Consider the following 72,089-nt stretch of genomic DNA (forward strand, 5'->3'; position numbering starts at 1 on the left):
TGTATTTATGAAAATGGGGTAAATGTTTAAGGTTTTTGTCATGTGGTCATTTCAATATTCTCCTTTTTTATATTGTTTAATTGTAGAAGATAGAGTTAGTGATGCTGCAGCCACACACAATTATTTGTAGGAATAGGAACTGTAGAGGCCAGTAAATGGCAATTTTTGTACCCAACGCATTTGGGGTTTTCTGTGCATCTCTCATAAATTGCAAAAAAAAGAACTTGCTGCCGATCCCCGGTTCCATTTTAATGCCAGAAGGCATTAAAACGGCAAAGTGTTGGTTAATTTATTTAATTGTTGATATAATGTTTTATATATATATGTTATTTAAATTTAATTTTAATGATAAATGCCAATTTTTATTCAGATTTATTTACACAACAAGTGTTATTTTTAATTGTTTGCACAATAATTTTGCCTGGATTCTGAAATGTATTGGTGAAAAAAAGTCTTAATCTCACTTAGTGCTTTCTACATGGTTCCCATGGTATTCGTATTAAGTGTATGGAATGGTCTGTTGACTTTTAGCTAAAATGTGGAAGGGCATCTGACTTTCATGGGGCATATATGTTCCAAATTTGTGATGGAAGGTGGCCACACTATTGAGTTTAATTGCAGGCCAGATATCCCAACTCAACATGTATGTTCTAGTACATAACAGAACATATGTGATTAGTACATAGTTGTGGTTGGCCATTAAAACGCAGAATTTGACATCTCTGCTTTCTGAGTGGTGGTAAATGTTGGGGCAGTGAGAATAATCTCTTATTCCCCTTTTCTTGGGTTTTAAATAATGGGTAATGTATGACTCCGTGGTTGCCTGGTGTATATGTCATATTGTCATGTCACAAATACCTGACCCGATGGCTCGCCACGTATGGTTTAATGGGAATATAACTACAAATCCGGTCTCAGCCAAATCCCTTAGGTTAGTTCCTCCATCTGAGACATTTGCTTCATTATCTACTGTAAGCAAACACTTGAAATGTACATCTTGTGAACTTTGTCCTATTATAGGGACCGGCCTATCGTCTTTCTATACTAAAAAAGACAGAGGTTTGTGCAGACCTGTTGTGTGTACATCATGTGGGATTGGTGATTATATTCCTAGAATTTAGAACAGTCGGAAGGAGCATCAGAGAAACCCAGGCTTTTTTTTTTTTTTTTGTATCTTTTTTTATATTTTTTTTTCAAAAGGCATATATTTCCTAATTTATTTGCTTGCTAGTATAATAAATAGGGGGGTCCTGTTGGCATATTGTCACATATCCATAGAAAAAGATAATATCCTATTATATAGATGGGTCAAGTTAAATAAAGGACTAATTTTTGTTCTGCAAGATTTTAATTATCCCTCTGGAATTTTTTTTAATTCTTTGTCTCAGGTATTAATTTCCATGAGTTAATGTGGAATATTTGTGGAGCACTCTTTTAATTCAGGTTTAACCCATACACGGGGGTGAAATGGCTATACGTCATGAGCTGCATTATGTGCTTCCCAAATTGTACACCCCTGTCTGTTAAACTCATGAACCAAATGGATAAGGGCTTTGTATGACTATCAATCCTGTGCATTAGTATATCCACCCGTAGCGGTAGCAAAAATCAGTGGCCATGAATCCTTAAATTATCATAACATCACCGTAAAAGCCATGTTAGCCAAGGTAAAGCGTCAATTGAGCCATATAAAAAAAAAAAAAAAAAAAAAGGTTGTTTCCAAGTTATCGTTCGATGTGAAAGGCATGTACTTTTTTTTTTTTTTTTTTAAATCGCCATGTAATTATTATTTTAATTTTTTTTTTATTCATTTTTTTTTATGCTACACTGAAATTAAAGTGCAATCAGATTAAAGATTAATATTGTAATTATGGCTGTTATATGTAGTTGGTCTATTCATTCTCTTGAAATGTCTAGAATGTTGTACCTCCAAAACTCTAATCTTCCGTTTCTCTTAATTTGAACGATAAAAAAACATGCATTTTACCCATCTGTTCTTATCTTCTTACTGCATGAAGGCAAATGTTCTTGGACCCTTGTTTTCCCTTAGATGTCTTAACTTTAGGTTTCCGATGCCTGAGAAGATATCTGCTACAGAACATCATGCCAAACCCTTATATTTTTTTTGGAAACATGATTCCTCCTTAAAATTTGGATCTTCTGTTGGGCACATACAACTGGTTGATTGTGTCTACTTAAAATATTAATAAAACCAAAAACACTCATGTGGCGATGGGTTTTATTTCAAAACTACACACTGATACAATCTATGGGAAAAGACAGACAGACGTACCCTGGCATATCTTTACAGCCCTCACTGCTTCTAATATCATAAATAAATTTGAGGCTAAAGGCTTCCTATTGCAGCCGCGGCGAGAGACCAAAATCCTGAATTAAGTGCAAGTTACCCATAAGTATACATTTTGTGAGACTTAGGGCAATATTGCCAGAAAATAGTTCTTAGTGTGACGTTCACATTATTGACTCCTTGTTGACGAGACCAATGTGTTGGTCTATTCTTCAACCTTGAGGGATCGTATTTATTTCATAGACCATCAACAACCATCAAAATAAATGCAGTATATACTGTAGAAGAAAATAATTTGCATAAATCTGCAACCATAGCTTTTTTTTTTTTTTTTTTTTATGGTGCCCTGCCTGCAAATGCATGGGGGGGGGGATTTTTTTTAAATGCATATTAAACCACTCAATCATTTAAAATGCATCTTCCGGATCTTTTGTATCCAGTTACTGGACACGTTTATTAAGATTATTATTTTTTGTTTTGTTTTTTTTTAATTTCTATCCTCCAATTTTACTCACAGGAAATCCTACTAGACAAAGATTTATATTTTTTGTGCAATATAAATAAAATGTATAGCCTCCGAGGGTGCTAAATAAGTTAATATAAGGAAAATGTCTGAAGGGGGGAAAAAGTTATAATTCATGAAAAATTTTAGGAATGAAAACCAAAATCTAAGGGTTTTCTTGAGCAGCCCTGGGCTACTCTGTCATACCGGATATACTCTGTGTATATTTATATACATATATCCCTGTCAGCTGCTCATCAATGAAAGAACACTTGGTTCCAGTTCACCCGCTGGCTTTTAACGTCACATTGAATGAATGTAACAATTATTTGCGGAATTTTAATTTTATTGCAAAGGCGGAAAAGAATGGTTACTCGTCCGCCCCCCCAACCCCACCCATAATCAACAGTTAGTGGTGTGTTTGGTTAAAGGAAAACGATGACTATCCTATGCACTTAAATATATTGTGTGGTCCCTTTTTTTTAATTGTTGTGCTGTTCCTCATCGAACTTCATGGAGGGACTCTGCTGAATGAAGGATGATGGCAGCTGCAGCTTCTACCTCGGGTAAGATTTTATTTAAAAGAACAGAGTACTTTAACATAGCTTTTTCTTTAGTGGGGCTATTGGCAGCTGTGAACTCTCTCTTTAATATTGAATACAATATGTGCCATTCCACAATATGGCAGGAATATGAGCAAATGTATGCATATTAATAGGACAAAATAGATAAATGCTGTTTTATATACAAATTTAACCTTTTACCAGTGACCATAGCTCATTTGCATACAGAGGTGCATGGAGATTCCCAAAAAGAATGTAGAAAATAAATTTAAAACGCATACAATTGTACTTCATGATGAGTTTTATTATGAATTGTATTATAAAATATTTACAATTTATGAATGTCGTCTGGCGAGCGTGTATCAACATTTTAGACGGTTACATAAAAGACACTAATGAAGGCTTTAAAAGCCTGCCAAAAATGTATGATTACGTTATCTGTATCAATGCCCAACACCCCCCAAAAACTAGACTTACCCCCGAAATACAGAACATTACCTAGCTGGCGTTGGGATTCTGTACATTATGGTGTCTTTCAAATAAAGAAGCACTCTAGAAGTCGGTTTCCCTCGTGATTTTGTTGAAGGCAGCAATGCCATCAGACACGTGTACAACGTAAAGGGTCCAAGGCCATCCGACTCGTCAAATCTACATAAAACACCTTGAAATCCTTAACGGGCGTTAAAAAAAAAAAAACAAAAAAACAAAAAAAAAAAACAAAATGAAGCAGAGGAACACAACCTAAAAATTCTAATTTGTGTTAATTTTTACATTTTAAGAAAAACGCACATAATAAACAAATCGGGGGGGGAAAATATAAAAGTAAATAAACGCGAACGCAGTTTCGTTTGTAAAAAATATTGTTCAGGTCCCCTTTGGATTTATAAATTTGTTATTTCTGATAAAAAGATTTCTGGGGAAAATGCTTTCAGCGCTGGGCCGCTTGTCCCCATTGTTGCTTTAGAAGATTTTTGGAGTGAGTGGAATAACCAGGATCTCGACGTTTCAGCCCTTGCTAGTATTTGTTTGGTCAGGTGACACAGATTGTTCGATCTCCGTGTGTTTCTTTACGCCTGACTCCTCCAATGTCAATACTTGCAGGTTTTCCTCTATAGGGCTTAACTCTGTATCGTCCCGACTATTATCGAGGTTTTCCGAGTCCTCGTAGCAGCCAGAATCTCTGGGAATATCGAAGATGTGGGTCAAAGAACCCGGCATGGACGCCTCTTCTGATTCGCTGCCAGCTGCAATACACAAATTCAAAGAAAATGGGAATTTTTCACCATATCCACTTTACTATAGTTATAAAATATATGTAAGTGAAACACTGTTTGTTAATCTGCCGGAGGAATAGGCTATTTAGCACAGAAGCTGTTAACATTTCCCATACTAAATGATGCAGATCTAATGCATTCCAAGAGTTTTTTCAGGCTGTTAGCCAATGTCCATTATTGTGTGACGAACCATCGAAGAGAAATGCGCTAAATTATTAACGAAACCTAGAATATTCCACAAAGTAACAATTTTATGAATATTTCTAAAAATAAATTAATAAAATGTATTTGAATAGGCCTAAAATAGGATTATTGGAAGAATGGATTATTCTCCAAAAAAAAAAAAAGGCATGAAAAACCTAAAGATATTACAGTTCATGAGCAACTTGAATTTCATCACTTCCATTATAGTTAGATCAATAAAAGGTACCTTCTAACCTAAGCTTAATTACCTTAGTTACCGTCCCTAAAAAAGGAAACGTGAAAATTGTAGTTTTTGAAATTGGTGTTTTGTATCTTTCCATGAAAAAATTTAATAATGCTTCAAATATGTTGCTTTTATGTGTTTTGGCTTTTTTTTTTTTTTTTTTATTATTTTCCACTAGTCTATATTTATATAAAGACAGTTTTTAATGCCAAATTTTAGATAAATATAACTCCATCCACCATGGATTGGAATAAAAAGGTCTCTGTTATGTGCTAAATCAATCTAAATGGAATATTGGATTCTCTTGCAGCTCAACTATGAGGTCAAGGTTTACAGCAATACATAAACCGATACATCATGAACATTTATTTAGAAGTTTCTAGGAAAAAAAGATGACGGTATAAAAAGACACGTAACTTAATTTTATAAATCAAGCTGTCCAACCCCGTATTATTATACAAACCTGGGAAAATAGAGCCAGAGTTTTGCAGCTTAAAAAATTATATAGTTTCAGTTTAATTGTGTATATATATATATATATATATATATATATATATATATATATATATATATATATATATGTATATATATTATTATTATTTATTATTATTTATTTTTTTTAATACAAAGTGTGCTGTTTTTATAGGGATGTTATTTAGAAAAAGCACATTTGATGTTACTTACTGTCGTAGTCCAAAAGAAATTCGGCAGCTGTGAGGAGCTTGACGCGGTGCTGGGGGTCTGTGATATTAAGCTCAATCAGATGATTTTCTCTAAGGTCCTTGAAATCATCTGTTGTCTGATAACCGTTGAGCATGAGCGTTGCTATATGTTCCTAAGAACACAAGGGACAAAGGAAAACGTTGGCTCTTAGACCGAATAGAAGAATCCACCAGAAAAGATCTCGAAAAATGTTGTGTCTGCAAATATTGAATTATTATTATTTATTTTTTTTAGACAATAATTGCCGTATTCTCCATATGCGCCACTGGCTTATAGAATGTAAAAGTGGCCTTTTGAGCAGATGGATGCATTTTAGGCACAAATTCTGACCGAGAGTAGATGTTTGAGTTGGTCTTTTATCCCTGCATTATTTATATAACGTGAAAAAACATTGAATGTGACAGCAAATAATCATTCGGCCCATCTAGTCTAGTCTTGTCTTAGATTCTTTAGACTCCCTCTCTGTATTAGCCTCTATAACTTCTGCTGGGAAGCTGTTTTACTTATCTACTAACATCTCGGTAAAGTAAATTGAAGGCTCAACATCTTAGCGACTATCTTTTAATAAGGTCGGAGTTGGCCGTACAAATTATATAATTCTAATTAATGTGTTTAGAACATACTCTTACCCACAGCAAGTTCACTCAGGTGAGAACCATACCAAGAACGTTTTCATATTACTGCAATTACGTAGAATTTGTACGGACCTGCATGTTAATACGTTCCAGAAGTTCCTGTAAGGACTTGGGCTTTAAGCGCTGACTTCTTCCCGGTGTCCTTTGTCTCTTCGGTGGCTCTGTCTCTTCAGGCAGAATGTCGACATAGATAAACTTGAAAGAGCCCATCTTGTTATTAAGCAATCCCGTCCAGGTACCAACCGGTGGCTTCTCAATGATCTCAATGATATCTCCTTTCTAGAAGCAGAACCACAGAGTATTCATTTGACTTTGTGTATTAACCCCTTAAGGACAATGGGCGGTCCCTAAACCCATTGAAAACAATGTACGGGCTTGGTCATTAAGGGGTTAAACATGTCAAATAATGTGTTAGTTTATGGTATTTCTTCCATTTAAGTTATAGCAATGTAACTTTCAAAGAAATGTTTTGGATTCAGCATTTACCGACGGCAGGTAATTTACGCCGCCTTAATCTATTGCACCTGTAGTATCTAATGCACAGCTATTTGATATTGGGGATAAATGAAAGTAATCAAAATGAAGATTAAGATAAGTTGCATTATTTGTATTGCCTAAAAAATATAATATTTTGATCAGCATCTTTACTGAATTTGGGCTTGTGTCTACAGGAAGTGGTGGTCATTGCAAGGACCGCTAATAGTTTTCAATTCGTGGTCAGGTTAACACTTTTTACAATAATACATTTGGCTTCTCGATACACAGTACATTATAACGAGAAACCATTTCTATGAGATTTTATATGACGGAAAGCATTTAAGCTGCGTTTTCCTTGCTGTTGATTTAATTTTACCGAAACTTCCATTAGGTGTTACTTAAGCTGCCAAGACGCAAACCGTTATTCAAAACAATATTTAAATCCTTGTAGTGCCTACGATGCATTTGGAAACATAAACATGGGTATTTCCATAAAAAAATGCTCGTACTGTAAGTTTGAGCGAGTCTCTGTCGTACGGGCTTGGGGTGAAGTCGGTGTGGACTTTCGCTTTCCCACAAAATGGTCCAGTATAAGGAGGAGCCGTGGTTTCCATATTGACACTGTCTCTGTTGGTAAACATATATGAGGGGCTGCCGCTCTCACTTCCTATAAAGAAGCATAAAAGGAAAAAGGGATAATTATGCAAAAGTATACTATGTAGCATATTGCTAACACAATTACGATTGTGCTGGTACAGTTGATCAAGATAGGCATTCCGGGGCTTCAAAAGCTGGCTTTGTTCTGGTGGGGGAACTCTTTCTGTTTCGTGGGTGAAGCTAAATAATTATGTTGCCCCACTATTTAAATTAATACATTTTTTTGAACTGTGTAGGCTAGGTACAGACAATATAGGGAAGCCCTAGGGTTTTGGCACCTTAGGCAAATTATATATATTTGTGTATTAATTTTGTAAAGAACTTGGTACTGGTGTCCCTCATCAGCTCAGCACCTAAGGTACTCCGCTATCTTACCAATATGGTGGACACTAGACTCACCGCTAGATATTTGCCTGCCAAGAGGTATACGTGAATTCTCTTCAGTATCGGACATTTTCCTATTCAGACTTCCATCCACACTTCCATCCAAAGATATTGGAGATGAAGGATCATGGTCGTTTCGCTCTGCCTGCAGGAGTCATGGAAGGAAGCATCGCTCAGTAACAATTATGTTACACATGAGGATTATGTATATCATGAACTTGATTAATAATTGAGTGAAATCTTTATGTAATTACTGTATTATTGTACACCACATCTCAGTTTATCAGTTAAAGAGAATAAGGATGAAATAAACCATTAAGAGCTTCACTTTGTATGATGGTGTGGTATCATTGATAAGCTAATTTCCCCACGAGACCTCGAAAAAGCTATTAAAATGTTAATTGCATGTATGGAATGCTGTAAAAACAACTCATAATAGCCCAACCAGGCTTGGGGAAATATATTAATATACAAGGGGTCTGAAGGATTCAAACTGCCTTCTCATCATAATCACCAATGCTAATTAGCCTATAAACACAATACCAAAAATCGTGTAAAGGAAAGCTTCTCATTTATCAGACTAGTAGCTTTCAGCAAAATAGACAAAATATTCAAAAATATTGTCCTAAACACTTTACTTATGGTGGACCCCAAAGTCTGTATCGATATAGTCTTACCCAAACACCCCCATCTAAATATTACAGATATTATATTTATTCAGGCAATTAGGAAAGCAGAGCAGAATTTTGTCCAGTAAGAAATCAGTCCATATGACCTACAATAGCCTTTGGTGCCCCTAGGTCTGGTGACTCCTACATGCAAAGCCTAAATAAGCACTACTAGAGGACGTTTTCCAGTTTATGGAATATCTTTTATAGACATGAAAGTCCTTATAGAGGTTAACCTCTTCACAAAATTAGGTTACTTATATAAAAAAAAAAAAAAAACACTCACCATTTCATCAGTCATTGTCTTCGCCACCATTTTCCCCATTTTCCTGTTCATGGTCCGAGATATGACAGCTTTCCATTTCTTGCTGATTTTACTTCCATGGTGTTTCCCTTCTTCTGATCCATGCTTCCCAAGTCCAACATCATCTTCAGGAATCTTTCAAAATTATGAAATATATATTTTTACATTTTGGACATTTACATTCTTGACTATGTACAAAACGGCAATTCCATCTGCTTACTATGCCTTATTCATACCTTCAAAGGTGCTGTTCCAACTGCTGAATGTACTATCTTTAATAAATTTACATTTACACCTGCCTCTAACTATCCTCGACTCACATCAACTCGACTGCAGAGCAACTTTGGAATTTTGTAAGCTCAGTCACATCAGTTGCGTTAACCCTTAACTTGTTTAACAACTTTAAATGGTTAGCCCTTTAGACTAGTCTAATTTAGTTTAATAATATTTTCAAAGTATTAAAAACAAGCAAGATGATATGTTAATATCTAACATAACCTTGCATACAACACCAATCATGACAAACCTCAAACCAAACTGTACAAGTCTGAGCAACAGACCCATAACAATATCTCAAAGAAATATGATTAAAAGAACTCACATCATTCTCCAAGTTGAACTCCTTGTCACACACAACGGGCGAGCTTGGTTTCGATTTTCCAAAATCCTTAAAGCTACTGGAACGCTGCAGAGACAACTATGGGAAAATAACAACATCATTATTTGTTTGCAACATTCGTGCCTTTGGACACAAAGTCCACCGGCTCCCCCTGGATCTTGTAAGATTGTAGGATGGGCATAAAATAGGTAGGGCATAGGCAACAATGGACAAGAATGGCCAGAGCTGAGACAGACGTTGACACAACTGCTGTTATACCTGGGACCTTTCAAATTCCTACTCCATCCCTACAGATATGGGCCCCTAATCTTCCCAATGGTAATTCTGCTCTTCCTTATTCTAAAGTCTTATTCCAAAGTGCTTCTCAAAGTCAATTCTTGGGTATCTAACAAGACTGTTGGATTTTAATTCCTCTTCAACTAACCAAGGCTTCTTCAGGGTGGTCGAAGTTCAAGCTACTGATGCTAAAAACTGTTAACCAATATCATAATCTACTGTTAGCGAAATTAAGGTTGGTGCAAACCTCAAGGATCACTATTCTGCTCCTATCTCCCTGAAGGATCCCAAGTTGAAAAGTTCGTTTTTTTCAGGCTATCCTTCAAAATAATATAATTAATAACATGGTATCCCACACATTATTGCTGATTACATTATGGAGGGGATGGCTTTAGAAAATTTAAATTATTACATACTAATAGTGAAATCTCATAACTAGTGGTGTTCCAAAAATAGTCTTTTGGGTTTTTAGTTTCATCTAATGTTTTCCATACATTTGAGTCAGTTCCTCATTCTCAATTCTTAAGTATTTAAAATACTTAATTTATGTAAAATTGCAACATTGGATTTCAGCAACAGCCACATTTAAAAAGCTTGTTTACATGTTGTTGTCACTACTAGAAAAGTTACTAAGATTTTGTTGTATTAACAAAATATATATATATGTCAAATATTGGTGCTGCAATTAACCCATACACTGTATCACTTTGACCTTCATGAGTTATATTCACCAACATTAATTAGCTTAAATTAGATTGTGAAACTTTTTTGTGCACATCCATCAATGTCTTTTCATATACATATATTGAAACGGCCAGGGGAGGGGGTATGTATGTATGAGTGTATGTGAGCATGAATGTCTATGTATAAGCGTATGTGGGCATGGATGTCTATGTAAAAGTGTATGTGAGCATGAATGTGTATGTATAAGTGTATATGAGCATAATTGTGTATGTATAAGTGTGTGAGAGGGTGGATTTGTGTGTGTGTGAGCATAGATGTGTCTGTGAGCATGAATGTGTATGTATAGGTGTTTTATGCAAGCATGGATGTGTATGTAAAAGTGTATGAGCATGTATTTGTGTGTGTGAGAGCATAGATGTGTATGTATATGGACATGGATGTCTATGTATAAGTGTATGTGAGCATGAATGTGTATGTATCGGTGTATGTAAGCATGAATGTGTATGTATAAGTGTATGTGAGAATGGATTTGTGTATGTGGGCATGGATGTCTATGTATAACTGTATGTGAGCATGAATGTGTATGTATAAGTGTGTGAGCATGGATGTGTATCTAAAAGTGTGTGTGTGAGCATGGATTTGTGTGTGTGTAAGTGTTTGTGTGTAAGCATGTATGTATAAGTGGTGTGAGATGGTGTGTGTGTGTGTTAAAGCTCAGGCAAAGATGGCACAGGCAAGCTGTTTGGGGTTAAGATGGCACTGATCAGCTGCCCTAGGGCAATTTTCACACTGATGCCCTGTGGTTTCTAGTTAGGGTTGCTTATATAACCAATCACCCATGAAGACTCTATCTTAATCTAGATCAATACAGTTATATGCATACACACTTAGAATTTTCTGACACATCCATTTGTTTCCGGTGTCCTAAGAAAATGCTCACTTCGGTGTCATTCTCCATTGTTTCACTGGGTTTTTGCCCTATATGTCTTATGGACAATTATGGCTTTATCCTCCATATTTTACAATATCTTTCTATCAAAACAGAAGAACCTTGAATAACATATGGTATTGTACCTTACGGTTTTGACTACTCAGAACTTTATAGAGGAAAATAAAAAAAATGAAATCTCTACCTGAATAATAAAAAAAAAAGGCACTAACACCTTTCAAAACAGGTTTCATGCATGGCGGAACAGCGCTTTCAACGTAAAAATCTTGTCTTTTAATGTGGTTTTGTTGTAGGTTAGCAGAGAAAAAAAAAGTCTCACTTCAACAGGATGCTTAACCCTCATTCTCTGAAAAATATCGTTCTAAAATATATATGTATTATTTTAACCCTTGGTCTGCTGTAGAAACCGCTTACAGTCTGTAATATTCAGCAAATTCACGCCTGGGTAGCTTCAGGGAAATGCTAGATGTCTAGATGATTGTTTCACGGTACCAGAAACAGGCAAATGAGGACAGGAAAAACTAAAATATATACTACTGCTTCTTGTTACAGTACATTTACTGTCTCAAAGTGAGCTGTTTTTTCTTAAAACTAGCTCAAATATACAAATAAATGTGGATCTAATAAATGTATGCTTTTATAAACTGCAATATTCATAAGCCATGTGTCAACATGATATTATGGTTTAAAGGATTAGCTGGTTTTCCAGAGTAACATAATTGCAATGGTTTTATTGAATTAGCGAACCCAACATGCCATTGGAACACAGGAGTGATGGGAGTGATAAAGGGCCATTGGAACACAGGAGTGATGGGAGTGATAAAGGGCCTCTGCACGCTTATGAAGAGATTCCATTAAAAATAGCTTCCAGCTACATTAACACCGTGTGCGCTGGATTTCTGATACATTTCATGTTATTTTAATGGATAAAATGTGTCTAGTAAGTTTAATGTGCTGCTGATGATCAAATGGCCTTAGAGGTCCAAGAAGCAGGGTAGAGGCAGAATAGGGAATATAGCAAGTGGCCCTCCGGGGGCCTCCCATGCAGGCAGCCTTTTCAGATGGTCACAGGCCACTAGTGACACCACAAAATGCACCGAAGCCTTTAATTATATCAACTTCCTCAAATTATGTTCTATTTTTAAATCATTTGTTTAATCAGAAGATCATTTTGATGCCACTTTTGAGATTTTTCCTATTCTGTCAAATCATTGCTTATATGAAATCCCCGGCCATCTTTTTTTTCCCCCCTTGAATGGTAGAACCACGTGTGGCCTTAAGTCTTCTTCGTGAAAAAATACCCTAGCCTTTCCTTATTGGAGTAAAGTTCTTCTCTTGTCGTGTTTCACATAACACCAAGAAGGAGCAGCTGCGGTTCTAGACCAAAATGGCACCTCTGGGGGTACGGGGAGTGAAGGCAGGGCCGGCCCGACAATGGAGCTGAGCGGGGCAACCGCTCCAGGCGGCACCTGCCGCCCCAAGCCCCCTTTTTTTTTTTTTTTTTTTTTAAAGCGAAAGATAGAGAAAGGGGCGCCGAGTGGTTTTCGCTTACCAAGCTGTCAGTACGCGCTCGGCGCCCCTCTCTCTCTCTCTCCTCTGCGGCGAGTCTTCCTGTCCGGTCTCGGTGCCGGCTTGTAATGCTGAGTGCCGGAAGATTTCCGGAGCTCAGCATTACAAGCCGGCAGCGAGACCGAACAGGGAGACTCGCTGCAGGACTGCTGAAAGGTAAGTACAAGGGGGAAGGCAGGGACAGAGGGAGAGGAAGGGTAGATAATGGGGGGGCCGGCATTTTAAAATTCGCCCCAGGCGGCATTTTGCCTTGGGCCGGCCCTGAGTGAAGGACATTCACTTTCAGGACACTCATGAGTAAGGACATGCAGCACAGCCATTCTCCTGAGAACGGACACAAAACTGCATGGCGCCAGCACGTCAACTTGCCTTTTGCGCATTTTGCTCTGCACCCCATTGTGTCCGTGTGTAAAGCCCCTACCGGAAGTATTAGCTGCAGCTGCCTTACTCTTCAGTGGTGCTTCTATTGAAATCAGTGGGAGAATTCTCTGTGCATGCGCATAGGGGTCTAAACAGATCCTCTGTGCTCACCAAGACAGAGCTGGAGCTGACTGGCGGTACATATGTGTATATATATATATATATATATATACGTGTATATATATCGGCTGAACATGTATCGCGCATGGAAAATTGCTGGGGGCCGTGCAAATGGGCAAATGCATACGAGGGAATTCTGCATTTACAATAGGGACACCACAAAAATAAAAGTAAAGCGCGTAGAATGGCTGGAGTATCCCTTTAATACATTAACAGGATGAAGGGGACACAGATCCTAGTTGTCACTTAAAATATACCATATTCTGAGACTATTAATTTTATATCTTGCACCCCTATGCAGAATAAATGCAATGCTTCCTAAATGTATCATTTCTACAATATTTAACTTTAATGAAAAACGTATCTTCGATGCTTTAGCCACTACATCATTCATTATTGAGTAGTTTATTCATTCACATTTACATGTGCTGTGTAAATAGCTGATAAAGAACCACATTTTCAGACTAGATGTTTACATTAAAGTCCCTTTTCTTATTTACCGTGAAGGTGATAGAAATGGAACAGCCTACAAGCAGAAGTGGTAGGGGCTAATAGATTGAGAGAATTTAAACATGCATGGGATAGACATAAAGATATCCTAAATCTAAGAAAAGACCAAGGACTGATTAAGCTCTCAGTCTTTACATCAGGAGGAAATGTGCAGACTAGATGGACCGAACAGGTCTTATCTGCCGTCAAATGTTTCTAAAGAATCATAAATATTAACGACTCATTTTCTAGCCTTGATACCGTGATATTGTTTCCTTTGTTTCGACAAGCTAGGAGCGGCTTCCAACCAAATATTATTATTAACACCTGATGTAAAGCAGGTAACGAAGCCACCTCCTCAGTCTTCTGACCCAGTCTGTGGTTTTTCTGTAGCATAGGTTCTGAAACTCTGTAGCACTCAAGTGTTTCGGGCAATGTGGATATATACGAATTAAATAGCGATCATCATACGATTCAATACAACCGTCAAAAAACCTTATTGCAACAGTTTCAAATCAGTAAAATATTGAATGTATATTAATGTATATGGCATCTGGTATAATAATGCACTTACTGCATTCATTAATGGTTGCCCTTGCTAAGTCACAGCGTTGACTCCTTTGGTCACCATTCCACGTGCCTTACCTTTTTTTTCTGTGTGGGGTCTTTGTCCGATGCATTGGAGGGCTTCCTGCGCAGCATGTTTTTAGGTATCAGGCTTTGGTGCATGTAACTGTTGGTTTCTGCTTTAGTTCAAAGGGACATCTGAAATGTTACAGGAAGCCGAGTCACATGGCCTGACGAAATGCAATGGTTGCTCAGAGCATATTGCGTGTAGCAGAGTGAGATGAGACGGGGATCTGTGAATGAGGAAGGAAACCACGGCATCAGACACAAAGCTAACGTCCCCGGAGGACGTGTCACATTTATTGAATATAATGTCACTGAGACCGATGGGCAGACTAGATGGCCAAATGATTCTTATCCGCCGTCAGATTCGATATAGTTTCTCTATGTGGCAAATTTGTTTTGCAAGTTTCTCTAATAGAGTCACAGGGGTGATACAGCTAAAATGTGTCTGAGTCTGGGTGCAATTCTGGAGCAGGCCATAATGAAGTTGTTGAACAGAGTGGGCCCCATGTACCCCAAAGTCCAGTTGGGTGGTTGTCTCCTTTTACACAGCTGTGCTTCTTCTCGTGTATCTTCTTGTTCTGTCTTCTTTCTTCCACCTTCTGTATTCCTCTTGTCCCTGTGTGTTCCTTCTTCACTCTTGGGAAAATACTGCCTAGAACTTACTTTCTAGTAATGTTTATAATTTTTTTTTTATTACATTTTCTTTAAATTAATAATAAATGTTAGGGGTGTGGCCTATATTTGGGCTGTGTGCATTGTCTAATTACTTCTTAGATTAGATTTATGGTGTTTTCCCAAAAGTCGTAGGTGTTCCAAAATAATGCACAAATAACCCAGAATTAAGGAAAAGAAATGACTAAGGAACAACAGCATTTTTTATGTTCATTCTATTACAAGGTGATTAACTGCTTTAAGCAACTGCTGTTGCGTAATGACTACTTATTTCTGTACAAGATAAGGAGTTAAAGAGAAGTTTTAATACATGAGTTATGTCAGGTAACAGGAAAGCTTCATAGCACGCCAACATATTAAACGGGATGGGTTTGGCCTGCTTATGACCACCAATAGCAGTTGGTTTTCTTGATTAATGGAATGAAGTATGAGAACAACTCAACCAAGATAGCCTGCCATATAGTGTCCCCCCACCGGGAAGCATCTTATATATATCCCTCTCTTCCTGACCACAAGGGACATTGTTCACCACCAAACACTCTAAGAAATCTAAAAAGGGTAATAGAAGCAACCAAGTGTTCATGGTGCACTCATCAGTCCTATCACCGCGTGTGTTAAAAATATAACCCTATTAAGACTCTTCAGACCTGCTCAGCCTTAAAGCCAGAAAATTAAGCTTTTCCTCTCACAGGAACTCACTTGAAACCCGCAGAGCAATGCTTACACTTTCACAAGCCTCACTAGTAGCCCGCAGCACAACTGAGCAAGAAAGTCCATGTCTGGAGACTCTTATACTTAAGGTGAACACCAAGAAAGCTCCAAGGAGTGTAATAGCACACAAAGAAATATGAACGCAATGCAACGACTATTGTCAGCGACTTAATAGTCTGCCCTACGGTGCGTCCTAACCCAGCAACCTCTCAAGTTTCAGATCACTGACGGCATTGCAGAGGGAAAATCTCAAAACATATCAGTCTGATCCTGCCACAAAAGCACTTCAGAACCAAATGTGAGACAAATTGCATAAGGCAACCCCAGAATACTTCTTTGTATGCAAATTCTCTTTCCGGCCTCTCACCCCAGGTTTAATGGTGAGTCCTTGCATTTTTGTTCAAGATACTAACAACATCCAGCTGAGCTCTTCGGGGAAGGAAGGCTTGTAAAAGAGGGATAACTGTTATAATTTTTCATTTATTCTTATGTTTTACTTGAGTCCTCGCCTATCCATAATCTTTTGCTTTTGGTGAAGCTGAAGTTGTCGTGACTTGGAAGCCTTCAAAACATTATGTGGCGCGGCATGCGACATAATCCCTCAAATATTTATGCAACAAATGGCATCAAATGTCCTTTGGCAAACCGCCTAGTGTTGCAAAAATTGTGAAATGTGAGAAAGTGTCTTTATTTGCAAACATGCTCTGGTTTCATGCAAGGAACTTCTGATGTCAGCTCAGATTAGTGTCACCAACTAGAGTCTGAAGATCAACTATGAAAAGTCTAATGGACCCCCCTGCAAAACTTTGTGTAAGTTTTTCTCCTCCTGTTTTTCTGCAGGACCACACGTTTTATGTTAGCGGAGATCAGGACAAAAAGAATACAAACAAGTGTGACAACTATTGACAGGAAGTCAGGAAGAACACTTTTTGTTAGGTTCTGTGATGTCTGTGATCTTCATCTTCCTGTGCAGCTGTAACTTACATACTAAAGACTATCTTCTACTTCCAGTTTTTTCTTCTGCTTTTTTCTGCTATTCTGTGGCTGTCACTAAAATAAATTAAAAGACTCCTTTTTGTGTAAATAAAAGAGTAGACAATTGTTTATTAAGATATGTTTTTTTTTAATATTATAATTATTAATATTATTATTATTAATAATAATAAAGCTATTTTAGATGGGATGTTGGTCTGAGAGAGTAAATCCAGATGTAGCGGACTTGAAATCCTTCCTTAACGGCTCTGAGGGGCAAATAGCCTCCTACACCCCTTGCCAGCCATCACAAAAAAATGTACCTTGCCACTTTGAAACCAGGGTTTTGTCTATTTTTCTTTGCAAGCTCTTTTAAAGGTCCCGGTAACCTTTATTTCTATTAATAATTTATCTTCATATGTTTAAGCTTTTCTACTACTACTACTATAAGCGGTGTATTGCCCAACCCCCTAATATTATAATGATTGATTTATATGTATTTATATTTATATGTTTTTTATATATATAAATATATATATTTATGCTGCCTGTGTTATTAGAATGCTTATCACAACGCATTCTAGTTAATCAAAAAGAATACAGCCATTTGGGAGAAATTGTACTAAATAACTCATTCTCTGTTATAGTACTGAGTTGAAAGGCGATATCAAAAGCAAATTTTTATCTGGGTAATACTTCTAGGAAGTGGGGAAGAGTGAGTAATACAGGTTAAAATTAATTTATCCAGAATCAGCAATTCACTTTAATGACAAATGTGCGCCTCACAAAAGATCACCAGATAAAATTATTATACTAGGAAGTTCCGTGTGACGGACAACTTTGAAGGAAAAATTCCTTTAAGACCAATGTTTATAATATATATATATATATACCAACTTTAGCATGAAATACTTCCCTTACCCTCTGCATTATGTGACGGTTCCAGTTGCCCGTCTCTGTAGTAAGAATTTAGTATCTTTGCTCCCTATATGTTTTGTCGATTGCTATTTTACCAAAGACAAACAGCAGACAGGCCACATATAGCCGTGGTTTACTTTCCATACATTGCACATGATGCGTCATGATTTTCACCTTATATATATTTGGGGGTCACTGCTATCATCTTTTTGTTACAAATAAAAGTTAGTTACATGATCAGTTCACTGTTTAGGAAATAGTATGTAGCGTAGTCAAAGTACGATATATGTAAAAATGTGCCACCATGGACAAATGTCACCAGTAAATCACTCAAGAGCTGCATCGTATGATCCGTCCATTGATAAGTGCATGGTGGGTCATTCTTGAAGTTAATTAACACTTAAAAACACATTAAGCAGCAATTAAAAGATTAAAAAGGATACAATATATGAAAACAAGTACAATAAATACAATAAAAACATATTCAAAGTGATATTGAGTAGTGCCAGTGTTGCTAGTTTATTTAACACACATAAGGATCTACTTCACTGTTAATAGGAGTCCTAAGCTTTCGTTCAAGTTTTATTTATACAGATGCCTCCTGTAGGAACAAATTTGCAGCCAAAGTGGAAAATAACAAAGCCAGAGACGCCATAACGAACGATCCATTGGACAAAGGCTTTGTGTTCTTTACCAGCCAGTCGTATTCCTCCTGAAGGTTTTGGTTCTTCAGTTCCTGTCCCACAACATTTCTGATTTTCTCATAATGTTTATCCACATAACTGATCTAATTGGAGAAGACAAGATAATTGATAGCTGCCCAGGATCCTGACTTTAAAAATAATATTAACTATTGGTTTGCGAACCCAATCACATTCTCTAGCTATGGTACCTTTAATGTTTTGAATAAAGTATTTTTTAATGGTTGATTGGAATTATCATTTATGGAGAGCAGTATTAACTTTGTTGTTTTCTTTCTTTTTTTTTTTTTATAATTTATGGTTTCTTACCTGAGGCTCCGTCATAATACTGGTATCAATGAGGTTCCTGTCATAAGGGACTAAGGATACAGTCTCAAATGTCAGATACTTCTCACCTCCAAATGTATGCTACGTAAAAAAAAAAAGAGGAAGAAAAAATAATGAAAGCTGAAATAAACAATTTTTTTATCGTTTGCCCTTCCAAAATGTCACCCTCATGAGATTTTTTAAATAGCTGTAGGTAATTATACTATACACGGAAACTAAAGTACCTTGGTTTGTGCTTCTACTACTAAAGCTATGTCCTCGATACGAATTCCAAAGTGTCCATCATGGTAGTATCCGGGTTCTACAAAGGAAAACATTGGAAATTAAAAAAGTATAACCATGAACACGCAACACAGGATGCACATATGTGTGGAGATATATGGATAATAACTTTGACCCTCAATGACACAAGTTAAGCAGTATTCCTTTAGAGGTACTTTGGTTGGCGTTGTGGGGCTTCTAATTGTCATCTGCCATCAGGAAGTCATATATATGAACCTCAACACTTACCAATGGATGTGAACATTCCTTTAGTGAAAGCGATATTACTGGACTGAAATCCTACAGGCCCTAAATAAATAAAAGAACGTAAGATTGTAATAAATTAAACTAATAGTGGATTCATTTAAAGGTGCTGCTTCATCCATTCTACAGAATTTAGAATTTTCACAAACAAACAATGTAACAGTAGCGACACTACTTGAATGCCCAAGTCCTTACATGTAAAATTTTAATTTCATGTTTCAGGGAACACTTAATTGTCATGAGAAACAACTGCAGACACTGTTGTTACAGTGAAATAGTATAAAAGTGGAATAGATTCTAACGCTGATACATTTAAGAGGATACATAGTAAAAATTACTTACATTCATGGACTGAAAAGAAGTTGCCAATTCCATGTCCTGTACCATGGCCAAAATTCAACCCTACTTCCCACAAAGCTCTTCTGGCAAACGTCTCTATCACCCTTCCTACCAGACAAGAGCATACAGAGGATTGTTAAGCCTCATCTGACTTGTACTGACAATTCTGTTACATTAAAGGAAAAATATTCATAACATATACAAAGTACTTGTAATAAACATTGATGCACTGAAAAATAAGAAAAACATACAAAAAATAGATGTATTATTTTCAAGTATGTGCTCTTTAATAATAAGGGTAGATTAAATTTACCTTGCACTGTTGAACAATAAACATTGTTTAGGATAATACCATACATAAAAAAAATTAACATGCTCACCAGGAACAGACTTCATACAAAAGAGGATGAGATGCTCACCAAGAATAGATAGATGTGTCCCCACTGTCTAAAATGTTACCACTTCATAGCCTGTTCTACAGCGCTGACCTGCTTGGGAGTATCTCAAGTTCTCACTCTCCATTAACCTATCAAGCTGATCCTGCCCCAAGCGCAATCACAAAAGTTGTGTTTTGTGATTATGAAACTCAAGAGGAAAACACAATTTTTAAGTCTCGTTTCAATTTTAAGCCTTTACAGGTAGAATATAGATTTATTTTGTTTTACTTATCAACACAGCACAGGGTGCATATACATGGGAAATAAGAATAAAAATAATAATAATAAATAGTGCAGTATTGTATGATTTTTTTTATACTTACCAGATGTTCGTGGAGGAAAAATAAGCTTGGTTAATTCAATGTTTCCTATCAGGACACGTGTATATGCCTCCTATTGAGATAAGTTTATAATGTCAGTGCATAGGGTTAGTAAAAGTAGAAAAATGCCTTTGGTGCAATTGATCATAAAAAAGTGAAGTCTAGGTGACATTTAGCACATATTATGACGTTACTCTGTTTAGATATTAACGATCAAATACCAGACTTACATAACGCCATTAATTTCATTGGGGAATAAATGATGATGATGATGATGATGAAGATGATAAGGGTTAGACTAGGATAGGTTATATGAATACATCCGCCATCCATCAAGCACTGGGCCAGTGACCCTCCATACCTTTTGTTTCTTTTGCCCAATTTGTTATGTGATGTATTCCTTGTAATGCCCCTTTTGTCTAATTTTCCTGTTTCAATTATATATATCGAAGGAAACAATGTATTCAAACCTTTTCTAACTCCGTTGGATTTCCCCAGTGAACGGTTCTTGTGATATCGGTCGTGCCATCACTGAAAAATATTTAGAAACACATTTTATGATATGGATAAAAATAATTTATAAAACTGTATAAAATTTTTTTTTTTTTTTACTATGGAGTATTTGGAAAAAGAAAAGTTACACGTATTGGTTAAGTGTGTATTTTTACTTATATGTATTATTCAGTTTGGGGGAATAATGAAAAGAGAAGTTGAAAAATAAAAGTACTCACAGATATTGTCCCCCGGAGTCAACGAGGTACATTTCATTTACGGACAATAAACGGTTGGTTTCATTGGTTGCTCTGTTTGAAGAAAATGATTGAACAAATTGTTATTTGATTTAAAATAAAGCACTAATCACCCCATTGAAGCCAAGCTCAGTGTCAAAACTAGCAAAATACTTGTACATCTCTACAAGACTTATCAGGGCAGCAAAATCTAATTGGTTGCCACTAAATTTGGGGGGGGGGGTGTAAAGTGGTTAAGATCGTGGCTGTACTCAAAAAAGTGGGGTTTTAATATGTATGCGCTGTTTTACATTTTAAAGACATGCATTTTATTGTTAGGTGCCAAACTAAGTGGGATCTGGAACACTAGTAATAATGGAAATATCAGAAATGGGTTGATGACATCATGTGAGCTGTTTGTGTGGCACATTTGGAGCTGGGGTTTGATGTGATGTATACCTGTAAAAAATGTAAGTAATATTTATAATTATATTAACTATTTAATTATATAAATAATGGTTCAATCACTGATACCTTCATTCACCCAAATGAGCTGATGCTCGGTGGTGACTTGCCATACAAAAAGGTTTGAGATTAAATCACCAGGAATAGGCAGCCACTTGTCCTACAGGGCATCTATCCTTGGAAGTATCTCAAAGTTTAGTTTGCTTGGGTTATTAGAGAAAAAAAATCACCATGGACATATCGGTCTCATCCTGCCATAAAGGCTGTCCAGATGCGAAATGTGAGGCAAATTTCTTCTAAATGGAGGTCTGGTTGGTCTTGTTCTAGGCATACGAGAGATAGGAGGTCCATGTCTGGACAATTGGTGTGGGACTAGTATGTTGATGGAGAGATGTCGTTTGTAATGGCACTAGATAGCTACATTTTGAGATGTTCCAGAGAGGAGATGTACCGTAAAACAGGCTATTAAGCCAGTCCTTGTGAGTTCATCTCAAACTTTTTTTTTTTTTTGTACAGTATTTAGTCCTTTAGAGAGCTCATACATTCAAATTCAGATGATATGGGTTCACGGTATCTTGTTGAGGCTGGAAGCTCTATATAAATCAATAAATAATAATAATGATAATAATATTACCTATAGTGAGGAAGAGCTGCATTCAAACCTCCGGCAGAAATAGTGGCAAAACTTGGACCCTTAAAATATGCCTGTTTTCTAGAAATAAAATAGAGGTCATGCAATATGCTTCCAGTTTTAGAACATAAAGAGAACATACATGCGGAGATTCTTACAGGTGCGTAGATGTCTTAATCATTACTGGAATTAATGAAGCAATAAATAATTGGCTATATGTAGAGCAGAGTGGAAAGATGGGAAGTTCTCCAGTAGGAGTTATTTATCGCCTGCCGTTTCCACCCACGACTTTTCCTGAAATATTTTTGGCTTCCTGATATCACAAGTGGTCACATTACCTGAGCATTGTGATGCGAATAACCACAGAAATCAAACCTGATCTTTTCTAGAGGAGTTTCCATGGGGTGCTACTTTCCTTGATTTTCAGTAAAGAAATGTATTATGTTTCAGATGTATCTACACGTAACCAATGTCATGTCATGCTACCCCATGCCATGTAACCCCTTTGATCACCCAGCATGGATTAATAGGGCCCGGAGTAGCTTCTTGAAATTTCAATATGACTTTGAAGCAAAAGTAACATCAGGGCTGGACAAATCCAACTAATAAATTATAAATGTGCAAGAGCAGGGTCCTCATCTGCTTCTGTAGCAGTAAGTCTTAACGTGTATTAACCTTATTGTCAATTTTAATGATATAGTTAATTCCACTTTCCCTTATAGTAATAGCGCTCTATTAATGTACTATATATTGTTAGCATTTGCATAATCCTGTTTGTCTTTGATCTACATGCAGGGTGATATGTTATTGCTTTCTGACACATTAGAAAAACGTTACTTACTCTCGAAGCCAATCCACATATCTACTCCCATTGTCCTCGTTAACAGTTCCTTTGGGGACATTCTTCTCCAGCCAAATCAAGTACTGGATTACTGCTACAGCATCCCGAATCTAGGGGGAATCGAGAGTCAGGTTCTGCTATTGATTTCATATGATCCAGATACTGTATCGGTTACAAATAATGCATTTATATGATGGGTTCTAGAAGGGTTCTTTGTATCATGGGGATTGGGAGCTTGTCACCTGGAACTTACTCCACTCCACACTATGCTGTCAATCAGATTTCTCACTTTTTCCATTCATATGAGATTAAATTCATAGTTCGGTAAATTTTTCCAAATGAGAGGTATAGATAAAAACAGATAAACAAAAATCAAATCTCACACTTTGACCCCCCCAAAAATTTCACAGCTTACAATTTAAAATTGCTGCCAAACAATATCTAAAGCCACACAATATTCATAAGAATTAAGACACATTTTCTTTCATATCTATTTAATTTCAGGTGATTCCGATTATATTTTTCATAGAATTCAACACAACCAAAATCGTAGAGTGTATTACACCACAAGAATTGGTCATTTTCAGGAAAATAAATAAATAACTGAACACTTCTGTTAAATCTGCTGTCTCCCCCCCCAATTTTTTTTTATAGAACGCCCATCACTTACATGGCAGTTCTTCAGTAACTCCTGTTCCTTCTGTGTTTTCACAGATTTTGTTCTCATGACCGGAGAATATTCTTCAGCTACGAGTTTGTCCTACAAACAAATACAGTTAGAATCAGTTATATTGCTACTGTTCTTAAATTTAATTAGAAACCCTAAAAAAAGCAAATTCGAGCCATAAAAGCACACATTTACGGACATTGAACGCAATATGAAAGGTCTTTCTTTACTAATTATCAAGCAGGACAAATTAACCAAAAATTAGGCTTTTGGAAATGTTATGGAAAAAAAACAATTACCAAAAACACTGAAATAAGGATTGAGGAAATTAAGGGATATGTCTGTCGATTGGATAATTTTGTCTGCTTGATTACGGTTGAAACTAACTTCTCACCAGTGGGCAAGCATTGCTTAGTTCAGTTATAGGGATAACCAATTTATACTGTACATGGCATTGTTAAGAGTATCAGACATCTTGCCTACCTTTGGTATTATTTCATAGAGTCCATAATTCGTGTATTTGGTCCCAACCCATATTTTGACATTTCCCTTCACATAGTCCGACAGAGTTTCCCGAATCGAATGGTAGTCAAGTAGTTGCACACATGGCCCTGGACAGCTGGTGTTCAGATAAGATCGAACAGCAGGGGTAATACGGGTCATATTGTTAACAAACAAGCTAGAAAAATATATACAAGAAATAGGGATTAATACACGTCCTCCAACATCCGTTCTCCTGTCCATCTCATGTACATGTACAACAGGGTTCTAAATAAGAACACTACGAAGCCAGTTGGAGGGAATGATAAAACCGGAAATTATATTGACTCGTGGTGGCCAATGTATGCTAACTGAAAATATAAATTAATATTTTCGTTGTGTTATCAAATTAGATGAATCCAACAAATCCCGGTTTTATTTAAAAAAATATGTTCAAATACATTGATTTACATAAACAAATAAACAAACGTACTCCCAAGCTAAGTTTCAGCGTTCTATCCAGTTTCATTGAAGGTCATCTTTGGCATTCAGTTATTTCTAGTTATACTATATATTTTCTCCAAGACGTGTATAAATGTAGTGCCTGTCTGTTTAGGTAGATGTTTAAAGGCTGACATACTGTACCTGACGGTGTCTACAGTCAACAGTGCGTACGAGTAGAAGAAAGGGTTATAGGAAATATCTTGCCCTCGAAGGTTGAAAAGCCCTAGGAAATAGATCAGAACACACAACAGAAGCACAACATTTTAAGGCAGAGCCATTTTGTTCATCCGGTCCTTAAGACCTCCAACCTTGGTCCTATTTTCAGCATAGTGCCAAACCAACTATGGCGTTTTAATGAATTAATAATAAGTTGTGTTACTTTACATGCGGTCTCTTCTAGAGAAGACAATAACAAAGCGGTGGGCTTCTGGGAATGTTTATCCATCAGGTCGCGGATGTTTGCCACTTTCTCCTGCCAGGTACTTCCTGAAAAGGTAAGACAGTGTTAAAAAAAAAAAAGATACAAAACAGACAATAGTTGGAGCTGACTTAAAGCACAAAAGTAGCCTGACAAAATATTTTCACAAATTCTACAAATAACCACTGCTGATCACTTCCTAAATTATAAAACCACACTCACTCGTCCGATCGCTGCCTAATCGATTATCCACCCATACCCATGGGAAAAATACATTACCTACAAACTTATCGGATAGTGAATAAATTTCATGGTCAGGGAGAGGAGGACGCTGACTGTCCCACACTATATCCACCAGGTTGGTTGGTATCGAAAGCAGAAACCTTCCAGAATTTTGTAGAATATTGTTGTAACTCTCCCAGTCATCTATCAACCAAAAAAGAGATAGTAATATGAGAAAAATTCAAATACATGACACAAAATTCTAATTTTCACCCGCCCATCATTCCCTACAGTAGCCAAATCCACCTCCACACAGATAAAGCAACGTTTTGCAGGCATTTGTTTTATTCATTATAGGTATGGAATGTGCAGGTTACCTAAAATATACTTTCTTTGCCCATTTTGCCAATGCAGGTGTCAATTACTTTCAAAGGAACCCTTTGGTGCCCCCTAGTGTGCTATGTTTGTAACACGTGAAACATACCAATAGAAAAAAGGAAGGGATCAAACCCAATTTGTTCTCCATGTTTTACTTCTTCCAGGATCCACGATACAATTGCACTATTTGATACTGTACAAAGAAAGAAAACAATGTATACTTTCATGATATTGTGCAATTATAATGCTTAAAAGTGTGGTTTGCTCTGAAGATATGCAGCTTAATTATTTGGGTTATAAAACTCATCTTCTTTAGAAAACAAAACCCACTTTAATGCTTTATGCATGGATCAAATATCTGAAAGGATTCACCTTAGCCACAATAAATTCTCTTGTATTTGGAACCAACCCAACGACGTATCAATCTGTCTGCCTAGAACTCTTGTTTTACACAAGCATTTTTGCTTTACATGAGAATTTTAGGAAGAGTTGTTTTTTTGACCCAAAAAACACATTCGTCCAAAATTAGCCAAGGTTATCAGAAAGTTTCCCAAAAATATGACCCAGCTTGTGTTCTTATTTACATGTCTCTTAAATTCACAACAATATTCTTTGTAGACATGCCCACATTTTAAGGGTATTTCTTGTCTGCTGTACTATACATAGTGGACTTTTCACTTTGTTTTCTGCCTTTAGCTTATCTGTAACCCAGAGATCATCAATATAATTATACTTATTATAATTATTGAGTCACTGACTTGTCTCCTGGAGCTCCCAGTTACAGTCCATCTCTCTTTTTGCTTGCGTCCAGTATCGACTGTCTGTAAACACCGCTGCTCGAGTGAGAGTCACAACAGCAGTGCCTAAAATCAAAAGGGTGTTATATTTATAATAGTAAATTGGAGCTAGGTCATCATGAAGGATAGCAATGAATGAAAATGTGTACAAATTAATTCAAGGTTCTAATTCTACACGAATATATAATATTATAACACGCAACATACAAGTGTCTGGAAATCATTGGCAGTAAATATCATTAATGCCGAAAACCTTGGAAGGAGCCCTAAGACCTTAGGGCTTATGTTGCACCCTGTCATGTATTTACCAGGTCGGTGCTTCATCTGACTCACCTGAACCTACCTTTCAGAGGGAGTCCTCTTCTTCATGAGCAGAGCTCCAGAACACGGTATCATATTCCAACGCTCTACCTCAGAAGGTCAGGAGAGTTGAAAGACCCAACCAGACCATTAAGCGATGGCCCACTGGGAAGCCCAACCTCACAATATTTAAATAATTACAGCCGCTGCTACCCAAAATCTGTTTATATCCCTGCCAGGATGGTAAGTGTTTTATAAATCTAAAAACGTTAACTGAAAAGATAAGAAAGCTAGCAAAATTGCAGAGTGTAGATTCATTGTTGACTGAAAACCCACCATGATGGACATCATTTGGCTTCATTTACCTGACCTTCGTCAGACTCTGTCCCTACCTGATTTGGACACACCTTTGGCACGATTATTACTTTTTTAACCCATAAAACCCGCCCTGTATAATCCACATTTTGTTTGTGAAAAAGGACACAGCTGCTAATGTCATGGCTCATATGATACGGCCGATTATTGGCTGCCATTACGTATGGAATGTATTGTGAAAACAAATAATTTAAGAGCAAAAGGAAGTATGCCAATGACTGTAATATTTCTTATCTCGTAGTTACAAACTATTTCCATATCAGTATTGTCGAGGGGAACATTCTCTTTTATGACACTGTAACCAATTTACTTGTATAACCTTTAAGGTGCTGTTTCATTCTAGGTCTCTGTAATCATTCACCATTATTATATTCCACTAATAAAGCCATCTCAATTTCCCAAATAATTACATGGATTCGTTAAAGGAACGCTTAAAGGCGGCCTATGTCCACGTTACATGCATTTTGCAGGCAATTTTGCATGGACTCTGCAAATAGTTGCAGCTATTTTTTTAAATGCGTCACTAAATGATCTCTAACATGTAAGTAAAAATGCTAGCAATCTATACATTAACTTGCTTTGTAAGCATCATAGTTATAGATAATGATAAGTCCATGCAGGAGTTCAGTAATACATCGATATCCATTAAGCATTCTGAATAGCTAAAAAAGAAGGGTATTAACGATGGGCAGGGAAATTTGGATCCTGATCCTTCCAAATGTTATCATCTTACAAATAATTTCACAATTGACTCTGCGTTTCATGTTATCCTGAGAACATCCTGTGTTTGCCCCCAAGACGCTTCCAAAGCAACATTGAATACATCTTCAGGATTACCTGCTTTCACGTTAAATGAGCATTGTGGAATACGTCGACATGGCATAAATCAATAAATAATAATAATAATAATAATGAAAAAAAATAAAAAAAAAATAAAATAAGAAAATGTCAACATGTCTGCACAATGTTAGAAGTACCAAGGGTTTCATACCTGAGGATCCTGTGAAGCCAGTCAACCATTGTCTCCTTTTTTCTCGAGCAGCTATGTATTCCCCCTAATCATAGAAAACAACTGGGATTAAAAACAGATGTTGACTTGTTTATACCGATGTAGCTGTAATTACCTCAATGTCTCACTGGTGCCATTTAGTATAAGCATTGAACTCTAAGATCTCCAGGCGAGGGGAATGGTCCTATTTACTTACCACCCACCTGCAACAAGACATGTCTCTCTACGGTTAGCCCTAACCTTTTCAGTCTGTCTCCATTCCTACTTACGTGAAGAAGAAAACCTCTAGACCCTAGAAGGTCTACAACACAATCCCTGAATCATTTTGGTGCGGATAAATCTGATTTTGGCTAGGGGTGAATGGGGTTCATCTTAATTTTCTAATGTTAACTTTATTAACAACCATCCCACTACCAATAACTTGTGAACTATTTAGACTAGTTCCAGTTCCTTAGATCTGACTTAAGTACTTTGCAGTCTTCTTTGTAGACCAGGAAGCCAATGCACAGGTTTCTCCAGACAGCCAAAGGAAAATGAGCTGCTCCGGTTCCTTGAAAGTGGTCTGACTCTTTAGTCATGTGGAAAAGTCAACCTGAAGGCCAAGCACTGGACTCCATGCATCTACCAAGAATTACACAACCACTGTTGTTAGAATTGGGAAACTTACTAAATGTGCATCAGTAGCTGGAATAATATAAGCGCTGATATTTTGAGTTCTCATTTCCCACCGAAGGTTGTGAAGCTCTTGTGTTGTATTCTTGGCTGTGGCTGGGAGATACTGGTCACAAGCAATATAATAATAGAATAAGCAACAAGCCATTATTACTTGGAATACACATGCAAAAAACATTTTTAAAATTAAATGTATATAAAATATATATGCATACATTATAGATCAAAAGACAAAAAGAAAATGTTACCAACATTAACATATATTTAGACCCTAAATTAATTAGTTCTAGATAAATTTTCCCTTTTCCAAAAATAAGTTTCTAACATAGATTTTAGTTATTTGCAGACATACTGCACCTGAACGTGAACCTTCAAATAACACATTTATGTTAAAATGATTTTATATGTGCTTTTGTTATTTTATGCATATATATACAAAGCCATTTATAGAGCCTAATCATATGTCACTGTTAATCTTAAAACATTAGTGAAGCTCTCACCGGTGGGTTTATGGAACAGTCCCTCACTGTAGCATCTCGAGCGACATTTGGAAGAGCCACTGTACAACCTGCAAATTAATATATATTGCATTTGTTTGCTTATATTTATTATTTGTTTGTATTTATTTTCATATAATCTGCACAAAACAAAGTAATACACAGTACCAACTATGTGCTTACTTCAACAAGACATTATTACTTACTTCAGAAATAGGAATTCTGGTACTCTTGAAATGCCCGGGCACCACCTATACTTGTTTTTTAATCCTATAATATACTAGGTGATGCCCAGATAATACACAAATACCTACATTCCATCACAAGGAACACATGACAAAGAGTTCTATGGATGTCTATGGATGAATGAATGTTTTGGTACATGTAAAGAATTATACAAAGCCCCCCCCCCCCAAAAAAAAACCAACTTATTCCGTAACATGAAAGACAGGAGAGTAATGATAATTAGGACACAACGAAATTCTTCATTCTACCCAAAATTTGTGAGTCTGTTTCATTTATTCATCAACTCCATGAATTTCAAATGAACCTCTCGAAAAACTGACTTAGTGAGATCCATCAGGTTGACTGATGAAAACCTCAAACCATGGTGCTGTCTGAAGACATTGCTCAGCTGTTGAGACATTTTCTGATCTATAACGACCAACAAATACATTTGTTTGCTGTTTTATGAACTAAAGATACTTAGTTAAAAAAATGGCAGGCTGGATACGCCAAATGGCTACTATAAGGAATCAACTGGACCTTGAAATAAGTGTGATATCAAGGATGTAAAGGAAAAAATAAGATGCACTTACGGAAATCTAATCCTTTTTACTCATTGGGGTTTATCTATAAAAAGTGATAAGGGTACTAAACTTGAAAAATGGTGTAATTTCCATGGCAACACATGGAATACCCTTGCTCATTGGCCCATTTCATCGCTGGTTGTGGTGATGAGAACTTTTCAAACGTTGCAAGTGAATCACTATTTTACACATATTAAAACAGTTTGCTGGCATGCAGAATAAAAACCTCTTTTCATAGATCACCTATATTTGTTATAAAATATGTAATATACAATAATATAAAAAATATAAAAAAGCATACCAAGCTGAATGAAGATCCATGTGCCAAAGGTCCAGTGGAACCCCATCATCTTAACCCCAACCAATCTATCCTGCAGCAGGGAGAGAATACAACCTCTGTATCTGCTTTGGATGTAATGTAATCAGATTTACAATCTCAGACCGGCCCTCCCAAAGTCATCCCTCAGCACCACCCAATTTAATAATAAAAAAATAGTGATGAGCAAAGGACGGGATCTTGGCTGTTAAAAAGTTAAATGAACTTCCTCATTTTCTCTATAGGAAGATCTGCTGCGGTTAGGAACAGGATTATCTTTTCAGCGACAAGCTGACTTTTCTGGCGGATCACAGTAAACAAACATCAGATGACTTGTCTGCGCCCGATCTATATTTTTTTGTACAAATCAGAGTAAACCTATTAATTCATTGGTTGTCTGACGGATCAAAATAATGTATATTTTCCAATTAAGAGCGATAAAGGTCATCGTCGCCCCCAGACCTGTGTCCTGGGTTCACATTTGATTTTTTATAACTGTTTAACAGATTGGTGTAGAAGAACCTTCTTTGTTACAAAGTGCAAACTTTCACCTTTGAGAACGGTTCAAGATCCTCTCCAGAAGTGACTGATTAACTTGAAATGGCCTCACAGTTCTAATTACAAATGGTGTAATAAAGCAACAGTGCCAACTGTCCAAAATAAGTTGCCTGGCTGTTGTAAAATACAAATGTACTCGCTAAGCCGTGTATAATCATTAATGGTTTTCAGAGAAGAATAAAGTGTAATGAGTGTAAAAACATGCAATACAAAAACTCAGATTTTGTGTTCTTAATGTTTGTAATGATTATGGTATGATTCTTCCTAAGATGGCATATTGGACCGGTAGATAATGGAATCTCTCGTTAAAGGTTATTTCTACTTGGCTGACATAGAACAGATCTAAAAGCATGAAACAATGGGAGTCTTAATGATTATTCTTAATGGTTTTCTCTAAACTGTATGGAGGACCTGGCGTTGGGTAGTGTTGCATCACAAAATGTTTCTGAAATATAAGCTTAATAAGCATAATAGTCAAAACTAGGGATATACAGAAATATTTGGAGTTAGTGATCAAAATGTTTTACTGCTGCATTATATATACAAACCATACTAACGTCTGTAGCAATTTCTAATAAAACCATAAGAGATGGACAATCTGGTTGTCTTTCTACCATTTGGCCTTCTCAGCCATATCATCTCACCATAAGAGGGTCCCTTAGGTGTCCAAATCAATAGTACAAAACCAAGATTTGGGTTTCCAAAGTAATGATAATTAAAAAAAAAACACAAATCCAGCTAAACTTCACTCATTCTGGTAATATTAAGCATCTATGGACTATGATTAAAGGATATAAATATCGGCTGCAGCTAGAATAATATCGACCAATAAATACACAAAACAAAGCAAAAATTCAGTCCATAACCTGTGAATTCCAAAAAAAACACCTACCCAAGCATTGGGGGTTCCGCCACACTATGTGGCCATTTATTGCCATAAATATTTTAATACATAAACATCAAGAGAAACATTTGTTTCTCAATATGAACTAGATATTTAGGGACAACATGCGCAGAGTATGTGGGACAAAAAGTAGAACCCACCTGAGATGTTCTGATGATGACTGGCAGATGTCAGAATAGTAACCTCTGCACATTGTCTTCATTGCAAGAACTAAACAAGGAAAAAATAGAATTCTATTAAATTGATATCTTAATGGAACAGAGAATTATGGTCCAGTCATGATTTTGTTTGAAATAGCAACTTGTTCCTGTGGAATAGTACAGTGAAAAAAGAAGATTATCTCATGAGTCTGCGTTACAGACCAGCCTATTTGTGAAAAATGTAAGGTTTAAGGACCTCATAGGTCTTTTTTTGATGAGGAAGAAAATACCCCTTATATCATAAATTCGTATTTTGTGACCATGTTGGCTAGTTACTTTTATCACAAACTACTAAGGGTGGTGTTAAGTAAACCAGCAGAGCGATAGCTTACCTTCAACAAATGCAATCAAAAAATCTATCCAGAGCCAAAAGGGTTAAATTACCTTAGGCAACCTTCATCATCTGGAGATGACAGACAAATGACTTCTCACTCCCGCGGCCAATATGTTGACACCGGTGAGCAGCTAACTGCATCCTGAGCACAAACGTTGGCTTCTTTACTGAAAAAAAGGGATTCTGTTTTTCCTGGCTGCTCCGAATATTGTTGCCAGAAACAAAAATCGAAATCATTAGAGAAATGGCAAGAATAAAAAAAATGGCTATAGACGCAAGCTGTAGAACTGGTTTCTGAAACATTGGGGCTGCTAATAAGAATAAGAAAGAGCTGCAGAAAGGGTTGTTGCCTGAGCTGGAGTTGAACCAAGGCCACCCAAGTAATTAGAATCATCAATTGTTCCTGGTGATTATGATACTCCTTACAGTAAATGAACATAACAGACAATGTGTCTGCTTCAGCGGTAACAGTTTAGTGTTTATTAAATTCCGAGAGGCAACCATGTAATAGAGTTCATCACTTCTTACCACTTACCTCTTTAGAGGTCCCTCCCTGACAAGGACCACCTTCTCATTCCATGTTCTGGAAATAAAACTCTATATTGTAGCACAGACATTTAAAGCAAGTTGCTTTTACCATTGTTTTCCCATGCCAGCACTCGCTGTGCACATCATAGTCTCTCCGAGAAACACAGATTATGATTTCGAATACAAATTAATGGAAATATACGCCGTCTGTCAAACAGAGCGAGCCAAGGGACCTTCATGAAAGCACATAATCTGGCAAACATCATACTTTACTTATCTCTCTTCTACCGATTCTGGGTTTATAAAATGATCTCACCTTTGATTAATGTCTCATCAGACATCAGTATTAAATGGGCACAGTACATTTAGGGTCTGTACACTTCTGTACACGCTCTACAGATTATGGGTGGTTTTATTTTTCTAAATTAAGATCAGTTTGGCCAATCTCAATCCTACTGTGATTCTCTGGCCTGGAGCATCTGAAACGTTCACTCCAGATCTAAAATGAAGTGAAATGCAGTGAATGCAGTGAAAATATACCCTGCACAATAGAACTGAAAGGTCCAAATACATGTTTAAGGTGGTCCTGTGTGAGCACATACCATGGGGCATGCTTTGATCGTTCTCTGATGAGAAGGTTTCCATTAAGTACACTTCACATTTTCTCATGTTGACACATTTTGCTCTCTTTGAAAAGAGAGATGACAATCACACCTCGCTAATCAGGCTTGGCAAGGGTGAAATGTACAGGGGGCAAGCGACTGAGGGCAGCTGGTGCACCACATTAGGTCACACTAGGGCAGCACTCAACCAGGTCATACCATTGCACCTGGCCTGAAGCTATGATTATCTTGCCATTTGATACCAAAACATAAACGTTTAATGTATCTCAGATCTTTCTATTAGGATATTGTTTTTCTAGAAAAGGGATTTTTTTTTTCTAACCATGCATTAAACATATACTATATGGACAGAAGTATTGAGACACCTGACCATTACACCAACAGGGTAAATACATAGACATTAATATGTAGTTGGTCCCCCTTTGCAGCTGTAACAGTTTACACTGTCCTGGGAAGGCTTTCTGATTTTGGAGAGTTTCTCTGAGAATGGGTGCCCATACATCCTGTAGAGCATGTTGGAAGAGATGCCCATCTAATAATCTCCGTTCCAGTTCATCCCAAAGATGTTCAATGGTGTTGAGGTCAGGGCTCTGTGCGGACGGACAAGTTATTCTGCACCAAACTCATCCAACCATGTCTTTATGGGCCTTGCTTTGTACACTGGGGCATGTCGGAAAAAAAGTGGCCTTCCCCAAACTGTTCCCACAAAGTTGGAAGCAGAGCATTGCCCGGAATGTCTTGTTATGTCCCTTTCAGCATACCAAGACAAGGACTTCTCGTCCAAAATCAGTGCCTGACCTCAGGGATCTCTTGGGGCTCACCACAAGTTTAAAGTGAGTCCAGTACAGTTTCTTCACATAGAGTTTTGTCATAATTGTTGAATAATGCTATTTGTGTGTACTCTATGATTTTGGGGCCAATTCCAACACAATTATTCTGTATGACATTAAAGTTCACTGGGTTCCCATCTGGTCAGTGACCTGCAGGAAACAAGATAGTGATATGAACAGCATAAAGGATGCAGGCATCACATGTTATACTTATAAATGTAAAAAAATAAAGTTGTATATATGAAGCCGTTGCTATGGAAACATGTTTATTGAAAGTTCTAACTGATTTATTTAAGAGAAGTGGGATACTGGTGTTTGGAAGAGTATTATGATTCGCTGACATTATGATTACTTTGATGGGCAAGTTTGTAGATGTATTTTCTTAACTGGCCCCTGGCTTGTTACATTTCAGCCCCAAGACATGGTAACCCGAGCTTTAAATGGCACACTTGGGGCTTCAGGGGAAATGAGAAACATTTACACACGGGACCTCCCACCTGACCGTCCGCGAGACACTCGATAATAGGATACAGGCTTAAAAGCTACATACCGCTTTTTCCTTTAGTTAAAGTTAAGGGGTACTTAAAGCGTAATTAATGATTATTTTGTATTTGGTTGAAATAGCCCCTGTGGAACATGATGAATGAAGCTGTGTAGACATTCATTGTAGAAGTACTAGCAGCATGTGTACCCCCTTAGATTGGTTGGTAAAAGTTTTTTTTGAGTACTCTAGAATCTGAATATTTGAATAAATCAAACCATACTGTTTTGATACTGGTAACTGATACTGGTAACACCAATTATGTTTTAGATCATTGAACCCAGCCTTTTGTATGTGTATGTACTTGATGGGTTAATGTAAGTTTATTGTTAGGACATTCCACCAGTTGTCCACCAGATGGCAGCACAAGCAAAGGAACTACAACATAACAATTACATGAAATTCATGGATACACTTAATCATATGTGTGTTGAGCACAGTGCTTCTCTGTTTTATGCAATATCTCTACATAGTTTGCATTTCTATGCCCAGTTTCAAATGCCCGGTGGGTCGAGGGATAATACACTAACCTGATCTGCTGCTGGAGTTTGCTGCAGAATGTGGTCACCGGCTGTGCCCCGCTGCAGGCAACATCAGTATAAACACGTATGTCATCAAACGGCCGCTGGCCTTAAAGTGCCAGGGCCGCGTCGTCATCGCCAATAGAAATAAGATATGTCATCAAAATTTTATCAGCCATTGCAAGTAAATTGAAACCTAGTTTTAATATAGCATCTTACTTATATTGATATGAAACATGCAGAAATCAATGTCAAGCATGTTAAAGCTAACTCCAAACAAACATCTTTTTTCTAGGCTTAGTAATTCATTATCACCATTCAGGTTATGAGTCAGTTGCTGCCTGGTTAAAGGAATATGTTTGTCTTTCTCCCAGAGGAGGGCCGAGATTTAAAGGGATCCATAGAGAAAAGACTTGCTGGGACAAGCTGAGCCTGTTTCTTCCATACACAGTGGATTTACTTCTATACAATCTAAAAAAATATACACATGTCTATGTATTTGCTTTTTTTTTTGTACAATCTGTTTTAAGATTTGTGGAAATTGTGAACTAAAGCGGATATTTTGTGACCCATTTTATTTTGCTTTACTTATAGCTGATGCTTTAGTAATATATTAACAAAACAAAAAAAACAAAAAATGTTTCATTGCCCTATAGATCAACATGGTCTATAATTTTTTACATAGCAGTAATAATAAAAGAAGAAGCAAAATTACTCCATTCGGAAAAAGTTCCTTTTTTAGGGTGGAGGGGAATTGCGCCATTTGCAAATGCATTAGGTTTATTTCATGCTTAGTGCTTGTAGTGTATATTACGTATGTAATGATATACTTCTAATGTTTTTTACTTTAGAAAATTACATTTTAATAGTTAAATTCTCTAAATTTGCTAGATGTTGCAGAGATTGTCAGCATTAGATGCATAGTTCTCACTGTACCACAAGAGGGCAGCAACAGACATGTTTTGTCATTAAATGGTTTATTTAAAAACTGTCCTCCCTTCAAATAGCCTCAGAGGTTTTTTTTGTTTAGATGGACCTAAAACTGTCCTTTACACATGAAAAAAATCAATGAATCAATGAAGCTTTTAGGCGTTAAACAATTCTGAGCATTCAAATCATGCAAACTTAATGGAAGATCAGTGTATCTGCAATCAAGTAATATATGTTTGAAGGTATAATTAATCACCAAGCTAATTTTGGTGTCCCAAACACTACAAAATTAGCTTCTGCATCTCTAATCTTGGAAGAATAATACTTTGAACCATCATTGATCAAGACACCTTGAACAACTAATTTCAATGCCAAAATACAATCAGTTTGTTGACAAGAGAAAATTGTTATTTGGGAACACCAAAAAATGCCATAGTTAATATTTATTCTGCCTATTCCTATTTAGCTTTTGCTAAAAAAAATGTATACACTGTAAAAGACTTAGTTTTGAGATGATACCAGAAATCTTTTCAGCAGGGGCACTATTTAAATTAAAAAAAGAGTTTCTTAAAAGGAAGGGGGCATTTACATCATACAATAAGAATTCCTTTACATTTCCTCCATTGGCATTTTTTACTTAATGGTGGATTAGTCAGGGACCCACATAGCGTCTTTATGAAGACTTCCTTCCTCATTAATTTCTGCTGTCTGCTTTGTAACGCTTAGTATATGCAACTAAATGTTGCCCAATTTAAACTGCACAATAAATCATATCCGTTTCAAATTAACGAATCACACATTTTAACGGTTAGAGAAATAAGGAATGTTTTTCTTAGCCTTGAAGGGTTAATGAAGGGAATGAACAAAAATAAAGTTGATGTACTTATTACTACATGTATGTATGCCCATAAAAGTTGGTAATTACAGTTACTGAAATCAGAAAAGTTTCAGTACATTTGGTCAATTTAACAATGGGTTGATTCCTACACATAACAGAATATCATTTTTTTTTTCAAAATGGGGCATTTTTATGTTAAATTATCAGTCTGTGACCTTTCAACTACACAGAAAGTCCTCCATGACACTTTCTCTTCTTTTCCACCAAAATTACATTATTTTTACTACTGCTTAAACATAATCTTTTTTTGGCTCCTTTCAGATTTTGAATGTTTTTCTTCACATGCGAAAGAGCAGATCTCTTGGGTGCAAGCCGAATATATCTGCGTATTATCCACAGATCCGTCGCTCTGATGTCGCAGTGTTCATGTTTCACAGGAGCCACTGGTTGTCTGTAACTAACCTGCTGGGAGTTTAATTGTGTAACTGGAAAGCGTCCAGACTCGGTTTTAGAAATGTAGTTAGGTAACAAGTAAGGAAAGAATGTGACACTGGTTTAAAAAAAATATTTGTTTTTTTTGGCAAATTACTGAAATTACTTTTGCTATATTTATAGTAACATTGACTTTTAGTGGGGAGGAATAGATAATATTGGGCCATTGATGCAGAAATGCCTTTGGAGCCCTTTAGATATATATTTTTCAGTTTCCCTAATTTTTGAACTTCAAACTATTAAGACTGTTAAAACCCTCTGAGACTTCTAGGCAGGGAAAGAAGGAAGAAGAGGGAGCCAGAAACTATGGCCCCAAAGACACACCTAACATTTCTAGTTTATAATATGGCTCTGATGTTCTACTCCTTCCTTGAGTCTCTTTTACTTGATTCTGTGTCTTCCCCATTCAACATTCAGCTCTTTCCCATTCTGCCCTCTTTGACCACAATCTGCACCCATAGGCGAGGGAGCCAGATATTCCTGCCTATGCTTGTCCCATATATCTTCCTAAGAGACCTAAAGATCCCTCATGATCTACAGAGAATGGAGTGCACCAGTTGTCCCAACCTTCATGTCCATCTCATGGTTTCCTATAGTTCCATTCCTAGTGAATGGCAATTAGTTTCTGGTTTCTGTAAAAGAATCTTATTATCAATTGTTGCTTTATCTTTATACATAAAAGCATACCTCAGTTATCTGGCGGACTGCCAATCCTTGAATTGAATTGGCTCCAATTTAGCCACTTATAAAGACTGGTTTAATTCACTCTACATATAAGTGGTTCATATTCAACTTGCTTTTATAAAACGATTCCTGCTTCCTGAGCCCAGACAAGCCCTGGATAATAAGAGGAAGGGCTGCATGACTGGGCCTATATTTAACTAGAAGCGTGCTGGCCAGGTTTTTAAGGGTCATGTAAGGGACATCCTATGGGGTCCCATATCCTCTTAGGGGTGGGGTTTTTTGGTGGCTATTTAGGGGACCCTTTTTCCCGCCACTGATCAGAAATTCTGTTAATCAGAGTGACAAACCAAAGTATTTCAGACTTCTCTGTACCATCCATTTGCTACTTACCTTGTCATGTCTGATCAGGCCATGGAAAACATGCTGGCTGCCATCAGGGCTGCTGCGGTGGCTAATGGTGGCTCTTGGCTGCAAGAAAAATTTGCAGCGTTAGTTCCTGAGATGCCGTCCGGTCCTTCTACTTCTGCGGGGGCCCGCAGGAGTAGGCCCCCGTCCAGGCTTAGCCCGGAGGTTTCCAGGAGGCCTGCCAGACGGCCTCGTACTTCTGCTTCTCCTGGGGCTGCCAGGGCTCCGAATCCGGAAGGTTCCCGCAGGAGGTCTTCGGCCGGCCGTAGCAAGAATGCAAGGCGGTCTCCTGCGATCCCCTGCCCGCCTGAACCCACAGCGGCTCCGGATTCAGACGACGATTCGTTGGACGCGGTACCACCTACCCCTCAGCGTCCCTCTGCTTCAGGACTTCTGCCTGCTCCATCCGTTTCTCGTTCCCGGCGTCCAGTGTCCTCCGTGGTGGTTCCGGCTCCCGGCAGTTCTTCTCCCTTCAACATGGCGGCTGCCATGCCTCGGGTCTCACGTGTCCGGCAGAGGTCGTCGCGGGCTGTGACGTCAGCCGTGCGCCGGGGTGAGGACGACGCGGGCGGCCATTTTGTTGGTGTCTCCCGGGATTTTACAGCCGTTTCACGCTCTCGTGGGGCCCCCGGAGCGTTTCCTGTGACTGGTGCGGCTGAGGATCTTCGGGATTCGTCTCCACGGGGGTCTGGTTTGTCTCCGGTTCTGTTTCCTGACGACAGTTCCGCTCCGGATGCCCTTGCTGCTGCAGAACATCTTGGCTCGTCTGGATTGGCTCCCCTGCAACCTGGCAGTTCTGGTGAGCATATTCAGGATCCTGGTCCTATTGCACAACACCCTCCTACACTTAACTCTTTACCTTTGCCTTCCGTGGTTTTGGGTGATCCTCCTGTTTCGGGCGCTGCGCTTCCTCCTTTGCCTCAGTTTTCCAATTCGCCTTTTTTGGATTTGTTTTCCGGGTTTCGGTCATTTTTGCAGCAATGTGAGGATAGGGTCAGAGCGGGTACTTCGTGCCCGCAGGCGGTTTGGAGTGGTTATTCTCCACAGTCTGCTGGCGCTGTACCTGCCCCCGTGGGTTCGGCGGCCAGCGCGGTGTCTGTTCCACCTGTGACTTTACCTGCCGCAGATGCGCCGTCAGTGGCAAAGGCTGCAGAGAAAAATTCTGATAAGTCTGAAAAGGTTGGTGATTCGGCGCGTGGGGAGGTTTACGTGTGTTTCGAAGGTCCACTTGGGGCACACTTAAAGCAGGAGGTGAGAGAGCGCATATGGAAGGGCGAGTATATTGAGATATTTTCCCTTCTTCCCCTGGAGAAATTTAATTTGGACAGGGGCTCCAAGGATGACAGTAAAAAGGAGGAGGAGGAGAAGAGGCGCTATCGCCTCATTCCTCGCACGTTTACCAACTGGTTACAGGCTTTTGCTATATTAGCGAGTGTTATTGGCGAGAAGACCCCAGAACATTGTTCGGGTTTATTTTGCTATATGGATAGCATAGGGGAAGCTTATAGAGTATACGGAGGTTTGGCGTGGCTGCGGTACGACGAACAATTCCGGCAGCGTATGGCTGTCCGGCGGAATATTTGTTGGGACCACAAGGATATTGCCTTGTGGCTCCGTGTTACAGCTCCAGTCAGGTCCGCTGGTACCCCCTTTTCAGGGGCTGCCGGGGGTGCTTCGGCAGCCGCATCCCCGGCGGGTAATAAAAAAGGCTGTTGTTGGCAGTTCAACCAAGGCGTGTGTCGCTGGGGCGCTTCTTGCAGATATAAACACGAGTGTTCTGTCTGTGGAGGTTCCCAGGCGTCCGTTAAGTGCTTTAAAAAGGCTAAGTCCGCCTCAGCCACAAGTGCTGTTCCAAAAGGGGACAACCCCGGTGAACGCTCACGCGATGCTACCGTGGCTTCAGCGTTATGAGGACGTGGCGGCGGCCGAATTGTTGTGGTTTGGTTTTACGGAGGGTTTCCGTATTCCGTGTCAGGTTCAACGGGGTTCGGTTGATGTTAAAAATTTGCAATCTGCGTTGGCTTTTCCAGTTGTGGTCTCTGAGAAATTACGGAAAGAGGTTGATTTAGGGAGGATAGCAGGTCCGTTTCGGTTTCCCCCGTTCTCTGATTTAATTGTCTCTCCTTTGGGTGTTGTTCCCAAAAAAGAGGAGGGCAAGTTTCGGTTAATACACCACTTGTCCTATCCGAAAGGTTTTTCCGTTAACGATGGGATTGACAGGGAGTATTGCACGGTTTCCTACACGCCCTTCGATCGGGCTCTGCATTGGGTTCGTTCATATGGCGCTGGTACCCTGATGGCGAAGACTGACGTTGAGGCTGCTTTCCGGCTTCTTCCGGTTCATCCGGATAGTTTTAGGTTGTTGGGTTTTAAGTGGGACGGTCAGTTTTATGTGGACCGTTGTCTCCCCATGGGCTGCTCCATTTCTTGCTCATACTTTGAAACTTTCAGTTGCTTCCTGGAGTGGGTCATCAGGACGGAATCTGGGATTCCCTCCTTGATCCATTATTTGGATGATTTTTTATGCATTGGCCCTCCACACTCTTGGGTTTGTCAGGTTCTTTTACAGACTACGCAGCGTGTCATGGCTTCTTTTGGGGTCCCCTTGGCGCCTGAGAAGACTGAGGGTCCTTCGGAAGTTATCAAATTCCTGGGTATTGAGATCGACTCAGGAGACATGTGCTGCCGTCTCCCTTTAGACAAGGTTGTTGATTTGAGGTCTACGGTGCAGTCGGTTGTTTCGAGAAAGAAGGTCACCCTGAAGGAGTTGCAATCACTCCTTGGTAAGTTGAATTTCGCATGTCGGATCATTCCTATGGGTCGTGTTTTTTCTCGGCGTTTGTCATTAGCAACGGCTGGGGTACGTGCCCCCCACCATTTTATCAGGGTGACTGCTGATCATAGGGATGACCTTAAGGTGTGGGATGTTTTTCTTCGCGATTTTAATGGTCAAACATTGTGGTTGGATAGGGAGGTTTCTAACTCGGATCTGTGCCTGTGGACAGATGCGGCCGGTTCCTCTGGTTATGGCGCGTATTTCCAAGGGCACTGGAGTTTGGGGGCTTGGCCCCAAGGGTGGCATGACGAAGGGTTGACCAGGAACTTGACCTTTTTGGAGCTTTTCCCGATAGTGGTCTCTGTTTACATTTGGGGCGACTTGTTGCGTAACAAAAAGGTGCGTTTTTATTGCGACAATTTGAGTGTGGTTCAAGCCATCAACAATGTGACTGCGTCTTCTCCTCCGGTTGTTCGGTTGTTGCGTAATTTAGTTTTTCTTTGTTTACGGTTTAATTTATACGTTAGGGCTCACCATCTACCCGGTATTGAGAATGAAATTGCGGATTCTTTGTCTCGGTTTCAGCTGGAGCGCTTCCGGTTGCTGGCCCCCGCGGCGGATCCGGAGGGCTTGGAATGCCCAGCGGAGCTTTGGGATTTGGGAGCGGTGGTGCGATGGCCCTAATTCGACGCTCCGTGGCTGATTCCACGTGGACCGCTTATTGTAGGATTTGGGAAGAATGGTCCGCTAAGTTGGCTGCAGCCGGCAACCCGGGGTCGGATGGGGAGAAGTTAGCTGTACTGCTCTGGTTCTTGGGCGACGCTTATTCGTCTGGGGTGTCCGGGGCGTGTATTGCTCGTAAGATGGCTGCCTTGGCGTTTTATTTTAAGCTTACGGGGTCCACTGACCTCACGAAATGTTTTCTAGTTCGACAGGCCTTGAAAGGTTACAAAAAGGGCTGCCTTCAGCGTGATACTCGTCGCCCTGTTACGATGGATTTGTTGGAGCGTTTATTTTCTGTTCTCCCTACAGTTTGCTCCTCTGCTTATGAAAGTACGCTTTTCCGGCTTAGTTTTACGCTTGCTTTTTTCGGGGCTTTTCGCATCTCTGAATTGGTTTCCCCAAGCAGACATTGCCCCGGGGGATTGCGCTACTGCGATGTGTTTTTGTCTGCTGACGTCCTTTCCATACGTATTTGTCATTCCAAAACGGACAGATGCGGTAAAGGTTTTATGGTACATTTGGCGCGTTTCGATGGCAGTGCTCTCTGCCCGCTGTTTTGTTTACAGAACTACTTGGCAATTAGGCCTCAAGGCGCTGGGCCGTTGCTGCTCCATGGGGATGGTTCTTGCCTTTCCCGTTTTCAATTTGTTGCCGTGTTTCGGCGCTGCCTGTCTGTTTTGTTTCTTCCGCCTCATGAGTATTGTTCTCATTCTTTTCGCATTGGGGCGGCGACGCAGGCTGCTAGATGGGGCCTGTGTGATTCCGTTATCAAGAGAATCGGGCATTGGGAATCCGCCCGCTTTAAATCTTATATTCACCCTCTTTTGATATAAAAAAAAAAAAAAAAAAAATACTAAGATAAAACAAAACAATAAAAAAAAAATAAAAAACAATACAGAAAAGCAATAGGTTAAAAAAAAAAAAAAAAAAAAATAATAATAAAAAAAAAAAAATAAAAATAAATATAGATAAATAATACTCAAAAAAAAAAAAAATAGGAAATATGAAAGGTGAGGTATATATATATCTCTCGGCTGCATGATGTTTTCATGTATGTTCTTTTCTTCGTCGCTTCTTGTCGTGGCGTGGTTTTTGCACTATGCTTTGGTTTCCTGCCTGTTGTTTTCGATATTGTTTGACTGTTTACTTTTGTATTTTCTCTTCTTTAGCCTGCAGGAGATGTTTGGTATGGATAGTCGGCCACTCCTACGTTTTTTGGGCCGAGCGTAGAGCGGCGCTTCGCCGTTCGGGTCGTCAATTAGGTTTTCCTTCGCCTGAGGTAGAGGTTCACTGGATGGGAGTGCGGGGCCTTCGCTGGGAAGGGGTCGCCCACGAATTGGAGCGTGCTATCAGGCTTGACAGGCCGCCCCAGATTTTGGTCCTCCACGCGGGCGGCAATGACTTGTGTTATGTGCCGTTGCGGCGCCTCAAGAAAGACATTAAGTGCGACATCGTCCGTTTTCAGGCTTCCATGCCCGGCGTTATTATTTTATGGTCCGCGATCGTTCCTAGGCTGTTTTGGAGGGGTGCGAGGTCGTTGGCTGGCATCAATAGGGCTCGTCTCAACGTTAATAGAGCTATTGCTCGTTTCATGGTTTTGCAAGGTGGGCTGGTTATTTCCCACCCGGATATTACAACCGACTCCCCGGCGTTTTTCCGGGACGATGGAGTTCACCTGAGTGATTTGGGAGCTGATCTGTGGTGTCTGGAGGTCACTTCGGGAATTGAACGTGCCATTGATTTGTGGAGGAATCTCCGCGTTTAAGTCGGTCAAACGCGTAGATTTTGGCAGTATTTTGAGATAGGTATGCTGAATTTACGATTGGTTGTTATGCCAACATTCATGTTTAACTGGTTTTCTCCACGGGTTCAGTCCCTGGGGGAACTTTCGAAGGGTAGGGTGTTCCGACCCAACGGTCTCCGTTTGGAATTTGGCGGGATATCCCTACAAGATGTTGTTTGGTTATGGTTTTTACATGTTATTAATGCATAACCTATCTCTTGTTTTATTAATATTTAATATATTTTCTTGAACTTGTCACAGTTAATAAAGCACTGTGGCCTTACACTTTTTCCAACGACCTCATGTCTCTTGTGTTTTTATTTCATGTCGTTTTCGCTGTATGTTAACATATATAGTGCCCGAGTCAAGACAAGCCCTGGATAATAAGAGGAAGGGCTGCATGACTGGGCCTATATTTAACTAGAAGCGTGCTGGCCAGGTTTTTAAGGGTCATGTAAGGGACATCCTATGGGGTCCCATATCCTCTTAGGGGTGGGGTTTTTTGGTGGCTATTTAGGGGACCCTTTTTCCCGCCACTGATCAGAAATTCTGTTAATCAGAGTGACAAACCAAAGTATTTCCCGCCCTCCCTCCCCAATTTTTTCTGTTCTACCTGTATGTGGTGTACGGCAGTATTTTGAGATAGGTATGCTGAATTTACGATTGGTTGTTATGCCAACATTCATGTTTAACTGGTTTTCTCCACGGGTTCAGTCCCTGGGGGAACTTTCGAAGGGTAGGGTGTTCCGACCCAACGGTCTCCGTTTGGAATTTGGCGGGATATCCCTACAAGATGTTGTTTGGTTATGGTTTTTACATGTTATTAATGCATAACCTATCTCTTGTTTTATTAATATTTAATATATTTTCTTGAACTTGTCACAGTTAATAAAGCACTGTGGCCTTACACTTTTTCCAACGACCTCATGTCTCTTGTGTTTTTATTTCATGTCGTTTTCGCTGTATGTTAACATATATAGTGCCCGAGTCATGTTTAATTTAATTCAATAAACGTTAAGCTTGGTTACCTTGTTTTCATTACTCATTTCTTGCTTCGGTAAAAGATCTATACCTCTAGATCAAAAATACATTTAAATGTACAATAAATGACTCAGCTGAAACCCACTGTGACTCCACAATGCAGAAGTGGTGATTTCCCTCTCTACTGACGATGGCCTATTGACTGAAGATACAGTTTTAAAATTGTTTGTCTCTTAGGCATACATGGAAAAGAACAATGAATCGCACTGCGGGCCTAAACCATGAATAATTAACCCCAGCAGCGTATTTTGGCCTAGCCCCTTAAAACCAGGACCAGATCTCCCTTTTGGGTGATCAAGCGCCCCGGGCTGTCACTTCTGAATGGGGTGCTTACAATGTAGACCTCTGATCTCTTGAAGTATTCCAGGTAAACTGTGCCATCCTGGTACGCTGAATCTGGTGCCATACGTCTGTAAGAGATGGCGCATCAGAACATGACATCATACCCTGGTAGGTGCAGGGGACAGCAGGGGCCAGGCATAGTGTAGCACCCAAGGTAAATCATCACTGTTTGGATTTGGAAAACCCCATCATATAAACCCCGACATCTGAATGTCTAAACATAAGAGGAAATGCCATACATAAAATATATTGTGTGATGTAAGTAAGTGAGGCTCTGGAATTAAGTGCTACTCTATGAATGTGTCAGGGGTGTCAGGGGTGATTGGGTCTCAGTCATGGATAGAAAGCAGGCAAGTGAAAGAAGGGTGTGTTTTGTCCACAACGTAACACGTTATTTAGATCTCTCAGCGCTACTAGATTCATTGGCATAAATAAATTATGAGGCGAGGCTATGATCCAGAAAAGATAAACAGTAAAAAAATGTATCTCTTTACTAAACATCAAGGTGTACATTTTATGATGATGCTGTGGCCTTATTGATTCACGTTGGCTCTCTTTTGTCAATTTGCTGTGGATACTTTCCTCACTTCGAAGTCTTAAAAGACAAAAGGTTTTCCAAAAGTCCTTGGCTGGTGATTACAACCCTGTAGCTCTGATTTTAACATTTTAGGTTGCTACCTTTTTTTCTTTTAGAACATAGAATTTGGTAGAACGTAGGAACCATTCACCCCATCGAGTCTGTCTATTATTTCTGCTGTAAATACTTTACCTGACCCTTGGTATTGTCCTATATTCTGGATACCTCAACCTCTACCACTTCTCCTGGAAGGCTGTTCCAAATATAAACACCCTTACACTACATCCATGTCTCTTGCTCTCTAGTTTAGGATTATGACTTCTTGTCCTAACAGTTCTCTTATTTCAAATTATACTTCCCTTTTGTAATGTGTGCTCTATGCTCACCTCCCAGCATGGTTTCCCAGGTATAACTACAGGGGAACATTAGTGTTTGTACTCAAGCTGGATTATTATATGTTTTATTAGGCTTTGCTCTTGGGCTTGGAACTGCTAGCCTTTGGCCAGCTCTACAAACTCGATGTGGCATACCCGTTGACTAATTGTTAGGGTTTATTGGATGTTAGCCATAGTACCTATACGGCGGGTTATATCAGTATGTAATGTGAGCACATACCTTCCTGAGTTCCAATTACATCAAAGTGCTCTTCTTCAGGTATCACGTGAGGTTCTTTCAACACACCTTGGCAGGCTTATTTCTCACTTCTGCTGTTTAGTAAATTTTGCTAAAATGCTGCTGAAATCAATCTACTCAATTGGAAAGAAATAACATTTACTCGTTGTTAGGTAATAAACGGATCTTTTCAAATGTAGAGTTGACAAAATTCTACGTGCAGTGATCAAGTTCCACTGTTATTCTGGCATCAAACTGTACTGTAAAGGGTAGACCTCTTAGAAACATGCGTATATACCTTTTTAAAAAAAAAAAAAAAATGATTGGAAATAAGAAAAAAAATCACATTCCGTCTAGATTGTAATCATGTGAGTCAGGTCCTCCTCAGCTAATGTATCGGTTAGTCTAGTTTTGTCAGACCTTTTGAATGTATGGACTGTAAGAAGCGCTGCGGAAATTGTTGGCGCTATAGAAATAAAAAATAATAATAATAATAAGCACTGCAAAGAATACAACCTGCTTCACACATGCAGGCAAAGGGAGCTTTTTTGAATGTATGTGTCACGGCACAGCGTACAGAGGAGACTCCGTAGTCAGGTAGGACTGCAGGGATGGTCCAGAGAGCCGAGGTCAGGATACCGGAGAGCAGGAAAAACGAGGAGCAAGCCGAGGTCAGGATACCGGAGAGTAGGATAAACGAGGAGCAAGCCGAGGTCAGGATACCAGAGATCAGAATAGTCAAGCAAGCCGAGGTCAAATACAGGAATCAAGCAGAGGAACGCTATCTGGGTGCTAGCACAGGGCATAGACGACCATCAGAAGGCAAGGTCTTAGTGTACTGAAGTCTCTTAAGTAGGCACAGGAAGTTAGGCACTAATTGGAGATCTCCCGCCAAAATTTCAAAGTGCCGTTACGTCACTTCCTGCGCGGCCATCTTGTGGTTGGCGATTGCGTAATCGTCCTATATAAGCAGGTGCAGTTTCCTCGGGCGCCACTAGGTGGCGTGAAGAAGAACGCGTCCGGATACCAGAGCTGGACCTGTGAAGCTGCTGGGAACGCGACGTGGAAGAGGTAAGTTCCCCTTCCATCTGCAGCGGCTGTCTCCGCTGTGCAGAAGCGGGGGGTCTCCCCCTTCTCCGCGGCGGCTGCGCCTGCCCTGCAGAAGCGGGGGGTCTCCCCCTTCTCCGCGGCGGCTGCGCCTGCCCTGCAGAAGCGGGGGGTCTCCCCCTTCTCCGCGGCGACCGCGTCTTCTGTGCAGAAGTGGGGGGTCTCCCCCTTCTGCGCGGGGACCGAGGTTGCCGTGCGGGAGCAGGGGGTCTTCCCCTACCTCGCGGCGGCTGCCGCTGCCGTTCAGAAGCGGGGGGTCTCCCTCTTCTTCGCGGCAGCTGCGGCTGCCGGACCGAAGCGGAGGGTCTCCCCCTGCCTCGCGGTGGTTGCTGTTGCCGGCCGGGGGACCCAGCGGATCTCCCTGCCGGTAGCGTGACAGTACCCCTCCTTAAAGGGGCGACCTCAGGACGACCCCTGCCCGAACCACGCTGCCTCTTAGCATGGAATGCACGCACGAGATGAGGGGTGTGGAAGCGAGCTTCAGGAACCCAGGAACGATCCTCTGGGCCATGTCCTCTCCAATGAACAAGATACTGAAGACTCCCTTGTTGTCTGCGACAGTCCAGGATGGCTTGAGGAATATGCCCTGAAGTCCCCGCGACAGGGGGTCTAGTAGAAAAACGGTTGCAGACCAGTGGCTTCAATAGGGAGACATGAAAGACTCGAGGGATACGGAGTGTCCTAGGCAGAGAAAGTTCGTAGGCAACAGGATTCACCCGACGGACGATCGAAAAGGGACCGATGAAACGCGGTGCCAGCTTCATGCTGGGCACGCGGAGCCGTAGGTATCTCGTAGACAACCAAACGCGGTCCCCCGGAGAATACGCAGGAGTACCGGAACGTCTCTTGTTGGCTTGGAGTTCCTGTCGTCTACCAGCCAGTTCCAGAGTTCTCTGCACCGAAGCCCAGGTGGACTGTATATTAGTCAGCCGTTCCTCCAAAGCAGGATCAGTAGAATTCGGAAAGGCTCCAGGGAAGGGTTGCGGATGAAGACCGTAGACACAATAGAAGGCGGACTCTCCCGTAGACTCTTGTACCGCATTGTTCCGAGCAAACTCCGCCAAAGGAAGCAGGTCAACCCAATCATCCTGATGTTGGTTGATGAAAATGCGCAGATATTGTTCAAGGTGCTGGTTAGCCCTCTCTGCAGCGCCGTTAGACTGTGGGTGATAGGCCGAAGAAAACGCTAGTGTAACACCCAATGCCCTCGTGAACTCGCGCCAAAAACGTGCAATAAATTGGGTACCGCGGTCGGAGACGATCTCGGTGGGTACTCCATGAAGACGGACTATCTCCCGCAAGAATATGTCCGCCAATACTGATGCCGTGGGAAGTTTCCTCAAAGGTATCATGTGCGCCATCTTTGAAAAACGATCAATGATCATCAGAATCACGGTATGCCCCTTAGAGTTGGGCAAGTCCACTATAAAGTCCATGGCAAGGTGAGTCCAAGGCCTTGAAGGACGGGGCAATGGGTGAAGCAACCCGGCAGGGTGTCTCCTGGAGGACTTATTGGCGGCGCACTTGAGACAGGAGCGGACAAACAGGGCAGTATCCTTAGTCCATTCTGGCCACCAAAATGTCCTCGAAACAAGGTCCTTGGTACGTGCTAGCCCAGGGTGGCCGGCGGTTCTGGACCCATGGGACAGGCGAAGCACACGGGTACGGAGGTGCGCGGGAACAAACAGTCTCCCAGCTGGCAAGGAGGCTGGAGCTCGGGCTTGAAAACCAGCGATCCGGTCAAGCAAGGGAGTTCGGCAACAAGTATGTAGAGCAGCCAGGACCTTGGTAGCAGGTATGATGGGTTCGGGCGCACGACCCTCCTCCTCGGGGGACACATGCATACGGGAGAGAGCGTCCGCCTTGACGTTCTTGGAGCCTGGACGATAGGTCAGGACAAACGAGAAGCGGGAAAGAAACAAGGCCCATCTGGCCTGCCGGGGATTCAGGCACTTGGCAGTCTCTATATACTGAAGATTCTTATGATCTGTCAGAATTAGCGTGGGAATAGGAACACCCTCCAGAAGATGACGCCACTCCTCCAGCGCGAGGATGACAGCCAGAAGTTCCTTGTTTCCCACATCATAGTTCCTCTCCGCCGGGGAGAATCTCCTGGAGAAGTACCCGCAAGGATGGAGAGGACCACTATAGGAAGCCCTCTGTGAAAGCACAGCCCCGACTCCAGACTCAGATGCATCGACCTCCAAAACAAACGGTAACCGAGGATCAGGATGACGTATCCCACCTTGGCACGTTCAGTGGGGAAGGCATAAGGAGACAGTTCAAAGTGTATCTCACACTGGTTCAAAAAACCTCGACAGGTTGCTGGATCCCCATTGTAGCGTTGGGGTGGAGGCAGGTGAGCAGGAACCGTGGCCACTGGTAACGGTGGTGGAGTAGGAGCCGCCACAGGTTGAGGTGCTTGCTGCGAAGGATCAGTACGCTGAAGCAAGGTCTGAAGAGCTTGAGCAAATTGATCCAGACGATGATCCATCTCGTCAAGTCGAGCCTCAGTGGACCCTTGTCCTACCGAAGCGGGTCTCATGATGGCCTTCTGATTCTGTCACGGCACAGCGTACAGAGGAGACTCCGTAGTCAGGTAGGACTGCAGGGATGGTCCAGAGAGCCGAGGTCAGGATACCGGAGAGCAGGAAAAACGAGGAGCAAGCCGAGGTCAGGATACCGGAGAGTAGGATAAACGAGGAGCAAGCCGAGGTCAGGATACCAGAGATCAGAATAGTCAAGCAAGCCGAGGTCAAATACAGGAATCAAGCAGAGGAACGCTATCTGGGTGCTAGCACAGGGCATAGACGACCATCAGAAGGCAAGGTCTTAGTGTACTGAAGTCTCTTAAGTAGGCACAGGAAGTTAGGCACTAATTGGAGATCTCCCGCCAAAATTTCAAAGTGCCGTTACGTCACTTCCTGCGCGGCCATCTTGTGGTTGGCGATTGCGTAATCGTCCTATATAAGCAGGTGCAGTTTCCTCGGGCGCCACTAGGTGGCGTGAAGAAGAACGCGTCCGGATACCAGAGCTGGACCTGTGAAGCTGCTGGGAACGCGACGTGGAAGAGGTAAGTTCCCCTTCCATCTGCAGCGGCTGTCTCCGCTGTGCAGAAGCGGGGGGTCTCCCCCTTCTCCGCGGCGGCTGCGCCTGCCCTGCAGAAGCGGGGGGTCTCCCCCTTCTCCGCGGCGGCTGCGCCTGCCCTGCAGAAGCGGGGGGTCTCCCCCTTCTCCGCGGCGACCGCGTCTTCTGTGCAGAAGTGGGGGGTCTCCCCCTTCTGCGCGGGGACCGAGGTTGCCGTGCGGGAGCAGGGGGTCTTCCCCTACCTCGCGGCGGCTGCCGCTGCCGTTCAGAAGCGGGGGGTCTCCCTCTTCTTCGCGGCAGCTGCGGCTGCCGGACCGAAGCGGAGGGTCTCCCCCTGCCTCGCGGTGGTTGCTGTTGCCGGCCGGGGGACCCAGCGGATCTCCCTGCCGGTAGCGTGACAGTATGCCCCTTGAGTGTGATTTTATGTAGGCCTCAGTGAGAATTATTGATTGTTTCCTTTATAATTAAGGATTTGGTTTAATTGTAATTTCTTTCCAGTTTCTAAATCTAAAAAAAGAATAATATGCTCTAACTTGGGGAAAAGCATTCTAAAAAAAGAACAGGTTTGTTTTAATTATTATTTTTTTTATTATCTTTTATTTATATAGAGCCAACAATTTACGCAGCGCTTATTCTGTTGGAACATTGTAATGAGAATCAAGTTACATTAAAATGTAAGCTAACTATTTCAGTATTAAAACAACTTTTTTTTTATCTTCCGGAAATGTAAGTTTTATCTACTTTAATTGATATATTAAATATACCGTATTTGCTCGATTATAAGACGACCCTGATTATAAGACGACCCCCCAAAATCTGAATATTAACTTAGGAAAAAAGAAAAAGCCTGAATATAAGACGACCCTAAAGGAAAAAAGTTTTACCAGTAAATGTTAATTCATGTAAACAATTTTTTTTAATAAAAGCTATGATTGAGAAAAATATTTTTTTTGTTTTTATTTCTTGTATTTTCCAGCCTGTCCCCCAGTTACGCACATCTGCCCCCAGGCTTGCCACACCAATATGGCACTGTGGCCCATGATATGCCTTTTAACCCTCTATATGCCACTGTGCCCCATGGTATGCCTTTTGACCCCCTATATGCCACTCTGCCTCCAGAAATGCCTTATACCCCTATATCCCATTCTGGCATTTAGGGGGTTAAAATGCATATTATGGGGCAGAGTGGCATATAGGGAGGTATAAGGCATTTCAGGAGGCAGAGTGGCATTAAGGGAGTTAAAAGGCATTGTATAGAGCACTCTGCCTCCAGAAATGCCTTATACCCCTATATGCCACTCTGGCATTTAGGGGGTTAAAAGGCATATTATGGGGCAGAGTGGCATATAGGGAGGTATAAGGCATTTCAGGAGGCAGAGTGCTCTATTAAATGCCCCCTTAACGCCACTCCAGAAATGCCCTATGCCCCCATTTAACTAACACACACACACACACTCTCTCCCCCCCCTCCCCTCCCCTCCCCTCTCCTCTCTCCTCTCTCCTCTCTCCCCTCTCCCCTCTCTCCCCTCTCAGCCCTCTCTTACCGGTGCTTCCAGCCGGGGCAGCGGGTTGACGTCGCCTTCTGCTGCAGCCGGAAGGAGGTGGAGTTGGCAGCGGGGGTTTGTATGCGTCCGTCGCGTATACTTTCCCCGGCTGTCAGAGATCAGAGATCTCTGACAGTCGGGGAAGGTCTACGCGACGGACGCAGACAACCCCCGCTGCTAGCCACACCTCCTTCCGGCTGCAGCGGACGTTGTCAACCCGCTGCCCCGGCAATACAGCAGGAAGCACCGGTAAGTGTGTGTATGATGGGGGGGGGGGGGGTGAGACAGGAGGATCCAGGTCCCCTGCAGCGGTGCGGGGGATCTGGATCTTAGTCTCCTAATCAGACTCTATTTGAGGTCTGATTAGAAGACGACCCCGATTAGAAGACGAGGGGTATTTTTCAGAGCATTTGCTCTGAAAAAAACCTCGTCTTATAATCGAGCAAATACGGTATTTGAATTTAAATATATATTTATTTATTTAGTTATTTATTTTTTAAATGAAAATTAGAGCCAGAAAAATCACAATGCTCTGTAGAATGAAGTGAAAGTCTGATAATGTCTATTAGTTTGAACACAAAGGAGCAAAATGTGTTATATAGTTGCATATGTTCAAACAAATTGTATCAAAGGAGTCATAAAAATTCTTCATGGCTCAATGCAAAACATGAATCTATAGGTTTCACAAGGTTAAGTAGCATGTCTTTTATATATAATATTATTGCCAATTGGAAATGGCACATTTATTCATCCATACTATAGTTGTGTGCTTTGGCTTCGGCATTAAGTGGCTATTGATCTATTACAAGTTCTAACCATTACAATATGAATTACTGATTTCTCAATGGCTGTCAATGCTGGAAAATTGCAGGGTACCTGATACAGAATATGTAGAAATAGCTGATTCATTTGTCAGTTTGTTACACACACATTTTCATATATATATATATATATATATATATATATATATATATATATATATGAGGGGGTAGTAGAAGTATTATTAAACACTCATCTACAGACACCAGACAAGCCAGAAGGCTTGTTTTTCCCTCAGTAATCTCATGGTGCTGCCACAACCACAAGGGATCCTGGGTAGGCACATGCAAATAAGGTCAACAATTATCACCATTTCCCTCTATATCCACTTTATACATGGATCCCTTGAAAGTAATTATCTGCTGTAGAGGACAGCCATTAGACAAAACTCGGGTAAGCGGTACAATAGCCAGATCACCGCTCATGGACAGCCATTTTGCCCTTAACGGGAGTCATCAGCATGAGGTTGCAATACTGGCTTAATAGTTGAGGCTCGGGGTAGCCAAGAAATACCATTACATAAGTTGTGGTGAGTAAAGGTGATGGAAACCCTTCCACTTAAATTTAAGGGGTAGTAGAAGTATTATTAAACACTCATCTACAGATACCAGACAAGCCAGAAGGGATTCTGGGTAGGCACATGCAAATAAGGCTAACAATTATCACCTTTGCCTCTATATCCACTTTATACATGGATCCCTTGAAATTGTCTATAAATATTAGACAATAGGAATAATGATGATAAAAGCCTTCCTGGAGATCAAGGAGTTTTTCATGGAGTCTCAAAATGTTGACCTGACCGGTTTAGAATGTGTATAAAATTGCGATACCAGCATCTAAAAGCAGCGTGTAACGTGTTGTAAGATGTTTCAGCCAAAAGGGACACGGTTAAAGCTTTCAGATGACATAAGATGTGCTCCTTTTTTTCTTCCCAGTTTTGTAAAAAAAAAAATTGTAACAAATGTATTTTTTCCTCATTGTTTCAGTACCTAAACTGGTAACGCAAACTCAACACACCAATAAGTTAAACCAAATCCTTTGGCTCCTCAAATCCACATTCCTTTCAGAAGATCAACACCTAAAGTAACTTGGTGAAGTTTTGTTCACCCTTAGTTCTTAACTGAGTCTTCTAATCACTTTGCCAAGAATGATTGTGTTGAGGTAATTATAGGGTTAATATTACAATTGATTTTTGTAATACTCTCAGATCTGAACATTGCAGAATACTATTCAACGAGGCTATCACTTAAGAAACTCAGGCTCAGTTGCGTGGTATGTTGGGATTGTGTTTTGGTTTTGGAGAACTCTTTTTTCCATGTTTGTTTGTAAAACATGCTCTCGTAACACATGGATAATTTCTGGAATGCTGTGTGTCTGGGTGAGTTCTAATTGAATTCTATTTTGAAAAGCAAGGTCAGAGCCTATATAATGAACTTTAACCACAAGAAGAAAGTGAAAGCGTTCCCATTGGCTGGAAGAGAAAGCGATCTGATTACCAAACAGATATGTACATAAATAAGGCATGTGTAGGGATGTTCTTCACCCATACAGGAGTGTCGGCTTGCACGGTTTATCTTTCGTTCCTAATTAAGATCTTAGAAGAAAGCAAATGTGAATAAATAAATTAAACCAGTTTGAATGATCTCTTTCCTCGAATTTGCCAAAAATACAAACCGAGAGGCATGTTAACCATTAACACATTTTTACATTGAATAAAGGTTATGATCAGTAGCTTTATCAAACACAGGGTGATTTATAAAGGTAATATAAGGGCAGTGATGCCGAAATTAAGAATGAAAGCATAATGATATGTATAAATACAATTAACAGCCTTTATAGGTGCTTCTGTGGCTGACACAATATTGCCATGATGGGGTGCTAGCTCCTGTTGACATTGGGACATTCAGGGTGTCATTAGCCATTCTTTAAATTAACAGGCCACCCTATGATATGCTTGAGTGATTTAGGACCTGCTGCAATATACGCTTTTAATACAGGCTTTTAATGAGATCCCTTAATAGATTTACAGTGAGGAAACGCCACTTGCATACCTGACCTTCCAATTATTTAACTGTAAGCATCTGTAATCTAAAATATACAATATACCAGTAGCTAGTTTAAGATAATAGCTATTTCTAGAAGACAAGCGAAGTCAGGACTGTCCTTAAGGCGGGGGGAAATTACCAACTGTCAAGAGTCCATGAACTTCTCGTGAGCTCAGAAGTGGTCATTTATCTATGTAATATGAATACTTTGATGGGATTTTCAAAGTATACTCGGATATTGAAAAATGAGTGGTGGAAAGAGAGGAATGGAGCTCTGAAAAGGAAGAGAGGAATGAGAATGAGGGAGGAAAAGATAATAAAATGGAGGTGGAGCAGGTGCTGCTTGGACAACCTTGAGCACAAGCTGATGGTCGCGCTGATCACTATTAACAATTAAGACAATCATGTTTAAAATTCAGTACATTTATTTAACTGGTTCATACATGACCACATGACTATATCATTAGCATGAAGGGGTCTATAAGAAGGGTCAACTTTAGAGATTGTTCCAGTAAGCCACCTGTGCTTGTGTGAAGATATCCTGAAGACATGTGCCCAGACCTTATGGCCAACTATGAGATGGTGCGTGTACATTTTATGTAAATTATTACTGAAGAGCAAAACTAACATCATTAGTTTTAAAAAAAACCAAAAAACAAAGTGCGTTGGAATTTAGAAGCTCAGTATTACTTTTTTTTACATTTTATTTAAATAAATATTTTGTGTTTTCATTTTTTGGGTTTTGTACTTTTTAAATACAACCTATTCCTCAAAAGCTCTTCAGATTTCAGCAGATGAAATATGATGTCCCCAGGACGTTAAACGGTATAACTCTCCAGAGCCCCATAAGTCATAATAGCCTCTGAGACTGGAAATGAAAAAGAAGCAATTTTCTAAGAAATACAATATTATCTGATCATAGAATTACATAATTTAAAATAATACTGATTGCCGCTTGGGAGGTTTTGCTACATTCCAAAAATTCTATGTCCCTGTAGGCTGTCCTCTTTAATGAGGGTAGATGTATTTCAATGCACAATTGAAATAAACAGCATTCCAGCTTCTTGGATTTCTGGCTGGGATATAACCTTGGAAAGACCAAAAAGCAAAAACACCATCTTGGCTCCATCTCTATCAGATAGACTTGAACTTGGACATCACTTCACCATCTCTGCATTCCTCATCGGTAAAAACAGCTACATATAACAAACAAAAACACTGGCAAACATGACCAAACACATTGAGAAATGCATGTGAAAGATGGAAACCCTTTTCGTAATATTGTTTTTTCCCTCGATCAATTCGGCATTTCCCTGTTGTGAACTTGGTTTCCTCAAAGATTGCCTGCGAGATTCATCCCAACGTATTGGATAGAAGAAGAGGAGGTAGCAACATCCTTCTTTTGTGTGTAGATCATAGACTTCCGTCACCTGGAAGACGAATTCTATTAATATGACGAAAAGAAATAAAACGTAGCATAAACAAACAGGATACCACGGATGTGTTAGGGGAAAAAACCAGATACGCCCAAAGAGAAATATTTATCCTCTTCCTGAATTCTTTAAGCATGTGCACATCGATATTTTGGGCAATCTCCTATCACAGTCACGTCCATAATAATGTTAAATACCATATCTTGGTGCACCTGTTGGGACTGATTTCAGCATGGATTTCTGTCCCTTGCTATGTGGAAGGGCATTTAAGGAATATTAATGTGGGCAAATAAAGGGTCATATGTATCGACAGGATTGGCCGGTGGGCATACCAGCCAAAATGACCCTGTGTCTGATAACGTCCATACCTGAGACCAGGGTAGGTGGGGAGTGAGTGTCGCCAAAGGTTGTTCTCCTCCTAAGAGAAAGAAAAACCTGAGCTGGATTTACAGGTAAACAGAGCTTGACCCACAGGGGTAAAACCAGGAAAATTCCCAGGATATGATTATGCCTCACATCCGGTGTTGAGGGCACCCAGGGGGCCGGGGCAATTGTTTTGCGTTTGACAGTACGCTACACTTCTAGTTTTGGTGGCAGCCATGTGGTCTTATATGACGGCCACGCTTTTGTGATTGTGGTTCATACCCGTTCATCTATTTTGAACGGCAGACTGTTATATTTCCTTGAGGATCTTAATATTTTTTGAAATTGTACATTTATTTACTACATTTCCATGCATTAAGTGCACAAAACTATACTTAATTTTTCATGGTACAATCAATCCCTTTTGGGCACGTTTTCAGTAATGTATATGCTTTAATGTATACTGAAAATAATGACACGAGTATATTTACAGAAAGTGATTTTTTTTTCATTCATCTTGATGAGCAAAATGAAGCCATCTGTTAGATGGTGGCATTGCAAACATCACATGGTTAAACATCAGAATTATCCTTTTTTAAAATAAAAAGCCACATAAGAGAAAAAATTAGCACTTCTGAGTCTTTTTTTTATATTTTTTTTTACAAAACCTCAAGTTGCACAGACTTACAAAATATGCCTCGGGCCCCAATTTGGGAGCTAAACCTGCCGCCCTCCTTTTAAACACAAAATGCAAATACAGCCTGGGCCATTATGGGAGGCATGCCTAGGGCCCCATTACCATTAGAGACTACTCTGTTTGATAAATAATTATTAAAATAATTAGCAGCGCAGATAATTTATTATTTAGGTACTAAGAAGGTTAGGGGCCCATAAGACCAGCAGGACTGACCAATTCCAGGGCTGTGGGGGTCTTCTCTACTCCTCTGGGTGGATTCTCACCCTCAGTATTGATCTGAGTAGACGCTGAGTGCACTTTAGTTGTTCTCTAGATACACCTGACCAAGTTTTATGCACCAGACGTGGTTCCTAAAAAAATGGCTGTGGGATATTCATTAGTACCATTATGGAACTTGCTTCTTCTTAAATTCCATTTTTTAACCCTTTACCACTAACTGATAGTCGATGCTTTCACAAATAAGTGGAAATGATCAGTACAGTCACAATGTAAAATTAAATTGCATGGCCTACGATTAATCCCATAAAACCAGACCGACATTCAATTCATTGAGTAATATGGCTACCATTAACTTGTTGAGTTAGAAGCAGCGTATAGGTCTTGGTTACTAACTTTCTTTCTTCTTGCTAGCAAATCATATACAAAAATACCTAGCGCTAACTATTGCTGGTCTCTCTAAATCCCAACAGACTTCACTCCAAGGGTTTCTTAATTACATGAATTATGCTGTAAAGGTGATATGTTATGAGTGGCAGTGGCCCATAACTGGACATTTTGTTGAACGTATTGATGAACTGTCTTGACCCAACCTTATGGTAAATATTTACACAAACACACACATATATATATAAATATATATATATCTATATATCTATATATATATATATATATATATATATATATATATATATATATATATATATATATATATATATATATATATATATATATATATATACATAGTGGGAGCTTGATGATCTGCACTAGCTACTTGTAGTACTACTAAAAATAAAAAAGGTACATTTCTAAGGTTAGTTGAGATACAATTGCTGCCACCTTTTAGATAAAAAGCAGTCCTTAGTTATGCCCTTGGGGGATATTTAAACTGAAAACACATCAAGGTTGATTAAAAACATATGGAAACCACATCTTTTGGAAACTACTTTTTTTTTTTAACCCAGCAAGAATGGTATATGCTCTGAATTATCCCAGTTGGCCACAGAACTAAATCATTTAACATTTTGTAAATCTACAGTTCTGGCAGCATGCGGAAACAAAAAAGCGCAGATTTAGCAAAGTATTATTAAAATCATCAGCGTATTTAATGGACAAACTTCTAAAGTAAAAATAAAGGATGCTCGTTAGAATAAAACATGCAAGGGATATTACTGCATGTTCTTGCTCGTTAGGCTGTGCACATAATAATTTTAGCTTTAAAATACAAATTCATTGTTAAATAGAAAATTACTAAAAAAAACCCAGACGTGCAATAAATATGTTAAACCATGTATCTACATCCCGTGGGTTCTGTTTCATATCACTCCCAAAGTTTCTCATCAGTCCCTCTACTCCCCATTACTCCTCTGATACTTAGCTAAAGGGGGGGGGTATAATATTTATCTTGATATGTTTGAAAACAGAGATGTGTATGTTGATTAGACGAGACGGAATGAAATCTAAGATACTAAGTACGGTATATGAATTTCTTTGTTGAATAGCAAACATTTACCAATAAAGGAGCATTTGCGAAAAATAATAGTTTTAATGAAGCCATCAGCCTGTTAAAGGGCAAAGTCCAAGAGTGATTAGAGTGAATAAACTACCTGGGCCAGATGGGACACTGTTGTATGTAATTAGGGCGCTTAGTTCAGTAATTGAAAAGCCCAATTTTTAATTTTCAAGGTCTCTCTTTCATCTGGAATGTCGCCACCGGACTGGAGAGCAGCAGATGTGGCGCTTCACTCCGAAAAACAAGTCAATCTCATTTTACACAACAATACCATTAGTGAGAGCTCCAAAAAATGTCATATTATTCCAAAACTCCATTTAGGATCATTATTTAATGATTGATTACCTGTAGCCACACGCAGCGATATCTGTATCCTTGTAAGGCAAATAACACAGATTATAAAATTTTGCGTTTTTTTTCCCTTTAATAATAATAATAATAATAATAATAAGCATAATACCCTTACATTTATCGTATAAGGTTAGTGACAACATACAAAAACACAAAACTGAGTCCTGTAACTTAATCTTAGTTTTACGATATTTTCCTACAAATCATTCAGTTTGGTATAAATAAGGCTAAATGTCCAATACATGAAACCTAAAACTGTGACAGGGCTTGCGGACCTTCACGGTGTTATAATTAGCATTTAGTGAAATGTCTATTACAAACCTGTTCTTACCTACTTCTGGTAAAAAAAAAAAAATATATATATATATATATATATTAAAAAAAGGTAAAAAATTACCCAAAATAAATTGGGTAAACCCAAGTCCCAGGCAAAGAACCCATATTTAGTAAGTAATATGCATTCACTAAAAGTGAAGAAAATCAATAAATCATCTCTCGGAGAGGCTTCAGCACAACTCATTGGTCCAACATTTCACGCCAATGATTAGCTACTTGAAGCAGCGAATCAGTGCATGTGCACGGGGTTGGGGGTGGGGCTCCCAGGAGCCAGTAATAGAGCTGATTGGTGGTGAGTATGTCACATGTCAGCAGATGTGATTGGCTGAACAAATCTCCTGCAAGCCAACTACCTGGGGTGGAAAAGAAAGGGGCATACGCATATAGGCAATTCTGCTAAATCCACTTATATGTTTGTAGACCACTACTCATCTGCTATATGTGTTCAAGTGTATATTGTCTAGATTGTAAGCTCCTTTGAGCAGGGCCCTCCTCACCTGTTGTTTCTGTGTGTCAAATTATTATGTTATGTACTACTTGTTATGTCCTGTTTACCTATTGTACTGCGCTGTGGAAAATTATGCCGCTACATAAAACAATAAATAATAATAATAATAGTATAAGATGGCTAAAGAGTCACTTTAATAAAATGAGATCAGGGAATTTCCTTCTATTATTCTTCTTTACTTTGGTTCAACAAACAATGCAGTTGATTATGTTTTTCTTTTAAATGTTATGTCTGATAAAATCTACTTAATTCTGAACCAATGTTTTTATAACTAATGAATAAAACTTTTTTTTTCTAAATTATTATTTTCACAACAAAAATAATTACAGGATGGGAATACCATTTGACTTTCTTGGCAACAGAAATGTTTTGCGGATCACAGATTCCTAACTCCTTTTCACAGTGATAAGTGGCTGTAGTATGATAAACGTGTTTCCTAGCTTGGCTTTCCTTATGGAAACGCGAACACGTAAGAAAAAAGAAAAGCTCCCCGAAACAGGTGTCAAACATGGAAGACAAAGAGCACTTTCCTCTACGTCCTTCGAGACATCCAGCAATACAGGAAAAAGGCAGAGGAAGAATCCTAGAGCGTCACATCTGAAACCCTCTCTTATGTTCATCCTGTGCAAATTCTTTATGAATGAGAAGCTTGGAATGCGGAAAGCATCTATCAAGAGCCTCTTCGGAGGGAAACAACACACAGGACAGCTGGCCAAAGGGTTTGCAGTAGGGACTTCAAGAAAAGAAACTTGGCCAAGGTTTGGCCGAAATGGGCACCTGCACTCAAGCCTTAAATAGTTTATGTACCAATAGAAAGGAAAATGTGTAATTAGCTTAATTTATTAACTTCTTAATCTGCACTGACATATCGGGTTTGGAAATTAAGAGAGTCATTCTAAAATGTAAAGAGTAAAAATTTTAAAAAAATGTTTAAGAAAGGTTGACAAAATGGTGGAGAGTTATGAAGTTAATCAGGAAATTGCTTTATACAACTTTAATGGTAAGAGTTTGCAAGACTTACTCATGAGTAAAGGATGCAAAACTAATTTACTTTATACGAAATTGTGATAAATGTAAATCTAATTAGTATGCAAACAATTATAATGATGAAGCATGCTAGAACTTGGGCCAAAAGTATGATTCGTATGCTATTGTCACTGAGGAATCATGGGACTTCAAATAAATTTGCATATATGCCCAATGTGTCTGGTGGGGGATGTGATATCATAACTGGAAATACAGTATATCCTGGAATCACCTAAAAGCTGGAAATTAATAAAAATAATACCATATTGTTATAAATGATCTTTTAATGGTCGATATCATTATAGGTTCACCCCAGATATATGTTATTTTTTACCCTAAAACGTTGATAATGACATTCTAAGGAGGTATCTGTTCAGAGCTTCGTTCTGCGTGACTTGGTCTCAACAACTTAGTGCAGCCTGGAGATTAAATTCTTCTTTGGCCCTCGAAAATGGAAATTTTATAATAGTATTTTGTACAAGCAACGGCACTGATTTTCTCTGAACCTTGTGCATTATTAAGACATTTCAAGAATGTTTCCCTGTTTAACTCTATCTGTATGATCAAAAGTTCCAGCACTGGTCGGCATATGCCGTGCATACCAGTACCTACGCAGATTGATAACACGGACCTGGTAAGGTTTGCATAAGGACATAATACGACTTGAGGTGAAAAAAAATAGGAAAATAACAACTTGACCCAAAAGGTTCTTATCTTCCATCAGACTCTATATTTCTACGTCTGTCCTCAATCAAACTCTCAGGACACGTGCCAGGATTTTTTTTATATATATATATATGTATATAGTACCAGATGGACTTCTTATTATATAAGGGGTTTTGTTGCATTTAGGTAACATGCCAAGGGTTTGCTCAAGGATTATGTGAGGTATTTGTACGGTACTCTTTCATGGTATAGAATCTGCCGAAGAAGTACAAAAAAAAATACCAATTATGGTATTTCCTGTAACATCAAATGCTGACCTCTTCTCCAAATGATGTGAAGGAAGTTCCCTATACTAATATATATAAAAAAACAAATTTTATATACTATATTACATATTGTAGCCATTTCTAGCTACAATAGTCATTTAAAAAATTAACCATGTCTGCGCTGTATTTCTGATCCGTTTCGTGTTATTTCAATGTAGTCACGGTAGTATACATATAGTATAAGTAGGCAATACTATACTTTTTCTTGTGTTTTCCCTTTTCTATGACTTTGTAAATGGTTGTAGTGAAGATACATTTTTCTTGCTAAACTGTGGATGGAGCACAAGTCGCACAATCCTAAATTTCTCAAACCAATATATATATTTTTAGAAGACTCTATTTTCCCTTTGCTAAGAAGTCTAACATATCAGGGAAGCCATTAATTATTAACGTCCTATTTGATTTTTTACTGTGATTGTTGAGTGCTTTCTTACCCCTGAACACCTAGGTGAACTGCAGGAATTTAAAGGTTTTTCCTCGAGATGATTAATGATGTCTCCTAAAGAAAGTAACTTAAGCAACCAACCAAATTCATTTCACGTAGAGACACAAGACAAGGACAAGGAACTTGGTAAACAGGATGTTCTGTTTGGGGTCATCTCTTCGCTGTAGGTAGAATGAAGCATCTCCCGGTTGACATTCTTCTATTGACCGCATGGATTTGTGTGAGAGCATCTTCTGATTAAGACTAATTATAGCCTCCCAGCCATGTCCATTTCAGATTAATCATTGATTTTGTGTATTCCACACAGCAGAAGTTCAATATTAAGTGTGCTGGGCTGACTAGAGTGACTCCCATGTCCAAAATGCTTAAAATCATTCCCGTTCCACTGTGTGCCATGCATTAAAAAGTAATACCTATCGCTCCTAAACCGGCCGGGGAAAGTTCAAACAGCACAACCTTCATCCGACCAACATTTTTTGCTATCCTAAGTATATACAATTGTTCAAGTGGAACAAGGTCGAAAAATTGGGCTCTGTAACTGGATAACTCTGTAACTGGACCCCCCTTTTCCATTTTTTTAAACATTCATTTTATTAGATTTTTAGAAAGATTTTCTTTTCTTTCTTTTTTTTTATTCACCATAAGAAAGATTTTTTTAACACTTATTATTTAAATTCATAAGCTCTAAACTAATCGAGTACAGATGCCAAACAATTTATTGACCTGCATTTAAGTTTATAGAAGTTCTCAAGACATATGTAAAGAGAAAAAAAGGGCGAAAGATCTTGAAGACATTACATAAAATTTATTTTTATAAATAGAACTCTTAAGATTCCATCAGCAACGTTTTTCTGCTACACATGTGGTCTCAACTCGAGATCAGTATATGGCAAAGCACATGTAGACAGATGTGACGCATGTGTAGAAATTCAATTTTGGGACTTTTTGTTTTAAACTAATTGTTTTTCATACTTCTCTTCCGAAATGCTTTGGTTAGTATAATTTTGTGTCTAGTTTTACACTGTTGCCTGTTTGAGTAACAAAATAACGGTATAGGATTTTATGTTATCGGTGATCATGTTGTCCATTTGTCTGGGTTTACAACATGTTTTCCCAACTCCTCCTTGTTATGAAAGGCTTAATTGCTATTTGGCTAAACAATATGTTTCGTTGATGTGACTAATTATACACGGCATTGAAAAGGAAATACTCTAATGGCTTCTGAGAGTGGACACATAGATCTCAGAAGAGGCATGCAGAGCCGTAACTCTTGGTGATCAAGATTGCTATGAAAGGCCATGACTAGTATTTTTTTTAATAAAGTGAACTAGAAAAATTATAAAAAAATATAGTAAATGCCTCATCTTGAGGTTTAAAATGAACCTTTATATTGAGCACTAATCATTCTCTTTGCTCTGTCCACAACTTGTGTCTCCTTTCTGCCATTTTCATTTCGTCCGCACCACGTATCTAGGATTTTAGCAGCTTTGTACCTTTTTTCTGGGAATCCTGACCTTGCTCTGTCAGACTCTCTCTTACAATTACTAAAAAATCTACCTGTTCGGAGAAGCTTACAGCCTCTTCTTCTATACCCTCAACCTGTATCCTGCGGAAGCCATATGTTCTCCCCACCTTCAGGATCTTGACTTTCACTACATTCAAATCATCGTCTCCCAAGCAGTCCCTAACTAATGCTACACACCAGGTAATTGTTTCTTTTGGCTCAAACGCCTTGTTCTTATGAATAGAGGTCCTACATTCCTACATTCCTACATTCCTACATTCATACATTCATACATTCATGTTTATGCTATCAACACAACTCATATTTCATTGCACTTTCTTTATATTAATGAGGGAGATTTTCTATAATCAGTGAAGGGGACGTTGTCACCCTAGGAAAAAAATTATATTGGTTCCCCTTTAATTTAATCCATTAGAATCCCTCAAGATTGATAAAACCCATAAGACCCCCTATAGCACTCACACATCCCGCAGACCAGCGGCCTAGCATGGGCAGCGAGGTTCTTAATAATGGAACAGGTGTTGGACATGCTTATATTTTTTAATGTTTCTAAATTAGCACACTGGAGATACATATAAACATTTAATTTAGTAGTGAAATGCCTTAAGAACTGAAAAACAAACGTGTTAATGAAATATTTATTGAATAATGAATATTAGAAGCGAGAAGTCTTAATGCGTTTACAGTTAAACAGAAAAATGCAAAATCATGGAACACGATCCCCGCTTAGTTGTATTCTAATTTGGTGCTAGGCCTGGTTCACTCATCAATGGAATTAACAAATAAAAGTGTTTTACCTGCTATTATATCTAACGAAAGCATTGGAGTCAACTACTGAAGTGTTTGTGAGAGAACACAGTGCTCAACAAAAGGAAACTTCTTTAGCAAACAATAGACATGTAGAATGTCTCATACCTTTATCTTGCGGGAGCAAACAACATTCAGAGGTTTATAAAAAGGATTATCCCTTATTTATTGAAGTCAAGTCAATAAACGACCATTAGCAAGATCCGCAGAAATGTTACACCAGTGCTACGTTTATAACTTAAAGGAGATCTGTTGCTTTCAAAGACTTTAGTAAAACTGCATGTAGATGGAGCATTGTGTGGAATATTGTGTGTGGCAAAAGGTGACAACATTGGCACAACTAGTAGATTTCTTGCCTCGTGTCTCTCTCTTTCTCCTTATCCAACCATGGCAAAGTTTGCCAAAATGATATCATGATATTATAGTTTTTAAGTGTATTAAAGTATTGGAGGAACTGATATACTGTTTGATCTGTCATGGGGGGGGGGGTTATAGATACTGGCGCTGTTAAGGAAATATCTGATGGACCTGGAGTAAATACACACTAAGCCAGGATTTCCAAGACATGCAAATTAAAGATAGGCAACAATCATTGAATGTACCTCGCTGTTTATAATCTCATGGATGGGGAAGACTAAAGAATGTTGACAGATTGGTTTCCATTTAGTTAAATTGAGTCCTTATTTGAAGTGGACACTTTTTATTGGGTCAACATAGAAAAAAAATGATAAATGATCTCTAGCGACGATAAGTATGTGTTCTGTAATCTTTGGCATCACGCTACAGTTCCTACCTGATTTAATGAAACCATGCAAAAAGATAGTAACTTGGGAAAAATGTGTTTCTATGTTGATAGTAGACATGGAGACATTTCTCAAGGTTGGATTCTTGGCATTAAGTGGAATTTGGAGTGACACTCCAATTATAAGTGGGAGGCGTATGGATTTGGTTCCATAGAAACCGTTTTAATAAATCTACCTGAAACCAAGGTAATAGGATAACTTATTTATATTCTATACGTTAAAAAAAAATCCTTTATGCACACAGCAGTCTTTAACTCACATGTATTACATGTTACATGACTTCAGTCCTTCATACTTTGAGGGGCATGATGGTTTCCACGAGTGTTACGTTGAAAGTCGGAGAGAAACAAAGAGTAGGTGTCAAAATGGTGAAGATTTCAAGAAGTTGCAAAGTGTCGTATACTGAAATAGAACAGGCGTGCGTTAAAGAAACTTGTTGCACTAGTAGGATTTTTGATTTGATTAAACGCTACAGGGCTGAGTGGCAAGATGTGCATTGCTGAGAACAAATCATTTTAACTTAAATGTTTAGAACCTTGTCAAAAATCTAGTAGAATGGTGGAGATTTCCACTGCTGATATCGGATGTTCAGGGTCCAATTTATGCTATAGTCACCTCTAGGCAAAAAAAACCCCACTGATGTCTTAACATAAAAATGTGGACCTGCTAAAGATCTGCTAAAACTTAACATCCTAGAGAAAATATGTGATTTACTGCAGGCTATTCACTCAGAACTAAGGACACCCATGCAAAAAAGGGTCAATGTCCCTGTTCTTCTGCTAAATTACATTACTATGTACCCTACTGATAAAATAGCTATGTTGCCCAGTGATGTAATTATCTTGAACACTAACCTAGGTCTGACCCAGGACATCAACCCCAGCTGTCCTCACTGAGGCCACCATCCTCGATCCGGAGTGCCGGGAAATATCAACATATCCCAACGCTCCATATCTTAAAGACATGCATCACCTTCTACTGCATGCAATGGAGGCTGTGACCACCCAAGAGAGAACCCTGCCTCCTGTTATCAGGTATTCATCACTGGCTACACTAATGCGGTAGTATCATTATTGAGAAACTATCACATTGACCAGCTGAAATAACCGAGCAGTAAAAAGAAAACATCACCAACATTTAATCATTGGCTGTAGATTTTGTCTAAAGTAGAAGGACGTGAATTAGATACAAAGTAGCACGTATCCAAAGTCTCTTTATTTTTTCTTTGACTTTGTTTGTCCTTTAGAATATCTCTTCCCTGGCTGTATCATATAAACATCTTTAGAAGCTCCTCAGGGCCCAAATAGATTTATAGGTTTTCTTTGAGATATCTAAAAAAAACAAAAAAAAAAACAAAATAAAAAAGCTGAATTACTCATTCAGAAGATTAAAGAAGACCTGATCTCTACTAAACTGATGCATATCTGTCCCCTCTGGTATATAAAGCTTTGCTTTATCATGTTATCTATTTGTTCCGGCCCACACTGGAAAACTAGGCGAGTGTTGATGACAGGAACTAGAGTTTAAATACTTGTCTATAAAAATGCTCACAAAACCATGTCTAATCTGGGATGCTGAGTTATCTATTCTCTTTTACGATCACTGTCCATGTTATGAGGACCTCAAACTGGTAGAATTCGACAAAGAAGACACAATCCCGATCGTACACAATCCAAGGAAAACATTTAACTTGTAACCTGATCTGGGTTATAAAGTTCCAGACTGTTCTCTACAAAAGTAACAACTTCAAATCAAAGCTTCGCTGTCAAGACAGTATCCTGGTAACATTTTACACTTCAAAATATATGGTCCTAATTTAAAAAAATAATAATAATAAAAAAAAATCAGTGTTTGGTTTTTTTTTTTTATATATATGGCTGGGTTTTGTATCGATTTCTTGATTTTGAGTTTCTACATATTTTGAATTTTTTCTGCAATTTGACCACATTCACCTCAAATAAAGTAGAAGTAGTAAGCCTGTACTTAAACATAAAGAAATTGTATAGTACAAGGCTCTTTTATCTCACACATACATACGCAACTTATATTATTCAGTGGCCTATAACACAATACTTGGGTTCCTCTAATACACAAAGCTGGTGTTTGATTAATAAGCGACAATGGCCTTAACACACGCTTGCCATAGCACGCTCATTCTGGCATGTGTTGTACTTGCAATTCCACATGCAACCACCAGGGTGTCTAGCGTAGCCAGGCCTTTAGAAAGGATCTACTCATTGACTGTATCCTTTCTGTGTTCCTTTTATGTATTTTATGCAGCTCCTTTGTGTTAATGTGTTTTTTACACCATATTGTATAATTCACATTGGGCATGTTGTCTTCATAATGTGCTTTGGGCTGCTTAATTACACGGCCACCTGGCTGGAATGGCCCCTGGGCTGAATGTTACCAGTCCTCCCCAATGTCTTTTCTTTATGAACTTGGCTCCATACAATGAATGGACACTCATTAGCATTCTAGAACCAAATGAATGTGCGTGCACAGGTGTGGCTTCTGCAGGTTTTCACTTCACAGCTTCTAAAGTTTTCTTTCCTGACACATTTTTCTGATGTCGAGGAACTAAGATAAAGAATATGCTGTTCTGTGGAGTAACAGTTGCGATCCTCTTCAGAAATGACCAAACAATCGACAATGTGAATGAATGTTATAATCACCATAATGATTCATTCGCTGACTGACATTATGGAACTGTAAGAGTGTTTAATGAGTGATTTCCAAAACAGTTATGTCGCTGAATGCTTTTCATTCACCGCAGCTTTGGCATGTTTTCTAAAGAGGATTTCTTTGAAAGTACAAATTACTGGGATTTTTCTAAATCTCTAGAAATATGTCAAAATATCCATAACGTTTGATAGATTGCTCATTTATTTGACTTGTAGGTTCATAAGTACTAGCAATCATTTGTATAATATGAATCAATCTTATGTGTAAATAAATGTATGTATTTACATAAAGTCTGTCATATGTAGAAAATATACAAAATTATGAGGTCACGCAGGTTACATTTGTCGTATCTGATTTTTTTTGCTGTTGTTTTACAGAACAAAGGTAGAAAATTATTAAAAAAACATTAACTTTCCAAAAGTAAGCATAAAAAATTTGCTTTTTATTTTTTGTTTTAACATATGAATTATATAATATGATTTCTTTTATACTATTTGGACAACTTCGTGAAAAGAATAATTGTAAGTTTAAAAAAAAAAAGCTATTTTTTGTCTATACAAGAATAATACTAATACAGTAATAGCTATATAAATACAAGATATTAATAATAATAATAACAACATTTGTAATTTTTATCCAGGATGATTGGATCCATTTTCTTAAATAAACCATGACTTTTTTAGATGTGTAAACACTACATTTATTGAAATAGGATTAAAATATTAGCTTAAAATGATAACTCGTCATTTAATTTGTTATAGAAATAAACCCAAATGAACCCAGAAAGTTTGAAAATGACAATCAATGTGGTAGATAAAGCAGTGTTCGTAGGACACATCAGGACGCATCTAGTCATCAGCCAAAGTTACCAGTTTGATAGCCCCGTCAATGATGGACAATCTGAAACAAGAAGATAGACGTCCAGCTGCCACCGGCACAGCTGTGACTTAGGGCACTTCTCTATAAGACGGAAAACGAGGAAGTAACAGGCGTGAAATCATTTTGGGGTATCGTTTTACTCCACGTCCTGCTAATTGCACAGAGATATCCGTATAAGTGCAGTGTGTAACGAGTTACATCTGCACCTTTACATTGGTTACATATGGGCTCTCTGACATGCAAAAATCATATGGCTTAAGCTAACGTTGACACGTGATCTGTATCATTTCCCGGACTGACATTTGCTTGTATAACACTTATAAAAGATATACAACTGCTGTGCTATTATTTAATGCAGTGTTTATGTTGAGCGTAAACCTAAAACGAAAATGTTGTGCTAATCAGGAGATGAAAACATTGTAAATAATCTGTACCATACAGATCAGCTTGTAAATTGCTTAAGTAACTAATCAGCGTTAAAACGCTGGCGCATGAGACATGCTGTAGGTGGCCAAGTATGTACATATGTCAGCCTAATTTCCAAGGTTTATAGAAAAGGAGACAGTGAGCCGTAGGACTATCACAACAAGTAAAGATCCAGTTTCAGTTGCCGCTTTAGACTTCTTTTCCTCTTTTTTCCCTTTTTTTTTAGCCCACCCCACTTCTTCAACTCTCCAGTATTCCAAGGTTGCTTCTCCACTAGGCTGTCCATCATATCCATTCGAGGGGATAATTCTTTCGCTACTGGTCTGATTGTCTTCCAAAGAATGATCCGGGTTGGGGGTTTCAGGTCCTCTGAACAGAATACCACATCTGTATGAATAATATACTTAATACGATTGGCTTATGACTCAACTGTCTTTACTAAACAGATCCAAAGAAGTTGGCAACCAGCCAGATACAATGTCACGGCATACTACTTTTAACTGGGGAAGTACAAAACATTCAGAAATCTTTGACATGATACAGGTGCAGCCTTTGAACACCGTTGTTATCTTGCATGGCATGCAGATGTTAACTCAGATAAATGTCCTGTATTTAACATTATACGGGAGATAACAATGTAACTTTTTTTTTTATTCAAAGTTATTTTCTATACCATTTATAACACGCATATCAACCACATAACCTCTTTGAAGTATCGCGGAGGACATGTGGGCCAGCAGACTTCTGGGGATCCGCATTGCCTTGTAAAATCCCCCGATGGAGTCAGGGATTTAAGTCTAGAATGCACATTTCATATGTATAAACACAACAATTTCTGACAATTTACTGGACAAATTCTCTAAAATGTCTCATATACTACTTGTTTTTTCCTAAATGCTACTTATCAACTTTACAAGCACTTTAATAGGCACTCTTCTAAAAATGAAAAATAAATAAAAATAAAACATTTTTAAGAATGCCTTTGGGGGGGGGATTATGTGCATGTGTGGAAAGTGGTTTCGTTGATTTCAATGGGAATAATTTCTTGTCAAAAATTGAATGTTTCAAGCAGCCAATCAGTGGGCAGAATAGTGGGATCATGGAAGAGGAGGGCAGCTGCAGCAGCAGTGTGTCCTCTTCTGTGTCCTATAAGTGTTTTATTTGTATTTATTTTTCATTTTGGGAGAATGCCTATTCAAATGCTCATAAAATAGTTTAATATGCATTCTCCTTTAGAGGGGGTGTGAGGGATAATAGACTGTGCCTTTAATTGTCATGTAACGCAAAAGCAAGAACGGATACGGTGTTGCAACAGAAACTAAGAATTTACATGAAAGTATAAAATTATAGACCTGCTACGGTTTATAATCTAAGCGCACTAACGTGTTCTTATTGTTTTGTCTAAATGGCACAGCACCTTTAAAATGACGTTGCGCAGAAAGCAAAATAAAAGTTCTGAATGAACACAAAATGAGCTGCAAGTAAAACCAGTAGGGGACGGAAGCACCGAGGGCACCGTCCATTCAGG

The 72,089-nt window shown here is 39.1% G+C and overlaps 2 protein-coding genes across 2 annotated transcripts; both read right to left on the minus strand.

Annotated features, from left to right (window-relative positions):
• Positions 1-4,378: 4,378 nt before the first annotated feature.
• Positions 4,379-14,750, minus strand: LOC149281994 (SAM and SH3 domain-containing protein 3-like). Its single transcript, XM_089498747.1, has 8 exons — positions 14,694-14,750; positions 9,524-9,619; positions 8,905-9,057; positions 7,966-8,089; positions 7,419-7,576; positions 6,505-6,711; positions 5,759-5,909; positions 4,379-4,617 (listed from the first exon to the last, which is right to left on the minus strand). The coding sequence occupies exons 1-8, from the start codon at positions 14,748-14,750 to the stop codon at positions 4,379-4,381; spliced, it is 1,185 nt and encodes a 394-aa protein (XP_089354873.1).
• Positions 14,751-18,540: 3,790 nt separating this feature from the next.
• LOC149281995 (xaa-Pro aminopeptidase 2-like) lies at positions 18,541-33,905 on the minus strand. Its single transcript, XM_089498748.1, has 21 exons — positions 33,839-33,905; positions 29,591-29,658; positions 29,086-29,196; positions 28,401-28,464; positions 26,696-26,800; positions 26,044-26,130; positions 25,617-25,763; positions 25,304-25,405; positions 25,061-25,142; positions 24,419-24,614; positions 23,939-24,028; positions 23,269-23,378; positions 22,431-22,508; positions 21,335-21,406; positions 21,074-21,134; positions 20,607-20,676; positions 19,850-19,954; positions 19,493-19,552; positions 19,207-19,283; positions 18,965-19,063; positions 18,541-18,741 (listed from the first exon to the last, which is right to left on the minus strand). The coding sequence occupies exons 1-21, from the start codon at positions 33,903-33,905 to the stop codon at positions 18,541-18,543; spliced, it is 2,052 nt and encodes a 683-aa protein (XP_089354874.1).
• Positions 33,906-72,089: the final 38,184 nt, after the last annotated feature.

Source organism: Sceloporus occidentalis, unplaced genomic scaffold (genome assembly GCF_023333645.1).
Source record: "Sceloporus occidentalis isolate IW3139 unplaced genomic scaffold, rSceOcc1.0.p SCAF_125, whole genome shotgun sequence".
Taxonomy (NCBI): domain Eukaryota; kingdom Metazoa; phylum Chordata; class Lepidosauria; order Squamata; family Phrynosomatidae; genus Sceloporus; species Sceloporus occidentalis.

Excerpts from the sequence above, each read along its gene's own strand:
- LOC149281994 (XM_089498747.1), bottom strand. The coding sequence starts at position 14,750 with ATGCTGCGCAGGAAGCCCTCCAATGCATCGGACAAAGACCCCACACAG. Across the intron at positions 9,058-9,523 it reads AGTTCAACTTGGAGAATGAT|ATTCCTGAAGATGATGTTGG; the intron begins GTGAGTTCTTTT and ends TAATTTTGAAAG. Across the intron at positions 5,910-6,504 it reads TGGAACGTATTAACATGCAG|GAACATATAGCAACGCTCAT; the intron begins GTCCGTACAAAT and ends TTGTGTTCTTAG.
- LOC149281995 (XM_089498748.1), bottom strand. The coding sequence starts at position 33,905 with ATGAGAAAATGTGAAGTGTACTTAATGGAAACCTTCTCATCAGAGAAC. Across the intron at positions 28,465-29,085 it reads CAGCTACTGATGCACATTTA|GGGGAATACATAGCTGCTCG; the intron begins GTAAGTTTCCCA and ends TTCTATGATTAG. Across the intron at positions 25,764-26,043 it reads TCCCTTCCTTTTTTCTATTG|ATGACTGGGAGAGTTACAAC; the intron begins GTATGTTTCACG and ends TTTGGTTGATAG.